Below are 69714 nucleotides of genomic sequence, written 5' to 3'. Positions count from 1 at the left end.
AGCATAAGCATGGCCTTGCTGCAAGCCCCTGCTGCTCCCTGCCCTCCTGTCCCCATCCTTGGACCCACAGCACAGTCCAGAGTCGCTGCCAGCAGCTCCTTGGTGGCCATGAGCTGGGTTTTAGAGGTGACACAAAGTGCAGGCACCTGGATTCCTTGTATGCTGGTTTTCTAGTTCAGTGCCCAGTGCTACCCAGGGCAACAGTCACATTTTTCATGGAGCAGCACCACAAACTCCCCGACCTCCCTGGGCTCCCCAGCACGTGAGCCATGGTGAGAGCCAGGGGTGTTTCCAGCTGAAGGCTGAGTGAGAGCCGCTCATCCCTGCTGGTGCTCCCAGGGGAGCTTCCCCAGCCAGCCTGGCTGCAGGAGAGGATGGGGAGAGCTTTGGGATCTGCTGACGAAAGACAAAATGCAAAGGAGCAATGAGGCTGCCCAGGGTACCAGAGCGTGGTCCCTGCCCCCGCAGCAGCCGGGAGGCCGTAACATCCCAGGAACAGCCAGAAGGTCCCGTTCCAGCTCCCAAACTGAAAACAAAAGTGCGTCTTGTTCCCATCCTGTTTTCAAAGCCAGAAAGGTCGGGGCTGTGAGAGCCCTGCCAGGCTGGGCAGCACTGCCAGCTCCCGTCACCTGCCCCGACCTCGGCTCCGGCAGGGACAGACGTGTCCCACTGCTCCTCCTGGACACAGCCTCTCGTCGGCAGCGCTGGGATGGCGACAATGGGGATGTCCCCAAAAGTCTGTGTTTGGAGAATCTTGCACCCACGGTCATGTTCTTGTTCCTGCTCCCTGCACTGCACCAGGAGAGGGAAGGGAAGAAAGATGTGGAGCTACTGGAGCAGGTCCAGAGAAGGCCACAAAGATGCTCCAAGGGCTGGAGCAGCTCTGCTATGGGGACAGCTCAGGCTGAGAGAGAGCTGGGGGTGTTCAGCCTGGAGAAGAGAAGGTGACAGGGAGATCTTCAAACCCCTTCCAGTGCCTAAAGAGGCTCCAAAAGAGATGGAGAGGGACTTTGGACAAGGGCCTGGAGTGACAGGACAAGGGGAAATGGCTTCCCACTGACAGAGGGCAGGGTTAAATGGGATATTGGGAAGAAATTCTTCCCTGTGAGGGTGCTGAGGCCCTGGCACAGGTTGCCCAGAGAAGCTGTGGCTGCTCCATCCCTGGAAGTGTCCAAGGCAAGGTTGCACAGGGCTTGGACCAACCTGGTCTAGTGGAAGGTGTCCCTGCCCATGGCAGGGGGTTGGAACTGGATGACCTTTAAAGTCCTTTCTAATCCAGGCCATTCCATAGTTCTGTGTGTGGGAACGCTGTGTCCAGGAGGATCACACTATGGAACCCCTGCACTTAGCACAGCTCCAAAGCCTTCAAAGCCCTCCAGCAAAACACTGTCAGCTCCTGGGAGTTTCCCTGCCACTGTGAAGGGAGTTTCTAATTCACCTCCAAATTCCCCAAGCCCTGAGAAGGCTTTGTTCTCGTTAGATGAGGCCATCATTAGAGGGGCTGGTGCTGCTGGTGTTGAGGGTTCTGTGGGCAGCCCTCCTGCTGGGATGGGCTGGGGAGAGGAATGAAAAGGATCCATATGTCAGGAAGAGCAGCATGGACCTGCCATTGCCATGTCAGGCTCTGAATGATCCCACTCATCCCTGTGCCCTGTGCCTGCACCACTGCTGCCTGCTCAGCGGAGATTATTAGCAGAGAAAATCATTAGGCACAGGGCTGGGAGCTCAAGGGACACGCGAGTGCCTCTGTCACTTGGAAATCAATCCCAGCCATCCGCCCAAGCTGAGCTTCCTCCAGCCCAGCTTGAAATGACAGCAGTTTCACTCCATCTGGGAAGAGGAGGAGGGGTGGTTTCTCCCGGTCCAGCGCTCAGTGGGACGTGCTGCCTTCTGGAGCTGCCTTACAGCTGTGTTTTGCCCATGGACTCACCCAGCATCCACAGCTGAGCCCTGGGAAGAAAATTCTGCATCAGAGCCCTGTGGAGGAGGCAGAATTTTGGGCTTTAGAGCCAGAAACTGGAGGAGACTGGGAGGACATTTTGAAGGGGCATTGTGACCTGTTCACCCCCTCACTTTCCAGGAGTGGAAAGGGGGTATGGGGAACTGCAGGCTGAGCAGGCAAAGCTGTTTGCACACCATGGAATTCTTATTTTTAGGGATAGTTGCCCTGCCTGACCCTGCAGCAAGCAGAGGGTTTTCAGGCACCCCATGTCTGTTGTTAGGGAGCAGCACACCTGACAGCCGGGTCCCTCCGAGCACCCTGTGTCCCCAAGGCAGATTTGGCATTCTTGCTCACAGCATATTGACATTCATTTTGACCTTTTGAATCACAAGGATGTTCTGTCCTTCCCAGCCAAGTACAGCCTGGATACCCCGTGGGTGGATTATACTGTATATACAGTGCTGCAAATAGGGAGCTGGCAAAAGAGAAGCGTTTGTGTGCTCACAGGGGTGCAGCGGTGCTCAGATGAGGACAGGGAGCTGCTGCCAGTGCTTGGTTTTCCTCCCAGGATGCCCAAGTGGATGTGGCACCACAGGAGGAGGATGGTGATGGTGGCAGGAGAAATGCCAGCAGCTGGTTTGGTGGGGGAGAAGGGATCCTGCAAAAGCAGGAGCCACCCCCTCGCCACCAGCTCCCGACTGCTGCCGGATCCCCGCACTTCCCGTTCTCCAACTAATTACGCCTTTTGCTTTGAGGGAACATGAAGAACTGTGATTAGGAGACAACATGTAAAATCGGCCACGAGCACCCAGCTGGCTCCCAAGGACACTGCTTTGGGTGCTCTTGGCCACCCAAATCCCCCTCTGGGCAGCAGCAGAAGCTGTTTCAGTACAAAACCTACCCCAGCCCCATAAGCTCGAGCTCGTATATGACAGGCAGCGTGCTCCCAAAGGTGAAAAATTAACATCTAACCCATGCCCTGGCATAGACCACATCCTGTGCCCTGGGATGGCAGCACTGGCATGGAATGGAGCAGAGAGTGGTGTGGAGGTGAATGAATTTGGGGGGCATCATCCCCCTCACCCCTTCCCTGCACAGCCTTTAGGAGCTGGAGCCAGTCCCTGGCTGGGGCTGCCTCTTCCCTGCCCTCTGCAGTTTTGGCATAGGGCTCCCAAGCTTGGCCAACAAGCAGGCCTTGCCACAGGGCTGGCTCCATCCAAGGCTGTCACAGCCCAGATTCAGCCACCCTGCAGCCCCATGGCGCCAGGAAGGCCATTGGCTTCATGCTCCCAGCCCAGATGAGTCACTTACCTCTCCCCTTTCTTGCCCTGACGCATTTCTTCCTCTCTCTCCTTTCCCAGCCAGCTCGTAGAACTCTTATCTCAATCCCCAAACCACCCTTTCCCAAGGTAAACTCAGCACCATCTTTTGCAAACCCATTTCTAGGGGGTTGTGTATTACATGAGGGGCATAAGTGACAACCTGGCAGCCAAATCCTTTTGCCTGACATCTTTATGCCACATGGATGTCCTCAAACCCTTTCCAGCCACCAAGGCAGGTGAGTTAATTGAAGGGGTGCTGCTCTGAGAACAAGGTTTGCACCTGACAGCCGGCTGCAGCCGGTTTGTGGAGAAGAAAGGAAAAGCAAGTGAGGTGCAGAGTCCAGGGTTGAGCTGGGAGTGGTGGGATGGGATGGATGGAATGCACAACCTCTGCTGATGCTGCCTCAAACCCACATGTTTGGGAGCATGAGCAGAGCAGGAATGCTGCAGCTGGCTGCTCAATACATCCTGCAGCACTGAGCAATTACCAGCAGCCGTTCCAGGTGCCGGATGGGGTGCAGGGAGAGAAGCACTGCACTCCTGCCTTGTTCAAATGCTGTCCCTGCTGCAAGGCCGGCCTTGTGCACTCGAGCAGCCCTGACCAGAGGTGGTGGATCCTCAGGTCTTGCAGAGTGCTTGTTGGTGGAGGAGAAATCAATGCCCAGTCAGGAGTTCCTGCCACATGCTTTATCTAACCCATCGTGGGGGGAGAGGGTGACATTTGCTGTGGTCCTGGCTGGCTGCGTGTGCTGGCAGCACGAAGCAGGTCTGCCTGATGGAACGGCGTGGGGAGGCTGTGACAAGCTCTGCTGTCTGCAATGGCATTGCCCAAAACCAGGGGCACTACCAGGACACACAGAGCTCATCACACACTGAGTAGTGACTGCACAGTACCAGTGATTCCTTGGGTTCTGAGGGGAAGAGGTTTCTGTCTGCTCATCTTCCCACTCCACCTTGTGACTGCCTGTTTTACAACCCTGTTACAGAGCTTAAAACATTACAAAACTTAGCAAAAGGAACAAAAGAGGCACCTCAGAGATCCCCCATCCTCTGGGGCACATGGACCGCCTGGGCAAAGGAGTGGTTCAAGCCTCTCTGGATTCCTCTGTCTGGGGAAAGGCTGGAGCAGGAGCCCACCGGGTTGGCAGGGAAACAGGCCCATGGGTTTTCATGGAATAACTCTGTGTACACACAAGTGTTCATGTGGATGTGCATGCCTGCATGTGTGTATGTTTGTGTGCATCCGTGTGCATACACATCCATGCATGTGCACACACCTTTCCAGCCCTCTGCATCCACAGGGACAATGGCATGTCCAGCTGGAAGAAGCCCATTTAGAGACAAAACTCCCTGGGGATTTGCCTGTTTCATCAGCACACTGAATATCCTATGTTTTCATGTCTTTGTATCCAGATTGCCTCTTGGGAACAGTCCCTGTCTCACACCTTGTCCCAAAGCAGGGTGGCAAACCAGCACTGTGGTCAGCAGAGCCTCAGCGTGGGGGCTTTGCTTCAGGTGCCCAGATCCAGCCTGGTTCAGCCTTTCCTGGCTCAGAGGAGCTGCTTTCCGGCCCTGAAATAGCAACTTAGATGGTGCTCTCAGCAGCTGGGGATGATGATGCAAAATACTCGTTATCCAGCAGGAACAATTAGACTTATTGCAATTATCTCTGCAGTTGCTGAGAGATGCTGGAACGGGCCAGCCAGCAGCCAGGTCCCAGTGTAATCCCTGAGTGGGAGAGATGCGGTCCCCAGCCTTGCCAGGAGCTGCCATTGCTGTGGAGGGCAGTGGGAGCATCCCAAGAGCTTCCTGCAGTGCCAGGAGGGCTGGTTTTGCACGGGAGTGAGGGCAAGGATAGGTCAGTGTTTATCTAAGTGCCAAATGTCCCTCTCTAATGACATTTGTTTGCATTTGGATCAATGATGAATGGGCTGAGCCACAGTGGGGTTAGAGGATGGTGTTAGGGATTGAAATGCTTTGAGTGATTCTCTGGCCTCTCTCTCTGCTGGATGCCCTCACAAGAGAAGCCAGGATGGGCTCAGCTAATCCACAAAGTAGAAATGGTCAAAAGCTGGCTCCAGGCTGGATAGAGCCATAGGCACCTGATGGTCACTGAGCTGGGCAGCAGCTGCTGAGCTGGGCTTTAGGGCATATTCCTTTGGGGGAAAAAGTCAGGGTTTTTGCTGAGAAATGCCCATGGGGTAAAGGCAGGAAGGACAAGTTCATTCATTTCTCAAGTCAGAACAAGAAGGAGGATTTTTCTTTTCCCCCTTGACATTGTTTGAAAACCTTATTTGATTCCCCTACAGGTGCTTGAAGCCAAACCCCCAAACCAATCCAACCCTGATAAACAACTCCTCCTTGGACAAATCAGTGTGCAGCCAGAATGGAGAGAAAGCTTTTGGGCAGGATGGGACATGGCTGAGCATTGGATCACCAACTCAAGGAATGCCCAGGAGCAAGGGAGTAGGAGCTGGAGCAATGCTGGAAGCCTGCTCTGGGAAACTTCTAATGAAAACTTTATCTGAAACAAGAATGTCACCACATCCTGGCCTTGTTTGTGGCACAAGAGCCAGCAAACGTCCCAGGAAAGTTTAGCTAGCTGGTCATCAAAACCTCCCCGATATGCCTTGTTTATTAGCAGCTAAACATTAAGCCCTTGGCAAACAGGGATCCTTGAGGCCAGGGACACGTGACTATGACAAGCCACCCATGGGTGCCAGTGTCAGAACTGGGTGGGAGCTGCTGGTGTGGCTGAGGAGGGGCACAGGCTGCTCCAGGTGGGGGATGGCAGCATCCTGGGGATGCCCAGGGCCCAGGGAGCTCAGGGTCAGGAGGAGGAAGGCTCACTAAAACACTGCTCCTGCCACAGCCCTGCAGAGATGCACCATTCCCCAGGTCAGGAGAAGGATTAAATGGTTTCTCACTGGAGCTGGAGGAAAACTTCTCCACTTCCCAAGATGTGTCTCCCACAGTGTCAGTGCTGCCCCAGAAACCCACTGTTCTGCCATGTAAAATTATTCTTTAAGGACACCTGACTGATCTTGCAAAGCTCATATAAATTTTGTCTCATTTCAGTAATTAGGCCAATTACAGCAAAATGGTGTTTGCAATTCAAGTGAAGGATGGCCTAAAATCTTAACCAGATGCTTTTTCTGGGGTGCCAAAACAAAGTCTGAACAAAGCTCCTTTCCTCTCCCTCTGTGTTAAGTAAACCAAGAAAAGCATTTTGAAGGGCTCCAGCATCAGGTAATGGCTTTTTCTGCCACACTTGAAGGGGCCCAGATAAACACACAAACAAAGCCTGACCCACTTTCGGGGAATTAGGACTGGCTCCAAGAAAGGGAGCTGGGATTTCATTTATGTCCTTAATGTGTCCCCATCAGTGAGCGTCTGCTACGTGCATCCAGGTAAATTTATCTGTCCTCTGTGACACCCACGCTGTGTGCATGTGCAGGACAGTGGTGCACTGGGATCCATGGATGCACAAGCACAGGGATACAAGAGCACAAGGATGCACCCAGGGATGTACCCAGGAATGTACAAACACACAGGGATGTGTGTGCACAGGGAGGCACACATATGTGCTGTCCCACTCCAACACCTTCCCAACATGCTGGGTATGCATCCAGGAGGTCAGGACAGAAATCCTCACCTGAGCTGAGCCCTGGCCTCCCGTGCAGGCTCCTGCAGCATTGCTTCAAGGCCATGATTGCATATTGAGAGTGAAACTGCTGCTGCCTCATGTTTTTGGTGGCACGTGTTCGGAGCCTCACTCATTATTTGTAAATAATGGCAGGGACGTTGCTGACTCACCACACTACGGCGGGAGCCAGCAGGGATCCAGGGCTGCTTTTGCCCAGTGGTAACAAGGGCACCTTCCTCTGCAGGCAAAGGTTTCCTCAGGGACACCCCAAATTCACACTCCATATTCCTGTCTTGCTCCTGCTAGGTGACTTTTGCCCCTTTGCCCTGGGTGGAAAACAGCCTGGAGTGTTCAAGCCTGGCTGTGAAATGATCTTGTGGGATTCTGCAGGGACTGGCAGCTCCCAGGACTCATCACCGGAATGCCCCACAGGCACAGAGCTGCCCAACGGAGACAGTGAGCTCCAGAGCCACCTGCACCTGGAGCTGGGCCAGGCTGGGGGCTGCGGCCTCTCCGGCTGTGTGTTTTCCTGGATCCATGCTTCTGCGTAGATGATCTTGTGCAAGAAGCCCTCGGTGCTCCCTTTGCCCACGCAGTGGTCAGGGTGCCTCCCCCGGGGTGGCCTGGGCCAGCCTCCGTGTTTGCTCAGCAGTGGGGTGGCATTGGAGAACACGGTGAGGTCACTGGACACTCCCTGTGCCCTTGAATCATCCCCACTCACCTCCTGAGGCTTGGAGCACCGAAGCACTGCCCTTCATGGCTAGGCCAATGCCCTGCAGTGACACCCAACCTGGTGCTACAGGCAGCCTGGCCAAGCCTGCTGTGCCACCTCTTGTCCCAAGCTCCGTCCTCCATGCTGGGCTCTCCCTGAGGGTGGCATCTCCTGGGCCATGGGATGACAGCCCTCTTCCCACGGCAGCCCAGTTTCCCCAGCAGCCAGCTGCTCCAGGAGGCACTGAGGTGCTGTGGATGTCTTTGGTGGTGCTTGTTTGGATCTTAAATCTCAATGGCACCTGGGGCACCAGCAGCTCTGGGAGCATGTGGGGGTGAAGGGCTGAGTGTTTGGGGCAGACAGATCTGCAGGGCCTAAATCCCTCTAGTAAAACACAGTTTCAAAGAATGAAGCGTGGCTAATGACCCCCCACTCCCATCAGCACCCCCAGGAGTGAAAACAAGGCAGAGTCCGAGACTGAATTCCCATCTGGTCAAAATTAGGGAGATCTTGGCCACGAACCTGAGCAGTTGCATGATCATAGTAATGACCTAACAAAAAGGTGCCCTGACCACCAGCCCTGGCCAAGGCTGGAGCTGTAACTTCTTGTTCCTATCACCCCCTCCCAGGTGGTCACAACCCTGACAACACCTCCCTGACTGAGCAATACACACTTATCCCACCACAGCAGCTTAGCAAGACTGAAATAGAAAATTCAGTTGATGATGCAGTGCAGGAGCAGGAGGAAGAGATAAAGTTCAACCTGGTGATAGCCACATAGTAAAAAACGATAACAGAGCTGGTGGCAACAGCACAACAAGCTCCAGATGGTCCAACAGCAAAAAGCGGAGCCCAGTGAAATGTCAGACCATCAATATAAAAACATCAAGTCATTGTAAGGAAATAGTGAAAGGCACAGAGTCACCTGGTGCTGAATTAAATAACTGGTGGTAAATACCTCAAAAGTTCCCTTTGGAAGAGGACAAGAGGTACAATCTGTACAGAAATGACAGGAGAAGAAAGAATAACATTGGTATCATAAAGAAACAGGCAATAACAAAAGCGAACCTGGATATGGATTATTTGATCAGCTGGGTTTTAGGATAATGCGTTAATGAAATGTCTGGGTGAGCAATGAATGTACACAGAAAATCAGATGGTTTGGAAACATTTACACATTTCAGAAACTGCCTGTCCAGCAAGTGAATTATACAAAAAGCCACAATTAAATTGAGGAACAGGTCGATCATTTGCACTTCAAGTTTATTACCAAATCCAGGGGGAAATTATTCATTTCATTCATCACTAAGTGTCTTTGTTCATGCTTTAGCTGCCTCACATGCAGTTTTCACAGGTTGCTCATTCAAACCCTTCTGCTGAGGAACTGATAGTGGGTGAAAGAATCCAGAATGAAAATTAGGGAGAACTGCAACCCACCACCAGCTCCTCCTGAGAACAGTGGATGGGCTGACACAGCCTTCCCATCCAAGATGGAGACCCCAACACAACTGCAAAGGGATTTGGAAGGAACTGCGCTACAAGGACATAACAAAGGTCACCAAAGTCACCCCCTTGGGACAAAGGTCTCACAGCTCGGAGCTCCATAAGGACTGGTGAAGATTTGGGCACACCACCACTGCCCCTCACCTGAGGTCAACACTCTCTGCACACCCACAACACCAAAAACCTTCTCTTCCCTGCCAGACCTGTCAGCTGCTCTCACCTCTCCCCACAGCCCTCACCAGGGATATGAACACACTGTCATGCCACAGACCACGGTTCTACTGTGACCTAGTCCAGGCTGATACTCACATGGTGATCACACAGTCTCATCCGACCAGCAGCATCTCCAGTGGTGTAGGAGCCTGTTGAACCCCACCCAGATGGCAAAACACCTTTGCTCTCCCCTGGACTTGCCACGAGACACAACAAGCCCCAAAGGACAGAGGTGGGTCACCTAGGGGAGCTGGAGGAGCTGTTACCACAAGGAAGATAAGGCAAGAGGCAGGGACACACCCCAACTAGATAAAGCTGTGTCCCAGTGCTTTGGGAACATGAGACTCCAAATGGGAATGGAAAGGCAAAAAGAAATGCTGATTGACAGCACTTTAGGTACTGAATGATGTCTGCATGTTGTCACCGGCTGGAACGACTGCCTGACTCAACCATCACAGGCAGGCATCCAGCAGCCCAGCAATTATTGCTGCCCTCCTCCAGAAAGCCAAGGGGAGAATAAAACCAGCACAATACTGAGGGAAATGAGCCCCATGGAGCCTGAATCAACTCTTGCTTTAGAAACAGCCCTTAAAAAGAGGCAGAAATTAACCTCTTGGCTCAGCCCCATCTGAAGGACACAGCATCCTGTGCCTCCTGCTTGACTCAGTCAAGGGCCATAAATACCACCAGCCTTCCCACAGGGATCTGTTCAGCGGAACCTGGGCTCCCCCAGGCTCCTTTGTACATTCCAGCATCAGTTCCTGAATCTATTCCTGACAGTAGGAACAAAGTGAGCGATTGCATCTGCTACATTTAGAGCAAACAGCCAATACCCCCCATTTAAATGGTTACCAGCGTTCTCATTAGATGTATAAATAGCCTCTGTTTGTTTTCAGAAAGAAATTGGTTTAAAAAAGGAAATTGCCTTCCCAGTCCTCCTCAGCCTATAACTGTTGAGCAGGGAGGCCTATTTCAAATGAAAAATTAAATTACACATTTTGTCTAAGCCAAATCAGGAATAAAAGCTCTCAACTGTGGCTGGTATTATCCATGCTGCGATGCTTTGTGTGGGTACAGTGGTTTGAGCACAGGGGCAGCACTTCACTGAAGCAAACTGAAGCTGCTTGGTGCTGAGGGGCATCACCGTCCCTCTCCCAGTCTTGACCAGTCACCATCCTGAGTCACCTCTTCCCCCTGCAGGTAAGTCACACCAGAGCTCCATTTCTTCACAGAATCATAGAATGGTTTGGGTTGGAAAGGACTGTAAAGATCACCTGCTTCCAACCCCCCTGCCATGAGCAGGGACACCGTCTGCTAGACTAGGTTGCTTCAAACCTTGTCTAACTTGGCCTTGGACACTTCCAGGGATGGGGCAGCCACAGCTTCTCTGGGCAACCTGTGCCAGGGCCTCACCCTCAGAGGGAAGAATTCTTTCTCAATATCCCATCTAACCCTGCCCTCTGTCAGTGGGAAGCCATTCCCCCTTGTCCTGTCACTCCAGGCCCTTGTCCAAAGTCCATCTCCGGCTCTCTTGGAGCCCCTTTAGGCAGTGGAAGGGGCTCTAAGATCTCCCTGTCACCTTCTCCTCTCCAGGTGAACATCCCCTGCTCTCTCAGCCTTTTCCCCCCTTCTTCTCCCTCTCCCAGCTCCACAGCAGTCCCAGCCCTGACATCACACTTCTGTTCTTCCTACGAATTCCTCCAGTCTCCAGCCCAGACTCCCATCCAACACTCCAGCTTGCTTTCCCTCCAACTGATGCTGGCCATGCTTCCTCCCTTGAGCAGAAAGTCTGGTCCCACGTAAACATCCGTCCCTATGGCATTTCAAGGACCACATCCGCATCATCCAGCCCATATCGTCCCTATTTGCATTAAAGTCAAACTGAAGACACCAAATAACAAAACAACATAGTGGGAAGCTGGGATATGAGACAGCGAAACCCTGCTGTGGTTTTTTACACAGAATAATGCAATTTCCCCCTCAGATTTGGCTTGAAAGAGAAGGATGTATAGAGAGTTGGGACACCAATTCAAGTGTGCTGAGGGGCTGGGAGCCACGGCCAGCCCACAGATGGCTCCTGGGACCCCTGGGTGGTTCCTGGGATCCCTGGATGGCTCCTGTGATCCCTGGATGGTTACTGGGACTTCTGGGTGGTTCGTATGGTCCCTGGATGCTTCCTGGCACCCCTTCTCCTCACCCTGTCCTTGGGGTGCGGGACCCCACGATCTCTCCTTCCTCCAACCCCCACCTCCTGTGTGGGGCTCGGATGGGAGGTGGAATCACAGGGGGGATCACTGGGGGGTGTAAGGGGAGGATCCCTGGGGATCGCAGGCAGATCACTGAGGGGTGCAGGGGGATCACTGAGGCGGTGTAGAGGGAATCAGTAGGGGGGCATGGGGAGGGAACACCGGGGGTGTCAGGGAGGATCACTGGCGGGGTGCAGGGGGATCACTGCGGCCACGGGCGGGATCACTGCGGAGGGCATTTGGGGGGATCACTGGAAGTTTCAGCGGGATCACTGGGGGTGTCAGCGGGATCACAGTGCGGGTGCAGGGCACTGCCCCACTCCCCAGCCCCGACCGCCGCCCAGCCGGCTCCCGGCTCGGTGAGCGCCGCTGCTGCGGGCTCGGGCGGCCGTGAGGCGGAGCCAGGCCGGGCCCGCCCCGCTCCGTCACTGCCGGGCCCGCCATGGCGTCCGGGCCCGCGGGCCGCGCCGCCGAGGAGCCGCCGCCGCCAGAGCCGCCCGCCGAGCAGAAGTCGCCGCCGCTGCCGCCCGCGCAGGAGGAGTTCTCCTTCCTGCCGCTCGTCCACGACATCATCAAATGGTAACGGCGGGCACCGCCACCCCCCGCCCCGACGGGCACCGCGGCCCTGCCGCAGCCGCCCCACTCGGACGGTGCTGCCTCACACCAGAGCCCTCGGGAGGAGCAGGGCTAAGGGGTCCCCTCGCCAGTGATGTTCTCCAAGTCACAGCATCCTCGGGGATGCCCTGCATAGGGAGTGAGGCAATGGGATGCCCTCTCTAGTGATGCTCACCCGGCTGCCAGCATCCCCAGGATGCTCTGAATGGGGAGCAGGACAATGGGGTTCCCCCCCCAGTGATGTTCTGCCAGCCGCAGCATCCGTAGGATGCCCTGGACAGGGAGCAGAGTTATGGGTTTCCCTCTTTAACTTGTTTTCACATCCTTAACATTCTCAGCATCTTCATCATGCCTTGAACAGGGAGCTGGGCTATTGGATCCTCCCTCGAGTGATGCTCTCCCAGCTCCCACTTCCCCAGGATGTCCTGAACAGGAAGCAGGGCAATGGGGTCACCCTTCTGGCAATGCTCTCCAACCTCCCAGAATCTCCTTTGCCCTTTTTATCTCAATTGGAGTTCCTGGGAAGAGTGTTGGAGAGAGCTGGCACAGCCCCAAGTGCATCTGTGCTCTGAGTTGTGCCAGTACCTGGGTGGTGTTGGGGTCACCTGAGCAGTGCCGGTGCTCCCATGGCCCAGGTACACTGCCCTGTACAGTGTGTGTCTGGAGCAGGAGCACTGTTTGTCCGCTGGGTTATTGCTCCAGAGAATTGTACTCTTTGACTGATAACAGCCTCAGAAAGTACAGGCTGTGCGTCAGGAATGCAGCCCATTTCTGGGCAGTTTTAAAAAGGAGGACAGCTTCCCCAGTGGGACGTACACTGTTTTCTTCCCAACTCGAGATAAGCCCTGTACCGGTGAAAGGTGCTGTACAAGTATCCTGAGAACTGATGTGTTTCTGGCCCAGGATAACCCCTCCAGAGATGCTCATCTGAGTTCCCAGAAAGGGAATGGCTCTGCCATGGAAATTCATCCAGGCAGACTCACCTGGGCACTCTGCAGGGTGAGGCAGTGAGCATGGGAAGCATGAATTGCCTTCATCCTACCCTTTTCCCTGGGCACTCATTTAGGAGCCGCTTTGTGTCCTGCTGATGTTTCACTTGGACCAAGCATGTCTGAAAGGTGAGGGAGGTTCATCTTTAATGGCTCTGCAGCCCAGTCCATGGGAATGAACACCCTTGACACACCAGTCCAGAATGGGCATGAGAACACAAACCCTGTGATTTCATTCAGTTTCCCCATTGTGCTAGGTGAGGGCCATCAAGTTGCCCCCTGACCTTGATTCTGCTGATGTGTGCAGACCACAGAGTGAGGCTAAATCCCCTGGCAGGTGCGTGTGTGTAAATCAGCAAAGTGGGCAGTAGCCATGGGCTGAGACCTCGCAGATTCTGGTGTGTCACTGATCAGGTCATAGTGATTCACAAATGACAGTCCCAGGGATATCTTGAGCCCCGTCCCACCAAGCCACCCACTCCTGCTGCCGAGCTACCTCCCTTGGCTTCATGTGTGGCATTTCCCTGGCAGCTCGAGCCAACATAGGTGCTGAACGATGTGGCAGAAGGGTGGCACCACAGCGGCCAGCGGTGGGATGTTGTGCCTCCTGTCCCTGACAGATGGCAAACGGGCTGTCCTCTAACACTGCCTCAAGTGGCAGAGCCCAGCCCTGCCGCTCTGACACTGACTCAGCCATGAAGACACATCTCCAAGGTGACTCTGTGCTCCAGAGCGAGGATGTATCGCGTAAATTTGCTGACATTCAAGGACGGGTGCTGTTTCCTGTTGTTTCGGTCTGGAGAAAGTTTTCCTAAACAGGGTCTGCTGATATTTTCAGCCTTGTACAGTTAATGGCATCACTGTTGAGGTCTCACTGCATGGCTCCACCGATGGTGGTTTGTGCTGGTGTGGTGAAGAGCACTGTGCCTTAAGGCAGGTTTTGTGCCCAGTCTGTGGTTGGATGTTGTGTTGAATCCTGTGTTAGTGCAGGCAGCCGCAGGCTCTTCCCACACCTCATCACTCCCACCTCTCCATGCCACCAAACAGGGAATTGCTTCATTGATTGATCCAGCAGGAAAACCACCCATCAGGAAAAAAACCCCACCAAGCCTAAAATATTTATGCCTTTGGATCAACCAGGCAACAGGCACCTGTCAGTTCTCTTTGCATGGAGAAGGGAATGAGATGTGGGGAGGACATCCCTGTCAAAGCCAGCCTGCAGCTGTGGTGGATTAAAGGCAGTGTCACCCCATCCTTCCCCAGATGTGTCGTGGGGCTGGTTGTGTGTGTGTGCCTGTATTTTTCCACTGCCGACCTGGCCCTGAGTGCCTGCATAATGGGGAGACATTATGGTACCAGCTGCAGTTTTATTTAGAAGGGAGTAATGAATATTTTGTTCCAACAGGCTTTTGAAACAAGCGGCAGCCATCTGCTTAAAAGTTTTGCTCTCAGCCATGTCACGATTCCCCAAAGTTATAATCGAGCACCTCTCTGCCCTGGTCATGCCAAGCAGATTTATTTTTAGGTCTGGCTATTGAACAGGCTCCCAGTTTTTCAAAGACCATTAGAATCCCACTCTCCCTATTAACAGGCGGCCTGGAAGCGGGGACTTGCTTTTGCCTGGAATCAGTAAAAGTTCTTGCTGGTGCTAACAAAGCTGAGTCAGATACTAATGAGGGTTCAAGGGCAGACGCTGCCTCAGACAACACTGAGCCTTGAAAAGCACAGAGCTGGCTGCAGAGCCAATTCTGCTGCTCTTAAAAAAAAAAACCCAGACCAACCGAAAAACCCCCCACCGCTTCTCTTTTATTAAGTATAAATCTCCAAGGACTCGTTTTAAAGTTCCAAAGTACCATTTTCTCTGCCTTTGGACACTCTCTGACACTTTGGGGAACAGTTTCTGTTTTTTGCTGTCAAGCTGTTTGACTGCATTGATTTTTTTGTATTACAGTGTGGAACAGCAACAGGTCACGGGTGAGACTGAGATCTTTTTTTCCAGGTGACTACACACGACACACATGCAATCTTACCTTCCCCAAAGAGAGGTACAGGAGTTCAGAGGAAGAATTTAGCCTGCTCCAGGGTGATGTTTGAAAGCTGCAGAGCAGCTCCTAACCTGTTTAATGCATCCTGAGATGACAGGCTTGTGTGCTGGAAATTTGCAGGAAACCAGTTTGCCCATAAGCTACCCAGTCTGTATATCCATCTGTGTCCTTTTATTGGGATAGGTGAATCAGGTGTGTGCAGCTAGATACCAAGAGCAATTTTCCTAGTGAATTCCAGTTTAAACCCTGGCTGTATTGGAAATTGCAGCATTTTCAGTAGGAGAATTCACAGTGTCTTGATTTTCTCTCCTCTGCAGCATGGACAAGGACAGCCAGGATGTTCACCAGGTACTGAATGAGCTCAAGAACAAGTTCCAGGAGATGAGGAAGCTGATCAGCTCCATGCCTGGCATCGGGGTGAGCCCAGAGCAGCAGCAGCAGCAGCTGCAGAACCTGCGGGAGCAGGTCCGGACCAAAAACGAGCTGCTGCAGAAGTACAAGAGCCTTTGCATGTTTGAAATCCCCAAGGAGTAGGAAAGGCACAGCTCCACTCTCCGGGTCTGAGATACCTCCTCTTCAGGCTGAACAGGGTGGCAGAAGTTGACTTTTCTTAGGTTTTGGTTACGGTGCTGTGGCGTTGTGCCTGCGTGGACCGTGGGTGTGTGACACTGAGCCAGGACCGTGTGCTCTCCTGGGACAATGGCAGTGGCACATTCCCTTGATCTGCTGCAGGACTCTGCACTTATATATCCCATCTCCTGTTTTCTCATGGGGTGGGGTTCTTCTTTTTTATGTTCAAACGAGTAGGAGACATTTTGCTTTCTCCTCACTTAGGGTCAAAGTACCTGCTGGTGAAAAAGGGGGCATTTCTGCAATTTTTTTTTTTGTACTTAAAAATGGCCACACATCAGAAGGGAACATAAGAGGGAAGCATGAACTGTTTGGCGCTGGTCCTGGAAAGAGTCTCTGGTACACTTTCCATTCCCTGTGTGTTGGAAGAGGAATGATTGCTTTCAATTACTTCTGTATTTTTCTTTATAAACAATTGGTGGTTGTGTCTGAGATGAGTCAAATAAAGATTTATAAATTCTGAACTGCCCCTCTTGTGTGTTCGCTGAGTGGTTGTGGGCAGAGCAGGGGCAGGATGTTGGCAGCATGTGGGATCCTGGGCCCAGCTCCAATGTCTTTCCCTCTTAAAACAGAGGAAGGGCAAGAATCAAAACAAAGGGCATAAGTGAGAAAAGCTTTTAGTTTTCCCATGCTAAAGTCAGGCTCAACAGGACAGGTGAGTTCCACATCCTGGGGCTTCCCACAACCACAAACATTTGAGCAGCTTGAACAGGTTAATTCTGCTCAGTGGGAGTTGGGATGGTTGCAACTCACCTGTAGCTCAGAGATTTACTCTGTCCCCACTGGGACACTGTACTAGTACTTTCTTTGGGAAGGTGCCAGTGTGTAAACTCTGAGTAAAGCAGAACACTGAGATAAACAAAGCACAATGTACACATTTTTTATTGCTGAAATTGCCTTTCCACCAGCCATTGCCTGTCCCAGCTCAATAAATTCCTGTGTCTCATGCCTGGACGATGTTTTCCATTCTTTTGCCAGTGGCTGTTCCTGTGAAATCAGACATAGGCAGAGCTGGAAGAAACAACTTGTTGCCAAAGAAATGTCTGGCACTTAGTTCAGGAGCAAGTTAACTCTGTCAGCTTGAATCCAAGTTTCAAGCGAAACTGAGGTGGTTTGCTTTGCAGTCTCACTCCCTCACCATTGTTTCGTGGCTTCAATATGATTTTTTTTGCCATTAATATGTGCTAAACACAGGTTTGTGCTGCTGCATGAGGGGGGAGCGGGGGTTGAAAATGAGCTGGAGGAGAAGCTGGAGCTGGGAAAAGCTTTCTTTGAAGAATGATCCTGTTTCGCTTCTAGCAATGATTACTGCAACTTGCTATTGGGAAGAGATTAAAAACCATCAGATGTAAAGGTGACCTTTTGAGCAAAGTACTTCCTTTACTCATATTGCAAAGTAAAAACAATATCCCAGCTGGGGTGCCAATGAATCAGTCTGTGTTGACATCATTAAAATGTGCTTAGTTAATCGGGAAAGAGCGTGAAACACAATCAGCTCTTTATAACCAAGTGATGTCAGTTTGCTGGGTGACTGCAGGCAGTGACATCCCACTGCCCCGCGTGTCACGGGGCTGGCAGCACCGTCACTCAGTGTAGTGGAGTGAGGAAAGAGTGCTGGCTCAGTGACCCTTTGGAGTGAGTAACTCCCTGCGTGGCCCCTCGTTACCCTGGGTGGCAAAAACCCAGCGGCTTGCAGAGGCGGGAACCTTTGCACTGGGAGACGGAGAAAATGGGGTAATACAGGGCTTGAGTGAGAGGCTGGTGTTGCCACCTCACAGCTCAGGCCTTTTGTTTAGCAGGCTTTGCTATGGAATAGGGCAAGGAAGCAAAGACAAACCCACAAGTGTCATTTTTTAAAATATTTTATTAATTTGTAGAAAAAATAAAACATCAAGTTTCACCCACGGTATAAACACTTGAAGATTCTTTGTTTTGTTCATGTCAATGACAAACAATACCTACATAAAGTGCCTATTATTATTTTTTTTCTTGTAAAACCCTTCCCTCTCCCCCCACCCTCCCCAAATCTTGCAAATCAAACAAGACAAATGTAAACAAGAGTCAGTTTTTTGGTCCATCGGGGCTGCAACTCTGCAATGTCTTTGCAACAGCTTAGGAGTGTCTTCTGCATGTGTTTTGCAGACACAGATGAACACACAACACAGAGTCAGAGTCCGTGCACAGCTTCTCAAGTTGAAAAAAAAAAAAAAACAAGAACCAACCCCAAAGCCCCAGGCAGGTGCTGGCAGGCCCCTGCCCTCCCTCCTGAGGACAGTGCCCGAGGCTGGGTGGTTTGGGAGGGAAAGAAACACCAAGGTCTGTGCCCTCCACACTCATCCTCCCACCTGGCTGCCCAGCAGCTCACCCTTTCCCCGTCTCTTTGCCCAGAGGAGGAGGCTGTTCCCAGTGACATCCCCTCCTGCCCTCCAAAGCCTCCCCCTTCGCATCCCTCGCTCCCAAAATGCACCCCCAGGGAGGGACATGATGAAAGCGGGAGGAGGGAAGCTGGGGGAGAGGCGACACCCTCTCTGCCCGGGTGGGCACCTGCCCAAAGTCAATTCGGAAACGAGCATCTTTCCCCCTCCTTTCCTTCTTTCTTTCCTTCCTTCCTTCCCGTGGCAAGCGGGGGCTCCTAGCTGATCACGCAGCGATCCTTCTCCTTGCCGTGCCCGCCGCCGATGGCTTTCTTCCGGATGTACATGAGGTCGCTGTGCACGCTGGGCCGCCGGGCGAAGGGGGCCACGATGCCGTACGCCTCCTCCGTGCTGCCCCGGCCCCCCTCCTTCAGCAGCTTTTTGCCTTTCAGCGCTTTCTTGTGCAGGATGTCGCAGTACTGCACCGAGACCTTGCGGTGCAGGTCAGGGCTCATCTCGCTCGGCAGCTTGGCCATGGCGAAGAGCGCCTGGAACATCTGGTCCAGGCTGCTGTTCCTCTTGGCCGAGATCTCGAAGTAGGCACATTTTTTGGGGTCCCCTCCCACCAGCTGCTCGATCTCCCGGGGCTGCACCTCCCGGTAAAAGTCCCGGTCGCCCTTGTTGCCGCAGATGACCAGGGGCACCTCTATGTTCTCCTTGGTTTTATTCTTCAGGCACGACTTAGTCTCCAGGATTTGCTGCTTCAGGCGCTGCACCTCCTCAAAGGAGTCACGGTTGTCCAGGCTGAACACGAGGATGAACACATCTCCTGGGGACAAAGAGGGAACATGAGATCGTTCCAGGGATAGGGACACACAGAGACCCACTCCTAAGCCAAACAGACTTGGAGAAGGAAGGACCAGGCAGCACCTGGGTCCTGCATCCTCCAGTCCACCAAGAAGAGCTGCCCATCCACTTGAAAACACAAAATCCTATCTCCCTCCTCCCAGGACTGGAAAAACATCCCCAAACTGAGCAGGAGTCTGGCAGAGGGACCCTCTGACAAGTACCTGTGAGGATGGAGAGGCGGCGCATGGCTGGGAAGGGGTGGTTGCCCGACGTGTCCAGGATGTCGAGCTGGTACACCTCACCGCGGATGCTGTAGAACTTGCGGTGGAAATCCTCGATGGTGGGCGTGTATTGCTCCTCGAAGCGGCCGGTGAGGAAGCGCGAGACGATGGCCGTCTTGCCCACCTTGGAGGAGCCCAGGATGACCATGCGGTAGCAGTTCTTGGCGGGGATGCTCAGCTCGGCCTCGCTGGGACACATCTTCTTGATCATCGCTGCCAGTTTCATTGACGCCGGCAAAAGTGCAGCTTGCGCCGAAAAGGAGAGGTGAAGAAGGAGGAAGGCGCTGCCTGCCCGGCTGCTCAGCCCCTCTTCCCTCTCAGGAAGGGTCGGTGTGAGCTCTGCACGGCGGCCGCCACGTTATATGGAGCCGGCAGCGACCGCCCCTCGGCGCGTCACGGCCCGGGGCGGCGGCGGCTGAGTCAGCGCCCGGCTCCGCGCCCGGCTCGGCCCGCGCCCCCCGCCGGGCTCCGGGCTGCGCGCTCCGCTCCCGTCCGCAGCCTCGTTCGCGCTCCCGGGGCTCGGTTGCCTGGCCCCGTTCACAGCCCGGTTGGGACTCCGGGTGTTTGACACCCCTGTCCCGTTCGCAGTCCCGTTCCCAGTCCGGCTGCTGCGCAGCCCGGTCCCGTTCCCATCCCAGTTCGCACTCCCGGTGCTGCCCAGCCCGGTCCCGTTCCCACCCCGGTTGTCACTCCCGGAGATGCACGGCCAGATCCCGTTTCCATCCCGGTTCGCGCTCCCGGAGTTGCACAGCCCGGTCCAGCTCGCAGCCCGACTGGAACTGCCGGTGCTTCGAAGTCCCGCTCGCAGACCTGCTCACACTCCCGGTCCCTTTCACAGTCCCGTTTGTAAACAGATCTCTTTGCATCTCAGCACGGGGTCCCTGTGCTTTGTATCCGTCCCGTTCTCAGCCCGGTGCGGGCTCCCGGCGCCCCGCAGCCGGCTCGGGGCTCTCGGGGCTCGGGGAGTGGGGTCACCCCGAGATGCAGGAACCGGGGACGGGGGTGCAGAGGGTCCCAAGCCGCTCCCTGAGGTGTTTTTGCTCCGGTTTACACTTGCCAGGTGCAAATGCCCGAAACACAGGAGAAAAGACCCCGTTCCGTGCCAGCTCCAGTGCGCGGGGCCGGGAGCAGAGCGAAGTCTCGGTCCTACCGGGGGCTGCGGCGCGGGCTGGGGGCTGCCCCCTTGGCGGAGGCTCTTAGGAGGGCGGCTTTCCCTTGACCCCGACCTCGGCCCTGATCCCGGACCCTGATCCCGGTCCCTGTCCCGGTGCCGGGGCGCCGAGCGCTGCCGCTGCAGCGCCGGTTCTCCCCGCTAGGGGACAGGCGAGAGTCCGGCCGGCGGCAGCGCGCACAGGGCCGGGAAGGGTAATGGGAACGTGGACGGTGCCGTACTGGGAGAACTGGGAGAACTGGGAATGGTTAGCCTGGGGAAGAGAAGGCTCCAGGAAGACCTTAGAGCCCCTTCCAGTGCCTAAAGGAGCTACAAGAGAGATGGAGAGGGACTTTGGGCGAGGGCTGGAGTGACAGGACAAGAGGGAATGACTTCACACTAACAGATGGCAGAACTAGATGGGTATACTGGGAAAAAATTCTTCCCTCTGAGAGTGGTGAGGTACTGGAACAGTTTGCCCAGAGTGGCTGCACCCATCGCTGGAAGTGTCCAAGGCCAAGTTGGATGGGATGTGGAGCAACCTGGTCGAGTGGAAGGTGTCCCTGCCCATGGCAGGGGGTGGAACAAGATGAGCTTTAAGGTCCTTCCAACCCAGACTGTTCTATGATAAAAATAAATTTTTTAAAAATAGATGTTAAAAAACCCCACCAACCAAAAAAAGACTTAGCAAAAGGTGATGCTTTAATAAGGTTCGGGGCAGCAGAAGCCTCCCTATAACACAGAGAGGGACCTCAGGGACAGCCAGAACACACAGACTGGGGCAGAGTGGTGCCTTTCATCAGCACCACTTAGGAAATGGATGGTGCTGAGCTTCTCCTTTCCCCTGAGTGTGGTCTCATGCTTGGATATTAATTTAAACACTCTTGGAAGGCTTACAGAGGAATTGTGGTTGTCTGTGGGGTGGAAGGGAGCAGCAATTTAAACAGCCCAGTACAGCCCCATCCCTGCCCGCAGGGAAACATCCTGCCCAGAGGCACAAGGACACTTGGAGGAGAGAAAGTGGGACAGTTTCCTGTGTTTATTCATCTGTGTGCGAGACAGCAAAGAAGTTTAATAGCCTAACACAAAACCCAAATGTATCACCCCAAATAACAAAAAGATCATTTAATTGAAGCGGTTGATGGAAAACAACAGGGAGAATAGGAAATGGCAACCTCTGGAGGACAGACAAATCAAATATCTCAATCAGCATTTATTGTTGGCCGTACAACTATTAATAGAGTCAGGAACAGGTAAAAATAGCCCACTCGAAACCTGCTCCTGGCTGACAGGAAAAAAATCCATTTGCGCCTTCTAAACAGTTCTTTGGGCAGAGCATGCCAGGAGACAGATGTGCACTGGGATCCTGTGGGTTTGGTGGAGTGGGACCAGAGCCAGGGACCCCCTGACAGCGAGGGCAGGACATCAGGGACCCAGGGCGGGTGGAGGAGAGCCAGTGGTGGTTGGAACTCCCAGGAAAGAGGATGGGGGCACTTTCTGTGCCATCCCAGAGCGCAGCTCCTCACGGAGTCACGCAGAGCCCAAGCAGGGAGCATTACACAGCATTAGCTGAGTCCTCCCAGGCTCATCTAGAAACTCATCTCCTGTAGGAGCAAAGCACATTTGCTGGGAGCCGCTGCCAGTGATTGATGATAAAGGATCCACCTTGCTGCGAGGCAAAGCCTTCCCACGGTTATGACTCTTTTACAAATCACCACCTATTTCTGACCTGACTGCAAATAGCCCAAGGCTTAAGCAGAGGCAGGTAAAAGGGCATTTCCCCCATGGCTGCCAGAGTTCACCCCTGCTATTTGTGGGATGTTTGGCTCCTTGCCTGGTTTTGGAGGATAGAGGCTCTTTCATGCATCAGCTCAGCACAGCCAGAGCCGCAGGCAGGATGCTCTGCACAAATCCCAGTGACACCTTTAATGGAATCACCTTCAACACAGATCAATCCTTGTTTCCTTGCTATTTCCCTCCCTATTTTCACCCTCCTTGGTTTACCAGCCACCTGCCAACCAGCAAAACCTACCCTGTGTCTGCGAGCAAGTGGCTGAGGAAAGGAAATTCCACAAAAGTCACACAAACATCCCAGCGACAGAACATGTGGCTCCCAAGGGCCTGGCTTGGACGAACTGTGCAGCAGCAAAACAGAGCTCACAGCAGCAGCACCACGGCAAAAATGTAGGAAGCAAAATGTTCCAGAAAGCAGGAGCGGCAGCGGGGTGCTCAGCACAGGGACAGGAGAGCAGGGGATACTCGGAAAAGGACAATTACATCAGAACATGAGTTTGGTTTCTGAGTGTGCTGCAGAGCTGGGAAGGATCATCCCCCCGGGGCAGGGCTGGCCTCGGTTCACGGCCGGATCCTGCGGGTCCAAGCAGTGAAACAGGACTGGAAGAGCCATTTGTGCCGTTCCCAGCTGGCACATGCAGACCCTGCAGCTCTCCCAGGCCATGGAGAGGAGCACATCCCGCATGAGCTCCTTGTCATTGCCCTTAAGATGCTTCACATCCTACCAAGGGCTCATCCCCTCTGCAGCAGCACACAGCATTCCCTGGCTCTGGAGCAACCACACACGGAGCCAAGCCCGCTGCCCAGCCCGGCTCTCCTGGCTCCCCAGTTCTTGCTTTTCTCCCTCAGGACTGTCCTTTTGACAGGGTCCCTCTCCCGGGGGGGGGGGCGGGGCCTACAGCAAGCCAATGTCCAGCTCCTTACCTCGCTCCCAAAGAACCAGTGTGGGCTGTACATTTCCCAGCAGCTGCTGGTGAACAGCAGGGACTTGTGGGACCCCAAATCCTGCCCTGGCTGCTCCCCTGGGGTGGGAGATGAAGTGAATGGCCAGAGGAAGAGGGGAGCAGCTGGGTAGGGAAGGGGAGGGAGGCTTTAGCCATAGTTCTTGCTTGTCCCCCTGAGGAAAAGCATCTGATTAAATCAAGATGCAGCATCCAGGGTTGCTATTCATTCCCTATATTATTAGCTTGTCTCATTTTATTAAATCTCTTTAAGGCTTTTCAGAAGAAGCACGTAATTCCCACCATATAATTTTTCCCAGATGAGATATGATGCAGAAGCTGCTCCTTCTCTGGGGACCGGGGGGTGGCTTTATTTGTTTCCTTCCCCCAACCCCTGCTTCTTTAGCAACACTTCTCATGTCTCTTGATTCCTTTTAACACTTGGGATTTGATTAAGAGAGAATCTGAAAGCCTGAGACATGTTCCAAATCCCCAGATCCCCTGGAGTTATCCAGGCAAGGGGTGGCAAGAGGTCCCTTGGAGACAACATCCCTCCGCCCGGCGTGATGCAGCTCCGAGCCAGGAAATCCCCCACTCCCAGTTTCCATCTCCTTTCATCCCATCCTCTCACCCACAGTTCACTGAAATGCAGCAGCATCCTGCCAGCCTGAACAAAGGTGTCTCCATGTTTTGGATGTGTCCCCAAACTCCAGCCTCTTCTGCTCCCTTCCAAAGAGCAGAGTTTCCTTCAGCTTCTCTGAGATTAGAGAGAAATGTCACCTGTAACTGGAGATAGGCAGCAACTGGGCTTGGAGTACAAGGCACAGGGGAGAGGGAGGCTTGGTGACCCCAGTGGATGCATTGCTGTGGATTTCAGGCAGGTTCCCATGGAAATAGCGATGGTTGGCAGGGTTGGTAGGACAGAAATTAAAGCCCAGGAGGAGGCAGGGAGCCAGGTGGGCAGTGCCAGGCAGGAGCTGGCAGAGGGAAGGGTAGTGATGCTGAGGGCTCAGAGCCTGGAGATGCTTCCTGTCAGGTCCCACATCTGCTCGGGTGGGTCCAGAGGGGCTGAGGCCAGAGCAGGGGTGGAGAGGTTGGGATTTGGGGGAGTTGAGCTGGGCAAAGGCTGAGCCAGTGCCCAAATCCAAGACCCTTGAGGCTCCCATCCCAGCAGGCAGAGCCCAGCCCCGGCATCTTCCCAGGACTCTGGCGGCTCTGAGCCCTCCTGCGACCCAGGCTGGGAAAGGAGCCGCGCTCCGTAAACAGTTCCTCCACGAAGAAAAGGCAACATGGAAAAAGCAGCACATTCCTACCATTTTTTCCCTTTGAAATAGGAGCCAAGGAGGATGTGGCTCACCGGGCTGTCTCGGGGTGGCTTTGGAGTGTGAAAATTAAAGAAAACAGCCTCGTAACTTGTCCTCTGCCTCATGGCGGGAGCTCCGTGCGTAAGGACCCCCGAGTGAGGGTGGAAATGGGCTGGGCTGGGTTAGATGGAGTCTTCTCCACTCTGTCCTCGATGGGGGTGATGCCGTGGGCAGGGGGACAATGGGCATGGGGTGCTGCTGCTGCTGCTCTCTGGGCACTGCAGGAAATTTCAAAGCTTTCCCTGGACACCCATGAGTTGGGAACTGCCTGTATCCCAGATCCCGAGCATGGGCCTGCCAGAGTGCCCATGTGGCTCAGCCCTGGGATTTGTTTGGGCTCCAGCACTGGGAGTTTCCCACATGGGAATAGCTTCCCACCACGGTGTTCTTCCCATTTCTTTGTGACCATTTTTTCCCTACACAACAGGGATAGAACAGACTGGTTTATTCCCCTGTAAAGATAAATTCTGTCATGTCCCCTGTCCACCTTCTCTGGATTAAGGGACTCCCAATAAAGCAGTGCCCAAACTGCCCCCAAAGCTCAAAGCTCATCTTGGCTTTTACATCAAATCCCAACTGCTGGCAAAAAAGCCAAGGTTCTGCCTCAGCTTTGGGATGGGTTTGGGAGCCCCCACCAGAGCCCTGAGCACCCCATTTCCTGCCATCTTCCCAAGCAGCCAAAGGGCAGACTCAGCCAGCAGGAGCCCGGCGGGAATGGCGAATTCCCAATGCCGCCAGTGCCGAACGTGCTGCCCGGATTGTGCCACGTGTTTACTCTCTGTGTTTGTTTGCCACGTAAGGGCTGGTGGCCGTCCCTCCCCTGGAGCAAGGCAGCGCAGCTTCCCTGGACGAAAGCAAACACGGGCACAGGGTTATGGGCAGTCATAACGGAGGGAAGGGCCTTTGGAATGTGTCCCTGCTTCTGCATGTCACCCCATCAGGGAAAGGACCACAGGATGCAGCCTCCATCTCCTGAAGTGCTCCTGGATGAAGCATCCTGTGAGCGTGGAGCTGGCACATCCCCTTTGCTGGGGCGTTTATTGCACAGATGATCCCCTCATCCCAAGGAATTACCATGTGCAGTTCCATGGAAGGGAGATGTGTGGGGGGAGCCATGCAAGCAACCATGCAGAGAAACCCTCTGTGAGGGTGGGCACAGAGGTTGTGTGGTGGGATGGGGGACCTGAGGCAGCACAAAGCAATGGCCTCGGTGACCCAGCTGTCCCTGCCAGGTAGGAGTTGAGATTTAACTAGTTTCTCCTTTCCTGGTGTTTGCTCTGGAGAAATATCTCAAACTTCAAAGGAAGTGTTATCTTTGGTGTCAGCACACAGCATCACGTGAGACAATTCCCAAGGCTGCAAACAACCCCCCTGCCAAGCTCCAGTGGGCCCAGAAAGCTCCACGCTGGATTTTGAAGGCATGAAGTTACGAAAATGGCCCCATGACCCCATTTCCAGGGACCCCATTTGGTCCTTGATGTCTCTGTAAAAGCCAGAGGGATGTGCCTGCCTGTGGCAGCGTGGAGCTGGGGCTGCTGGGGCTGGTCCTGGGGGTCCCACAGTGTCCAAAGGTCCTGCCTTTGGAAGCAGCAGGATTCATGTTCTGACCCAGGGGCCATGAGATCCATCCCTGCATTCATGCAGGATATGTCCCAGCTGCAGCCAGGAAGAGGAGAAACAGCTGCAACACCACTAGCACTTCATGCTCAGCCTGAAGGTTTCACCCTCTCCCTGTGTAATCTCAAATTCTTGGAAATATTAGGCAATTGGAGAGGAATCACATTTTTTTTCCTTATAACCAAGGAGAGTCCCCTAATCCCTTGTTGTTAAACACTGTAAAACAACACCAATAATGGTGTCTCTGTGTTTCCCTCCCTGCAGCCCCGGGGAATAGCACAGCACCACCTGGGACTGGTCCTGGCGAGGGCCACCCCCTGCCCCAGGGAGAAACGTGGGCTCAGACCCCTTGAGATGGGCTGGAACATCACCTTCCAGCTCCTCACATTCCCTCTTCAGGGAGAGAGCAGACGCCTCTAAAATGTCAAACTCCAACTTTATGGCAGCCAGAACCAGTTCTGTGAAGGCAGAGACATTTAATCCATTCTGGCTGCTGTGGGAAGAACTACTAAAACCAGGGATGTGTCTGGCATAACCCCAGAAAAAAACCCTTGTGCAATGCAATGCGAAACTGCCACAGAATGTCTGGGAAGTGGGAAGGGCTGGAAATGGCAGAAGGGCGAAGGAGTCCATGAAGCCAGTCCCAGCACAGCACAAATCCCTGTGCTCATGGGATGCTGTGGGCATGGGATGGCAAACAGCTCCACCACTGGGGTTTACAGTGACAGACACACATTTTAGGAGGCTGATATTGGCTGGGGAGGGGAATGGTACAACTGGGGTCCCCTCTGGCCTTGCAGAAGGGACTGGGAACAGCACACATGGTCCCCAGACCGGGAATAAGACAGCACAAATACAGCCCTTGCTGTGTTCTCATTAGGAGTAATTCTTCCCGTATGAGCACGTGCTTCTTCAGTAAATACTGATTTCACTTATCAACAAATCCAAGTTTATTGACATCAGAGACTTTGAGCCAGGACTGGCAACTCTGACATAAATTGTCTGAATAATGCAATGTATCCTCTCCTCGATGGTTGCTATGGGTACTGGGCCAGTTTAGCCTCCGTCTATAAACATTAACTGTGAAGGGGATGTGGAAACTTATCTAAAAATAAAATACTATGCCCAAATCTTTGAGAGGAAGGTTGTGGAGATGGCAATAAAAAAAGAAATCTATGTGTAATGGTTCTGAAGTGATGAAACACAAACACAGCATTTGTGAGCCCTTCCGGAGGAAATGGAGGCTGGACTGAAAAGAGACCAACACTTTTAATTCTGCTGAGCAATGCCCAGAGGGTGAATTAATTACAATGTGCAAAGCAAAAGGAAATGGAACCGTTTCATGGAGGTGACACTGAGAAGAGGGAGGACCCTCTGTGGAGGGGATGATGTGATGCTGAGATGTGGCCCCGCGCTCCAGTGCCCGTGTGGGAGCCGGCAGCAGCACAGCTCCCTTCTCCAGCACCTGCTCGCTTGGTCATTTACAGTTTATTTCTCAAACTGTTCTGGGAATCTGTAAAAACAGAGCCTGAGGCCGCAGCATCACCTCTGGAGTCTTTCTGTTCAAGGCAGGATCCAGTGGGGGGAAATTCTGGGATGTGCCGAGGCTGGTAGCAGGGGCAGAGGGGCACATCCGTACCCGGCTGCTGCATGGTGTGGAAGGCAGAAACAAACCTTTCCCTTCCTCCCTCCCTCCCACCCACTGCCCCTGCAAGGCAGTGAAAAACAGCTGGAAGGCACTGGGTGGTGGGAAAGGCAGCAGGACCCTCATGTGGACCCAGGGAAAAGGAGGGGCCAGGGCATCAACATGGCCAGGGGTGGGATATCTGTGAGGTGCAGATATGGATTGACTTCCCCTGGGTCTTCTCCGTGCTGGGATTTCCCCATGGGACAGCTGCCATCCCTCCATCACCCTGGGCTGTGGTTTAGGTCATACATTCACATCCCTGTGCTTTTCAATCACTTTTCTCGGAGCCTTTGCAATAGTGCAGAGACGCTGCAGGGCTCTGCACGGGTGGGAAACTGCAGATCTGGACGGGGAGGTTCCTTTCCCAAAAAAGAGGGGCTTGGTTGTTGGGTTTGCAGCAGGTTTTGCTGTTGTTGAGCTCACACCAGATTCCTCTGTTCCCTCCCCAGCTGCATTTGAATCCTCAGGGGCTCCCGAGCCCTCTCCATTGCTGCACCCGAGCTTTGTCTGCTTCTCATAGCTCTTAGGCAGCATCTTCAGATGATCTTCAGGGTCAGCTGGAGCTGGTGCTTCCATATGCTCAGAGCTCACTTATGAAAGGCCCCCAGTGTCTCCATCATTACTCTGCTTTCCCTCCAGTCCAAAGGAAATTCCTTTTTCCCTGCAGATCTCCAATAATCGGTGTGGGAGAAGAGGTGGGGAGGTCTCTCACTGTGTCACTCCCAGGAGAGCATCAGGAGCTTCAGTGACCTGGACAGAGACCTGGGGAGAGGGACCTCCATCTCCCATGGGCTGTGGCAAGGAGTTGCCACCACACTCAGGCTATTCCTCTGGTCACTTCCAGTGCTGCAGGGAGCTCAGTCAGCTCATTAAGGGTTGCTGGGCTAATTACTAGGATACATCTCAGTAGGAAAATGGGCAAATCAGACAGTGTGGGGACCGGAGAGGCACGAGGTACCTGAGAGAGTGCTCTGCAAAAGGCAAAGGGACAAGAGTCCATTGGGGACCTCACTGGTGCCACAGCAGCTCTGTCAGCAGCAGTTATGGTGCTGCCAAAACCTCAGCAGTGCTGTGGGATCATCCCAACTCTCCAACAACCAGCAGGCAAATGCACTGGGAGTTCCAGGATGGCAATGAACCCCCAGGAAAGGAGCCTGGCCAGGAGCTTGTGCTTTTGCAGAAGCCTTTGATCCCCCAAACAAGCCTGGGCTGAGGTTTTAGGGTGAGCCCACCGGCAGAAATGTTCCTGGCTCAGGCAAGGAGCAGCTGGATCAGAGATGCCTGATTTCCCTGAGGGATGAGGAGGCACACATGCCCTCTCACACCATCCTTGCCACTCTCTGGAGCACCTGCCACGGCCAATAGCTGTTTTTTTCTGCCTGATTCAGATTAAGCCTGGAGCCTTGAAGCTTCCCAGCAATTTTCCCTCACACTGATTCTCAAGTGTATAATCAAAACAATTTGGGGGCTGCTGGTCGGGTGCCAAGAGGCGGACACAACTGCTGCTGTGAAAAGCCTCTCTGCCTGGGATTTTGCAGAAGCTTGAAGCTCAAATGCTTTGAGAAGTGTGGAAAGGACTCTGGAGGAGCTGGGGAAGGCAGGACTGGGCAGGGGTGCTCGTTGGTGGGGGAGCCCAGCAAAGCAGCCCCTGAAATGCCCATCAGCAAACGTACCTGGGGCTAGCTGCTCTTCACTCCCTTCTGCTTCCGCCGATAGATTTCCTCTGTGAAAGGCCTGTAGTTGGGAGGATGGGAGAGAGGGGGCAGAGACAAAAGACAGGGGCAAAAGAAGGGAGGAAGAATTAAAATCAAGACTAGTGAGCGCTCTCCTTTGGGCCTACAAAATCTGTCCTTCATGGGTTGGCACAGCCTGGCTATTCCTGTGCCGTGGCAATCCTGGTCTCAGCCTCTCTGGGTTGTGGAGCAGCTACAGGACCATCCCTGGATTGTGGAGCAGCTACAGGACCATCCCCGTGCGGAGCAGAATGAGGCTCAGCACACACCCAGACTCCCCCTCATGCAGACCGTGGCTCTCTGCATCTCCTCCTCCCTTGCAAATACAAAAGACCTTTCACCAGTACAACTGCTACTTCTGGGAATTACTGTGTGCTGCTCCATCCTGTGCTGCTGGCTGGGCTATTGTGGTGCAAAACAGCAGAGAAGCCCATCCAAGGAACTACAAAATGCAAGTGCTTCTTGTAGAGGCTCTTCTGAAGACACAATGAGTCCTCTCACTGCCTTCCTTATTGTTCTTCTATAAACAGAATCTGGCACCCAAAAGGAAAAAAAGGTCTCATTTTGCTAAAAATAAAATATGCACAAACGTTCATAGAACTCAGCAAATAGTTTCAGAGTGGAATCTGCCCATTATCAAAACAATTGAAAAATAATCCTCTGTTTTCCTTCTTCCCTGCTGAATTAATTGGAAAAAAACATCTCTACTTGTGCAGTTCTCTGAAACCTCGGGAGTTAAAGCTGGTAGAAATAATTAGAAGCTCTCCAGTTCTGCACAGCTACTCACCCCTCGTACAGCACAGCGATTGTGTAGGAAATTGCCACTACAGCTGTCAGCAAAAGGCCAGCTGGGCTGGCATGCCTGTTTTGAAAGAGAAGGGAAGGATCAGGTAAGTACATGGGCTTATGCAAGACCTGGTTGAGAAAGTGAAATGAGACACTGGGCTGCACAGAGCTCTCGCTCGCTCATTAAACAGAAGCGAACAAAAGGGTTGGGGTTTTTTCTGTGCGTAATGTTAACTGTCTTAGACAGATGTTCCTTGGCAAAGACTTCCCCAGCCTACTTCAGCGACTTCTTTTAAGTCTGATCCCTGCTATGAGAGCTCCTGCTTTGATGCTAAATCCTGAGATTATAGGGATGTTTAAGGGCTGAGCAGCTGCTGACATACGGCTGCAGCTCCCAGCCCATGCTCTGAGGGAAATGCCTGATGTCCCAAAAAGATGGGCCACCCAGGGCACAGGGGACACCAGGCAGACAGAGCAGCGTATGGCACCGCACACATCCAAGTGGCGCCTCAGGCAGTGCAGGGATGGGAATGGGAATGGAAAGGGATGGGAAGGTCCATTCCTGCCCTGGGAAGGGTGCTGGGCTGGGTGCTGCATCAGGGCTGGGTGCTGCACTGGGGCCTGGTTCACTTTTAAACCCATTTCAAGGTGTTTCAGGAATGTGTCCTCCAGCGAGATGTCACCAGGCACAGCATGGGGGACCAATGCCACCCACCGCTCCTCACTGTCTGGTTATGGGGAGAGATGATCAAGAACTGTGGATACAATGGAGATGGCTGTTCCTTTTAGCAGGGGCCAAAGCTTTGGGACCAAAAATCCTCATCACCTCCTGCTCTAAAGAGAGACGTCATAGAATCACAGAATGGTTTTGATTGGAAAGGATCTCAAAGGTCATCTCATCCCGCCCCCTGCCATAGGCAGGGACACCTTCCACAATCCCAGCCTGCTCCAAACCCTGTCCAGCCTGGCCTCGCACATTTCCTCACCAAGGGCCAGATAAATACTTTATTTGCTGACAGCGTCCCCCTCAGAGCTGAGCTGCCACCAGCAGTTAAAGGCAATCACCAGAGTCCTAATTAAGGGGGATAATTAAGATAAGCTTTAAAGTTTCTTCCAACCCAAACCATTCTGTGATTTTATGAGGACAAACATCCCACAAGCCTGGTACAAGGTGACTTGTGCTGCTGGGAAAACACACCTGCAGAGAGAGACTGAACTACCTAAACCTTGTACTGGAGCCACTTTCAGGTACCACCCAGCCTCCTCAGTTCCTGAAGAGGCACCCACAAATCTCCACCTTTTCACTGTTTTCATTCTATAATAACTTTTTCCCTCATTAGGAAGCTTCGGGCAACTTCTTTCTCTCCCAACCCCCTGCTATTACATGCTTAGTCATGTCTCCTTCTTGATTCCTATCAGAGAGAACAAATTTACATGATTGTTTGTTGACAGCAAGACCTCTAATTGCATCATTTGGCTGCAGCTCCAGCTCTGATTTACACAGTCTGCTGCTGTGAGTTAGAACACTTCCCTACCAGAGGCACACAAAACTGTCCCCACACAGTGAATGCTCCATTTGTCTCGCAGGAGAAACGAGGCTGCTCGACACAGGTGATGACCAGAATTTGGGTGAACTGTTCCTGTCCTCTTATGAGTTTGACCTACATATTAGGCCACATCTGATTGTAGCAGTGATGATGAATCAGTCAGGAAGGTTTTGTTGTCCTAGAAGGACTTTTTCTTTGGGTAGAAAGTCTGTCTGTCCCCAGCCTTGCTGCAGCTCCCCATGGCTGTGGGTTGTCACCCCATTTGATGCTTTTAAGGCTGGACTGGAGTCAGAGGACAGAATGATTTATGTGATGTGTTTTCACCCCTTATGGATGAAAATGGATCAATCCTTTGGGTTCTGATACCAGGATAAGGAGTGATGCATCACCAATGGAGGACAAATGTGCTTTGTGTTCCAGGTCTGGCCAGAACCAGACAGCAAACACATTCCTCCAGCATCCTTCCCGCTGCCACAGAGATGGGACATCAGCTCTGGCCTCTGCGGGCAGACACCTGACATCTTCTGAAAGCCCTGGGACCTCAGGAGACAGCGTGGACCCCCACAAAAATTCAGCCAGTGGAGGGTGTCCAGAGAAGGGAATGGAGCTGGAGATGGGTCTGGAGCATCAGGAGCAGCTGAGGAGGCTGGGGGGGCTCAACCTGGAGAAAAGCAGGCTCGGGGAACTTTCTCACTCTCTCCAACTCCCAGACAGAAGGGTGGAGCCAGGGATACAAGCGACAGGAAAAGAGGGAATGGCCTCAGGAGGCCCCACAGGAGGTTTAGGTTGGATATTGGGAAAATTTCTTCCCCAGAAGGGTTGTCAAGCCCTGGCACAGGCTGCCCAGGGCAGTGGTGGAGTCACCATCCCTGGAGGGATTTAAAGCCAGGTAAATGTGGCATTTGGGGACATGTTTTAGTGGTGATCATGGCAGTGCTGGGTTAATGCTTGGACTCGATGACTTTAGAATCCTTTTCCAACCTAAATGACTGTGTGATTATATGAACCGAGATCCCAGGGAAGACAAACAGCCAAAACCACCGAGAGAAGGGTTGTGCTGAGCTCCCCCCAGGCAGGTGGGCGGTGTCTTGGTGCCACTTTGCACAGCTCCAGCCATTTGTTCACAGCAATTATTTGTCACGCCTCGCTGGCCTTAATGGTGGCAGCCTTTTAACGAGAAAAAGCAGGCAATCCCTGCTATCCTGAGCTGCTTCGAGCTGCTCTTGCTCGGAATTGTGGTGGAAGACCACAATGAGAGGGGTGATGAAGGGATTCTGTGACAGAAACAGCTCAGGAGAGTTCAGTGGATTCTGCAAAGGTTTTAGGAAGTAGTTTGATGCTAATTTTAAAACAAATTAAGATCTCCTTACAATTCCTCCTGGTCAAATTCCTCCTTCTGTGCTGCTGTGGGGGGACTCATCCTGCCCCAGCTCCGCCCCACTTCCCACAGCAATATCCATGTTTCCATGGTGCTGCTGCAGACCCTGTGGCCAACTCTCGTGTCCAGCATTGCCTCCCTCTGGCTCTCCTGCGCCATTTCCCAGGATTTAAACCCCATCCAGTGCCGTGGCTGTGCCAGGAAGGGAAACAGCCTCACGCAGCCAACCCTGACAGCACCGGGGGGGGGATTTCAAGTGCAGAACTAACAGCAACAAGGCTCAGTGGAGACAGGAGAGAAACCATCAGCTTTACTTATTACCAGGGCCTGCACACATGGCTGAAAAAATGACCAGAAAGTGGCAAAGCACTTCATTTTTCCACCCAAGCAGAGGAGAAGTGGTCACAGTCAGGAGCACCAGTGCAAAATACCCAGTGGTAATGGCCTGCAACACTCCACGGGTTCCTGAAGTAACACAGCCAGGGTTTTTTTTTTCTCCTGGGCAAATAAATAAAATGTGATATTAAATGAAAACCACATCAAACTTGTTACACTGAATAGAGTATATTGCTCATTTGCTGCTAAATTACAGCCTATTCATTTCCTCCTAGGCAGGCTATTAAGCTGTGTTGTATCACACAAGGAGTGTTTCGGAAGTGTTATCACTGTGGGCTGGGGGAAAGGGTGGCTTGGCTTGTTTTGTTTTTGTCAGAGTAATTGCAGGGTCACACTGCTCCCCAGTCCCAGTGCCCTGCCCCTGCCGAGTGACACCCTGCATGAATTTGGCCCTGACTGTTGATTTTTCCACGTGCAGAGTCTGCCAAGGACCTCATTCAGCTGCAGAGCATTTGCTGATGCCTCCTCTCCCCCAGCACTTGGCTGCTATTTATTTTTCTACAACAAATGCTGCGAGTGTTTTGAGACAGCACAAGATTTTCCACGCACAAAAATAGCCAGGGAGACAGAAGTCAGGGGATGCTGCACTTTCTCTGCCATCACAGCATGTTTTTTTGGCCCCCAATGCAGCCTGGCACCTCATGCCCTGCCAAGAAACCCCACACTCGCCCTACAACCAGAGGTGTTTGTAGGGGCACGTACTCACATGAGGGACCAGCCCAGGTAGATGGCTGTGCTGCCCCAGTACATGGGATTATCCAGGACGCTGAAGGGGAAGCTGGTCACTTTTTCCTCCATCAGGATGCCAAAGTAATCACCTAAGAGCAAGCAGAGAGCTTCTGGTTAGGCTCCATGAAACTGGGAGTCATGGGGGGCTTTGGCACACTGATACCCTCCCTGTGCCACAGGGCATCCCTGCCAGGGATACACAGCAAAGGATTTTAGCACTGACTTCCAGGCTGAGAAAACAGCAACAAATAAGTTGTTTGTTTACTTTGTGTCTATCAGCTTTTCCAGGAATGGCTCTTTGCCCACGAGGAAGATTCCTGCATTGCAATGAGGTTATGGCAGCCATGTCCCTCATCAGGACGCAGCTCTCGAGGTCCCAACTGGTTAATTCTGGTTTTCTCACTTGTAAAATTGCCTGTCAGATGCCACTCCACAAGGAAGCAAGTGCACAGGAGCAAATCCATTTAATGTGAAAATAAGCCCAGTGCCGTGTAATGGCGTTTGGAGCTGTTATAATCATGACCACCACGACCAAATGCCCTCATCCATAATGTCACCCTTATCTCATAGTTCAGAGAATTTCTCAGAATTTCAGAAAATAGCACCTCTGCCTACAAAACACGCAGTTATTGGCACAATGATGATGATGATAATGGGTGATTGTCATCTGTAATGAGGAAAGCTTTCAGAACTGTCAGTATCCAACCAGCTTCCCATCTACCTCGGAGTAATCCTTCCACCCTCCTGAAAGGAGCTTGGAAAAGAAATGACAAGGAGGTGTGCAGCTCGTGAGCAACATTTCGGGGGGGGGTAAAGGGCCAGGATGCAGATCTCTGATTCTGCTGGTCTTACAAGTGAGACCAAAAAGGGCCACATCTACACAGCTTTTAAATCCCTCCTGGGATGGTGACTCCACCACTGCCCTGGGCAGCCTGTGCCAGGGCTTGACAACCCTTCTGGGGAAGAAATTTTCCCAATATCCAAACTAAACCTCCCATGGTGCAACTTGAGGTCATCTCCTCTTGTCCTGCCCCTTGTTCCCTGGGAGCAGAGCCTGACCCCCCACCCCGGCTGCCCCCTCCTGTCAGGGAGTTGTGGAGACCCAAAAGGTTCCCCCTGAGCCTCCTTTTCTCCAGGCTGAGCCCCCCACAGCTCCTTCAGCTTCTCCAGGTGCTCCAGACCCTTCCCCAGCTCTGTTCCCTTCTGTCCACTGTACCATCCATGCTCCATGTCCACTGCACAAGACAAGCATGGATCCGTGAGGAGCAGCCGGTCCCTCAGCCCAGAGCACTGCCACCACCTCAGGCTGTGTCCCCAGCTTTGCTGCCAGCCCCTTCCCTGACCTTGGGCAAGTCTCCTCCGTCCCTCCCGGTGCTATTGTGCACCGATCATAACATCAGTCTTTCTTAGAGCACAGCGGGTGGTGAGGACTAATGTATGGTGAGAAAGTGCTCACAAATCCAGATGAAAGGCATTACAGGAGTGCAAACTATTCAAGGTTATTATTATTACCTGGATCGTAGTGTAATTTCTTTGACCTCACATGGTGCTAAAACATTTATTTCTAAGGATAAACAGCCCCTGCCCAATTACACAATGCTTTTGGGCTTTAACTACAGGCCACTAAGTGAGATAATTGCCTCGTATTCATACTATATGTTCTCACAGTTACTTGGCAATACATCTCTGAGATTGTTCTGGTAGAAAGAACACATCACCCCCTGCCACAGCCCGTTTCTGTGCTTTCTTATGTGTCAAAATGCTTCATTATCCCCTGCCCGCCCTCGCCTTTGAGCTGAACGCCTCACTCCCCAAATGGCACTGGCGCTGAGGAGGTTGACACAAAGCCCTGGGTTTGTGGGGCTGGCAGGGGCTTATCTGTACCCAGCACTGGTGGGGCTGTGGAACCCTCCAGGCAGGCTCCCCACGAGCAGGAGCACACAGGCAGCTCCCCAGGAGCTTTTCCAACGTAATCTCTGCCTCTAAACCTGCACAGGTCAATGAACATGAGCACCAGAGAGGTGGTTTATATGTGTTTTATGTTCAGAGAGGTGCTTAGGGAAAGGACTGTGTGTTGTGTTGCACAGCATCACCCTGGGCATCTCCTGTGCCTTCACTGAGCCCTCAAATCAGGAATCAGCTCCTTGCCAAGCTGAGGGGCTTTGGCATCTAATTTGAGCTGGTTTTTGCTGGAGGTCTGTGCAGCCATCTCACTGCACACAGTGGGATCACCAAAAAGCCATTCAGTGCACTCTGCAAGGCTCCCCAGAATCCCTGGAGCCTGACCTGGGCTGAAGCACCACCTCTGCTTCACCCTGGAGAGTTGCTGCCTTCTCCAGGCCCAGCAACAGACTTCGGTCAAGTCAGATTGACTTGAAATCTTGGTCAGTGCTGGAAGAAATGTCACTGGGGTATGAGGCAGATGGGCTCAGACAGGCAAAGCAGCCTCTCCATGTCCTCAGCCTCGGGAAGCCAAGCCCTCATCACTGTGTTTTTTGGGAAGCAGGGGAAACAGTGAGGGTGCTGAAGTGATGCCTGAATCCCAGTGAGGGCACAGCATGGAGACAGGGCACTAGGGACGGCTCTGCCAGGGAGAGGGGCCACATCCAGCTGCTGCAAACAGCATCTGGAGCTGGTGCTGCTGTGCTGGAGATGGGGTGGCACAGCCAGGCTTGCTGGAGAAGGGTGACTCACACGGCTCCCACTGCACTGTTTAGCCCACACTAGAGACACAAAGTGTTCTGCAGCTGCTCCAGAGCCTAAATGTGCTGTAAGGAAGGAATTCAACAGGCAGCCCTGTGCCCTGCCTAGTTCAGCCCTCACTGCTGTAGGAAAACCCACAAAGGAAGGGTCACATCCAGCTCCAGTAATTTTTGAAGCGCCTGTGTGTCAGAGGCTCTCTCAAAACTTCTCTTGAGCTCAGATGCCAACAGTGAGAAGAAGCTGGACGCCCAAGCAGTGCACCCTTTGCTACCTGAAGTCCTTGCTCCTCCAGCAGTGCCAGTGCAGCATGAAAATCCTGCACGGATGTTGGAAGTACCCATCCTGAGAGAGTCTTGAGCAAGAGATCCTCAGAGACCTGCAGACTCAGTGTCTTTTCCATGGCTGGGTAACAAACCACACTGAGGGGCATTCTCCATTAAGAGTTTGCTGACTTGGACTCACGGGGCTTATGTGAAGCGGAAAAGCTCTTACCAGTCCAAGGATGGATCCTCCGTGGGGCTCCAGCTGGGCCATGCCTCAGTGCTGCAGAGGTCCTGAGCCAGCCTGGCTGCATTAGCACGGGCTCCTGGCATGTCCCCGGCCTGACTCAGCTCCGCCCTGGTGCCCCTCATGCCCCGCTAGCAGAGAGAGCTGGTCCTGCTGTGTCAGTCCAGGGCAGTGGTGGCAGGGAGAGCCTCCCCAGCAGAGAGGATGGCGCAGAAATGCCTTATATGGACCACTGACACCCACCTCTTCCCAGCCTCGGGGGATACAGATCCGAGGGACAGGGCCCCCTCACCCCTTATGCTGAGCCTGACTCACTTGTTTGCTTTTTCCCAGCGGTTCAAGTCCAGTGGATCCTCCTGGTCGGATGAATCAGGCTTTACGTAAACAACTCCAGATCTGGCTGAACTTCAGGAGCGTTCAAGCAGTTCTTGCTGACGGGTACTCCTGTGCCTGGCCTTTCTGGACATGTCTCCACAGGCACAGCATCACTCCAGGGGGCTACTGGTGATTTTGGAGGATGCTGGTGCCCGGTAGCTGAGGAACAGGGGTGTGACAGGGGGCCAGGAGTGAGGCTGCACATGGAGGGTGCAGGCACATGTTCAGGAGTGCTGAGCTCTATTTCTGGCAGCAGGATTTTGGCCAACTCAACACATTTCTTTGCAACTCCACTTGAAACCAGGAAGGCTTATTACGTCCCTCTCTTCTTCCTAGCGACGCCACAGGAGCTAATTGAATTTGGTTTGTAAAGCACTTGCAAAAGCACAGCCTAAATGAGGTGTCAAAGCTGGGGCTGTGATTATTTCAGCCAGCAGGAGCTGCCCCTTTCCTTGGATATTTATTGTTCCTGTCTCTACTTTATTTTTATGAATTCCACACATACTGGCATGTTTTTAAAGTCAACAATGCCAACAGAATTACGCTCTAAATGTTAAAGCAGGCGCAGTGGAAAATGCCTTCTGCCATAAAGCGGCAGATAAAAGGATCTGTCAACGAACATCAGGTTTATTGCAGAGGGGAGAGCAAACAACATCCTGCCTCAGCACGTGTGACGAGCAGGTGGGTGCTCGGAGCAGGGCTGCTGGACAGCTCACAACCGCTGCGCCGGTGCCACTTGTGGGGTCTTGAACTTGGAGTCCCTTTTCTGGAGGGTGTTTGGGCTGGCAGATGAGCAGCTGTGCTCCAAACCTCCAGGCTTGATGCTGGAGGTGATGGGATTTGCTGTATAAAACCACTGTGCTGTCCTCTCAGTGCGAGGTAACTGAGGTAACAGCAGGGTTGGACCATGCTTTGGTATCATAATGACAAAGCTAACAGCCCTGAAAGCAAGGACGAGGAAATTCCCACAGGACTCTGCCCTAGCAAGAGATCCCTGCAAGGATTAAATGCACTTTCTGGTAAAGCTGTTGGATTTTCAGTGCTTACCTAGGAACGTCCCAGTGAAACCCAGTGCTAAGAAGCTGGAGATGACAAACAAGGTCCCTACAGCCGAGATGGCCAAGCCTGAGTAGTAGGTCCAGTGTAAGTCCCAGCCCTCCAGCTTCGGCTGGCTCTTCATGGCTTCTGTGAAGCTGTCAAGGAGACAACAAGGGCTGTTAAAAACAGCAACTCATTATTAACATCACCCATGTCTCCCTGGGAGATGTGGAGCTTTGGGAGTGGAAGCTGCTGAGGAAGTCCCTTCTCCAGATCCCTTTTCCACCCAGGCCTACTCAACCACCCAATGGGAAAAGCAATCAGCTGAAGGCTGTGAGCAGCCACGGCTTGACTGGGGGCTGGTATTTCTACCCACAACCCTTGCTAGCTCCTGGAAATACCAGCCCCACTGACTTGTGATATCAAAAGCTTTGCCTTATTGACCAAATCCCAGTTTTCACCATTACTGAGAGCTCTGGGACAAACACCCTTGCAAATGCTGGAGGCTGCGATGCCTCGGCACAGGACTCGAAGAGCTGGGAACAACTGGCTGGATTATCTCGTGCTCCCACCCCCGTTTCCCTCCATCAAAATATTTTGCAGCATTCATGCGTTAGCCACGTGCCCAGGAGTGATTCACGGCTGGAGCCTGACAGTCAGGGGGAGGATTGGAACGGCAAAAGGAAAATACGAGAGAAGAGGGAGTGTGAACACAGCTCCTCCATTCCAGGCTGGGTCAGGCATTTCAGGTCTGACCTTCCAAATACTCGTTTGTGATCGGAATAATGCTGACCACTCCCTTCAGCCCCCTGAACTCTGCCCAGAGCCAGGGCTTGGCAGGCTCAGCATCGCACACGGCTCCGACACAAACGCATGGTGACAAAAGAGACAACGCTGTGATTAAAAAAACACCATTAATAACACAAGAGGAGATAACAGACCTACAGAGCTCTACACAGTGTTTCCCCACATGTTGTTGACACATGAGGTAGGAAACTTTGAGCCTTTTTTTAATGAGCACCCTGGAGGCTAAAATTCAAGTAGAATAACAGCTCTCCTGCACCTCCAGCCACCACTGTCTGTCAGGGCCAGGAGAGTTATTCCTGCTCACAGTCCTGGGCTCCTCAGCTGGAAAGTCCTTCCTTAGTGCAGGGCTTGGGATAGTTTCTTCCCCTGGTGTCCATCTTCCCTAAGCCCTGCAAACCCCTGGATTTTCTCTGTTGCCCAAATAAAGGCTGAGACAGAAAGTCCTGCCTGCATGGCTGAAGGCCAGGAAGCTGGAAACACACCTTTCAAAGGCTTGATGGCAAGTTCATGCATCAAGCAAGTCCAGGATAATACTTAAACTCCATGGTTTAGGAATCTGGCTGATATCTTTTGTTCACTTTGGAGCTTGCTCCCACTAGGTTTTCTATTGTTGAGGAGTTTTTAGGACCTCAGAGCAAGACATTTAACCATTAGTTTGGACTGGAGCAAGGAAATAAAACACGGAATAAATGTAACACGCTCAGAAGTGAGCAGGAACACAGCATCTGAGTGATTTACACTCTGGAAATTACAGGGAAATTCCTTTTCCTGGGAGCCAAGCACAGACAGAGGAACAACGGCGTGGCCCCAGGCGATGTAAGCACAGTCCCCAGGGCTGGCCCTCCTCCAGTGCCCAGCACAGCTCCCTGTGCTCACCAGGCACACACTGGCTTAGCTTAAAGTCATTTCCGATGGGAAGACGCAAATCTGGCTGCACTGTGAAGCAGCAGCAGCTGCACAACCCTTTGCATCATCTCCGTGGCGTTTATTTTTAAATGACACAAGTCTCCTCTACGAGGAAGCCAAAAAATCCACGTTCCTGCTACCAGCACTACCTGGGTTTGGGAGGAAAGCAATCTCCCTGCAGGGATGTGCCTTTCTGTCTGAGGAATTCTGGCCTGGCTGTGCACTCAGAACACACCCTGACATCCCTGGGGATGCTCTGGAGCTCTTTACTCACACAGAGCAGGATGTGCCTTTCACAGCATTAGGGTTTGGCTCCACATCTGGCCAGGATCTATCCAGAGGGCACCAGCACCAGGAAGGATTTTACAGGAATTTGCTGATCCCCAGGGAGGCAAATCTGGGACAGCAGCACTGAGCTGGAACCCACTTGGATCTCAGGCCTTGGCAAAGAGATGGCAAAGCAGAAAGAGGCACAGCAAGACCAAAGCCCTCAGAGCCTGCTTCTTGCTCTGGATAAGCTGGATCCACACTCTCCCACATCCTTGGGGCTCCTCTATCTGATGCTGGTGATCCGACCTGGTCTTGGAACATGGAACAAAGGTGCACGAACTGGCTGGCTGAGAATCAGCACAGCAAGTTTTGCTACCAGCACATGGTATGGTTTGTTTTGGCAAAGCTGTCTGTCCTGCTCCAGATGATCCCATCCCTCCTTTCCATGGTCGGATAGGCCTGCATTAGTTATTCTCATCAGCATGTCTTGCTCAGTTCCCTGCTGTTTGGCTTACAGCTAGAGAGGGAGGTGTTTGCACAGAGATAATGGACTGCCTTTCCCTCTAGGAATGGTTTATATCTTCCTAAACACACTCTCTATTTGCATTAAACATGATGCGCTCAGGAGTTTTCAGAATTGGTAAATAAACCTTTTAAGCATTTATGACACTGGGCCATGACAAGCAGCATGGAGCCATCAATTATTTCAGCATCCACGATGGTGAGGGAGCCTCCCTGGCCGTGTTTTGCCCTCCCTGGCAGGGAAGGACAAGGTTTTGGGCATTTCCCTTGCTAGTGAGCCAGTCTCCCGAAATACCACATATTTCAGTCTGTCATGAAACCAGTCCCTTCCTTCACGCGCCTCTGAGTCACGTTGGTGACAGCGTTTATTTCAGGCTCGTGACAAGGCAGTGGCGCAGCTCAGCACCCAAGAGGACATCAATTAGAGCCAGGCTTTGTCCCAGTACCTGGAATTGCCTTCTGTGCTGAGCGGAGCGATTGCCATGGTGAGCAGCATCCATCCCTTTTCCAGCACAGGGGAGGGTGGGGAGGCTGCGACCTACTTTGATCACATCCCTGGCTGCTGTCATGAGGAGGGCTGTCCCCATAGCGGGGCTTGGAAGGTGCCCCCAGCTTTGGCAAAGGGAAAATGGGGCTTCCCCTGAAATCTCCCCATATTTGCCAGTTTGAAGCATGATGCCAGAGGCACACATTCTCCATCAGCTGGGAAAAGCCCAAATCCTTCAACTCTGCTCTGGCCAAACTGGCAGATTTGGCTAATTCCTGTCAGGATGGAGCAGCCAAGGCAGCAGGCACTGTTCTGCCCACCCTTCCCAAAAACAGAGAGGCACTTGCTCAGACACTCAGAAGTCTTATCAGTGCTCCATGGGAATCCCAGAATGGCTTGGGTTGGAAGGGACCTTAAAGCTCATCTAGTTCCAGCCCCTGCCGTGGGCAGGGACACCTTCCACTATCCCAGGTTGCTCCAAGTCCCATCCAACCTGGCCTCGGACACTTCCAGGGATGGGGCAGCCACAGCTTCTCTGGGCAACCTGTGTTTCCACATAAAAAATTTTCTCATAAAAAATTTCTTCCTTGTATCTAGTCTGAATCTCTCCTCTTTCCATCTACCACATAATAAACCACATGAACTGGAAAACCACTCAAAGTGGTTCTGCACTATGGGGATGGACATGTCACACCAGTGGGTTCACAGGAAAAAAGTGGGAGTAAGGGAAATCGGCAGCAGATCCTCTGGTTGGGACATGGACAGGACATGCAGCCAGGTTTACACATCAGGTGCTGATTTATTCAACCAGAAAACTTAACAAGTCACAGCCCGAAATGCATCCCCAAAGGCCACGTGGAGCAGGAAGAAAACCTGGAAATATTGTACTAAAAGAAAAGTTGAGCTTTCTAGGTCTTGCTGGGGGCATCTCTCAGTAGTCCCCACCAAGTGTATTTTGTCATCCCTCTCCTCCAAAGGAGGACAAAGACCTCGTCCAGCAAACTGGGTCGCTGCAGGGAGCAGCCCAGCAGTGCTCCCTTTGAATGATCCCAAAAACCAGCCTGGAAACTGGGGCTGATAAGCACAATTGGAGCAGAATTGGGACAGGGGCCAGCAGGCAGCAAGGAAGCAGCAGCGGTACAGGCAACCAGGGTTTTGGTGACAACAGCCACCACTGCAAGGTGCCACAGTCACTGTGTGGGATGTCAGTCCGTGCCCTATGCCTGAGGTTTTGTTCCTTTTGGCTAAAGGAAGCCATGGGGATAAAAACCATCCGGTGGTGCCCAGCAGCACACGATGCAACAAAAGATCTTGTTAATTTGAAAACAGCAACCTCAACGACACTGAAATCGTCCTGCCGATACCACTGGCAATTGTCAGTCCTGTCATCATCCTCACAGCTTCTTTTGCCAATAATGACTCTGCTTTTCAGACAGCACTGGGGTGTGTGTGTTATTTAGGTCAGCTGGGGGCTGTGGCAGCTTCTCCCCCTGCCCCACATCTGTGCTGTGAGGTTTCCTCATCTGGATGCCGTGGGCAGGAGGTGCTGTTGGCTCCCTGGGGCTTTTCCTGAACAGCCATCAGATATTTCTGGCACTGTGGCTCAGAGGGGGCATCAGCTCCATCAGGCCACGCTCAATTCCCATCATCAAACTCGGTCACTTCTGCACACAGGGCCATGTGGTTCTGGGATCGATGCCATTTACAGCACACTCATTTAGGGTGCCAGCTCACAAAATTAAACAGGACTGAGCATAAGGTGAGAGGCACTACCTGGCAATGACAAACAACCCCTTTTCCGTGCAAAATCCTGTCCCAGGATAGATTTATTTTCCTGGAAAATAAATCAGCTCCAAGTGAGAAATCCACACTGGAGGCAATACCCAGAGTGTGGCATCAATGCAGGACTTGATGCCAGCCTGCAGCACGATGCCACTGAGCCATTGCCAATGGCACTGCCTGGCACAGCCTCTGCAGGACTCACTCACACGGAGACAACACGGGTACCCCAGTGGATGACCTGCAGTGCCCCCAGTCAAGGTGTGCACGTGGGTGTTGCATTTAAGCTGAGTCAAACATCCTGACACCTGTCAGGTAGGAGGCTCAGAAGCTCCCTGTGTACCTGCTCAGGGGTGGGGAGTGTGCCAGGGTGTGCCAAAGGCAGTGCAGGAGGGTTTGGAGGCAGTGCTAGTGGCTAATTGTGAATAAACTCATGAGGGGAAAGATGCCAACAACGTGGTGAGGGAGGAGAGAGCGACACCGGATGTGAGTCTGGAGGACAGTGAAGGTTGTCACGTCCCCTGTCACACAGATAACAGTCACAAACTGCACACAGTGCAGATAGTTCAAAAGTTCAGGAATTGTTTTCACAGATAGGAGCCTCGGTGATGGAAGTTCCTTCCTTCTTGTTTCTCTCAGAAAGAAACTGCTGTAACGAAAATAATCATTGCACCAAAGCAATTAAGGATGCTTGTCTTGTGCACTTGACTAAGCAGGTCCCCCCTGGTCACAGGTCAGTCTGGATTGCGAGCCAAGGCTGATAATGAAGCTGAGAGCTGGGAAGCATCTAATTGCTTAATTGAGCACAAAGACATCCCTCTTCTTACACGCAAGGTATCCTTTTGGAGCCAAACTGGCACAATAGCATCAGGGTGCTGGGCTGAGGAAGGACCACAGCACAGACCCTGCGTGGTGAAGCAGCCACACATCCTGGCTCCCAGCTGCTGTCAGCCAAAATGCCAACCCACTCCCAAAGTTCTGTCTGCTCTGCCCTCCCCTCCTCCGCCCCCAGCTCGGAGCCTTTCAAAAATTCAGCTGGAAAAAGGAAGCAGGCTTTTAAAACCAAAAGAAACATCCCCATGGCTCCTCATCGCTCCCTGGCAGCCCCCACCCACATAACAAGTCCCCAGAGCAGGAAGAGAGGAGTTTTAAAGGCTGGATTACAGCACTGGGGGTGGAGGGACCCCTGAGGCTGCCTTTTTGCTCACTATCAGCAGCTCTCACGCTCTGCACAAGCAACCCTGGCCACTGTGTCAGGCACAGCCCGAGCCAAGCGACTGTCTCTGAGGGGCTGAGGAGCAGAAAACCTGCTCCAGTACAAGTGACTCAGAGAATAAAATAAAGGAAAAAGCAAAATAGCAAGAGCAGGTGAGAAGTGTCTCTCCCAGCATCACTGGCCACTGAGATGACAGGGACTGTGTCATATGAAGCCCCTCTGGTCAGTGGAACCTCAGGCTGGACCTGGCTGGTATCATCATGCAAAGGGTAAGGGGCAGGATGAATCCTTCCCAAGCAGCAAAAGCTCTCCAGGCTGGAGCAATAAGCCTTGGGCAACCCTGGAGGGCTCACTGAGCTGGGAATGGAGGCAGTGAGTCTCCCAGGTGTGTTTTGGGATAACTCCAGCAGTTGCTGCTCTGATGATCACCCTGGAGCCATCCCATCCCTCCCACAGTTAAAGGCTTGCCTTGCCTGAAGAGCCTCCAAAGCCTGCTAGCCATCACTCAGGCCAACTTCAGCACCAAGGAAAGGGGAGGGAATAAACCAAACACCTGGAAACATCTGGGCAAAATAAACTTCCCATTGCAGTAATTTGAAGGCTTTGGCCCATCGGGACGGGCTGGCATCTCGTCTGTGTTCTGGTGGGGCTGAGCTGCCCCGTCTTCTAGAGCCTCTCCTCCAAACCCAAGGTCCTGATGGGGCTTTTCCAGCCCCCTGGATCGACCTTGCTGTTTCCTTCAGGGCCTGACTGCTGGGCTGCACAGGCACAGCCAAACTCAGTGAGTCCCACAGCCCTCATGACACAGAGCAGAGCCAGCCCTGGTAGGGCTCTGAGGGCTCTGCAGGGGCAAAGCGTGAAGCAGTGCCAGGACACACGAGGCCACTTTGGCTCTCCCAGCAGTTCCCCCTCAGCACCTCGCTGTGACCCGCGAGCCTCGCTGACCCAGGAGCCAGCAGGACCGCTGGGAATGGAGATTGTCCCTCCACCAGCCATGTTTTTAATTAAAGGCAAGGACAAGGCTTTGCATTGCTTCCCAGACAACAAGTAACTGTGTAATTTGTGCAAGAGACTGTCGAGACATTCCCCAGCAAAATCCAAGCCCGCTGTGTCACTAAGACATCAGCAGCACACACACATGCCCTCTGCATTCGATTATAGCCTTGTTCACTGCAAGCTTTCTTTCTGTTTTTGCCATCAGCAGTAGCTGGGACAAACACAGAGGGGCAAGGGCAGGTCCTGGTGTCATTTCCAGGAAAGCAGAGCTCTTAAATACATGTGCAAATTCCGACCTGAGAACTCTTCGCCTGGGAAATTACCCAGAGTACTAAACAACCCATTAGCTCTGACCCTGGTATAATTGAATCTGGGAATTTAGTGAGTCTGTCTCTCCTAACTGCAGTGGAGATAAAGCCTACCAGATCGCAGATAAATTGCTGGCATTGAGGAAATCTTCTGCAGTAAAACCTCTCTGCTGCACTGGGAATGTTAAAGGACATATTCCCATGGAGTTTGGTGTATCAGTCATGCAATACTATTAGCTAGCACAGGTAGTGTTTAGAGATAGCAGATAAGAATTTCAAGAGACTGTTTGTGAAGTGCACAGGTAATCCTGCTCTTCTGCACAGGAAACTGTGGCTTCTTAAAAGCAGCTTTAATTTTGTTTATGATTTTTACAAGAAAATTAAAAAATTCTGCTGTTACATATGATCCATCCTGGGTAAACAGCCCTCCTGCCACCTGGGCTGCTCACAGGAGAGGGGAAACATCCCCAGGGAGCAGAGCAAGGTAACCTGTGACACTTAACAACTGGTCAAACTGATGGGTTTGGCCATGATGCTGCATCCCTCATCTTTATTACAAACCTTGGAATAAATCTGCTGCTGGCTGAAGTTATCTAGCCATGGAAAAGCAATACGCTGGGGCTGGATTTAACACTGCTGAGCAAATGTCCCTCTTTCCCCCCACTCTACAGGGGCATTTCTTTCCATGGATATATAGCAGCAGGATGAGCTCCTTACCAGTGGCTCCGCACACAGTTCAGCACCAGGATCACAGCACCCAGGCAGTAACAGGCAGCATGTGGAGAGCCGAAGACTTGGCTGAGCGCTCGTGTTTTGTGCTCCCATCTGGCTACCTGGAGAGACAAGGGAAAACAAAGTGGGTGGTTCGGGTGCTTGGAACAGGCTGCCCCAGGAGCACAAATCCCACAGCCTTGGCCTCACATGTTCAGGACACTTTGTCTATGTGGCTTTGTGCAAGAAACAAGCGGAGGCCACTGATGAGACATGGCTGAACCAAGCCTGGGGATGGAAGCTCCTTCTCCCATCCATGCCAGACCCTGCTTGTATTGCATATGCCCTTGCACACAAGGACAGCCAGCAGCAACAAGGCACAGGCTCATGAAAAAAAAAACCACCAAACCAAAAAATACCCTACACATCAGTTTTGGGGAATATGAGGCTTGGGCATGTGTCCAACAAGGCTGAGAGCATTGCTAAGGCTGTCTCCTGGCCACCAAAAACAAGAGGCCCCTGCCACGGATCCTAATATTGCTCTCCTGAAAGGAAAACAGATCCCTGAGCAGGGGATGCAACACAGGGACGCTCAACTCTCATTTTCTGGTCTGTGGCATCTCCCACATCCAATCACAGGGATCACACCTGCCAGGAACAACCCCTCCCTGCACACATCCAGGAAAGTTTGCAAGCCCTCCCTCAAGCTTCCCCAAGACAAGATCTGCCAGCCTTGCCCAGAGAAGTGCTTCCACTTGTACCAGCTGAACCAGCTTAGCCTTCATCAGCACTCAGCAATTGTAGCCAGTAAGGTTTAGTCTGCCCTCCTCACCCATCCCAGCCCAGGACTCACACATCCACATGCACCATCCCTGGGGAGGCGTTAGCATCCTTCACAGCACACTTTTCACTGGCTCCCATGTTCAGCTCCCTGTTCTGCAGATGCTGATGAGCCCCTGCCCAAACCGCCTCATGGATGAGGAGGTGCCCTCTCACTCTGGGAGGCTGCTGCACGCAGGTGGTTGGAGCTGCTCCCAAAGAGCAGGACCAGATCCACCCCAGTCACCAAATCCAGGCCCGGCACTCCCAGGTGATAAAAATCCTTACAGCTACTTTACTCTCTACCTTTCCTGCATCCCTCGGAAAGCTGTCGCTATATTTATCGCCCCTCTTAGGCTCCATTTTCAAGTGCCAAGCTGGAGGTTTGGATCAGACATCAGACCTGAAATTCCAGCCAAGGAGAGAGAGCACACCTGGGCAATGAAGCAGGAAGTGGGAGTCAGCAGAACATCTCGGCACCAATTTGCTTCTCAGACATGGCTGGCACTTGATTAGCTTCAAATGCACTTCACTCCCTCGCACAGAGCCTGGGCAGCTTTTGGGGGCACCTGCAACTCAGCTCTTCATCTACTCTGAATGTATCTGGTAATTTATTGGCTCAATTTGAGCAGAAAAAGGCAGCTTTGCAGGTCTCGCTTTCTTCCCAGGCTGATGCAGGAGCACAAAGTGCTGCTGGTGGAGGGGGACTGCTGGCTTCAGGAGGGGGGAACGATGAAAACCTCTGATAAGCAGGGGCACTGATTTCACATGCTGAGAGCTGATTCAATTAGTTATGCAATGATTGCTCTGAAATTACAAATCCACTCATGACAGAGAGAGCTGCTTCACTGCCTTTTTCTGGCTGGTATAAATAGTTTGTATTCTAAATTGAATTTAAAACACCGTGCGTCACACTGCTGCTAAAATCGGAGCTGCTGTTTGAGTGCTGAGAGAGTGGAAAAAGAAATATAAGGTGTATTACCACCTTTGGAAAGTAAAAAGAAGTGACCATACAGGTGACTGAGTCACAGATGGAAAAATGCAGCCAAGTGCCAGTTATCTGTACCAGCTTCCTAATTCCCTGGAAATTATTCTGGCAGCGTTTGCATGGATGGCAGCTCCTGGCTCACTCAGGGAGCTTTGAAGAGCATCTCAGTGGCGGCAGAGCTGAAGGAGAAGGCAGAGCCACTGGGATCAGAGGGAAGAGCTGGTGTGCTGCTGGGAGCCATGGAGGCAGTCACTGTAACTACCCTCACCTTTAGAAAGGCACATTTGGGCAGCGAGGCCGGGATGAGGGGCTGCGTTTCTGAGCCCTTCAGGCAGCAGCTGCCACGGCTGCGATGGGATCACTCCCAGCACAGCCCAGTTCGTGCTGCATCACACAGCTGGGACTGAGATGCCAACTCTTATTTAGCTGTCACAGCCTTCAGATAGGACCCCAGGCTCCTTTTCAAGCCCACACAGGAGCCATTCCGAGCAAAGCGGAGCAGGAGCCGGCACGGGGCTGGAAGCAGCGGCACCCACCGGGCCCCGCGGCGATATTTCAGTAACAATTAATTAGTTCCGGTTCTGGTTCTATTCCTTGAACAACTAATTAGTTCTGGCTTGGTTCTAATTTTCTAATTTTAGTCATTTTGAGCTAATATTAGCACTCGATCGACCCACAGCTAAGCAGCTGCCTTAATAGTTTTATAAAATCGTGAGCCGACGCGTTATTGTTTACTGTGTGATGGATGCAAGATGCTTCCAGCATCCTCAATGGCCGTGTGTGGGACACCAGCAGCTTCCCAGGAGGCTGCACCCATTCCTGGTGCACTGTTTGCCCTCCCAGCTGAAGCTGGCAGTGTGCTGACCACGGGCAGCATCAGGGAGAAAAGCTTCATGTCAGGGCTGTGTGTCCTGGAAAGGGAGCAAGAGGATCATTTTTATTTTTCTTCCAGTTCCAAGCTTGGAAATGGAGTTAATACAAAGTTTCCTGACTTACCCAAGGGTCAAAGCAATAGAAAAAATTCCTTTTCCAAAGCTCCCAGCACTCTGCTTTCACTTTAGGATACTTGGTGAGGTAATTACTTGCAAGTATTTTTTTTAATGTTTCTCCCAATGCTCGTTATTGAAATAAATCAACAAGCGGATGTGGCTGCAAAGCCAGGGATGCTCTTGGGTCCCATGTTCTGCCTTTGGCAGGCCGTTCCAGGGGCAGGCTCAGCTGGCTGATGTTCCCAGGGAATTGCTTCCTTCTCGACGTAAATTTGGGGCTGATTTCTACGTAACCGATCCAAGACATTTCCCCAACCACCCGGGCAATTGCGTAAACAAAAATGAAAGCACCGGCACACATCCCCAGTGCCTGCCCTGATGGAAAATGGAAATGCTCTCAGTTTCCTTTTCTTTTTTTGGGCAGGCAAACCATGAGCCACCTCGAGAAAGGCCACAAATAACCATTCAAAAAGCAATTTCATCTCACGAACCTGCCTCTGCAGTCATCAACGGGAAATGCTCTTTCCAGCTCTGTGTGCATGGCAGACCATGGCCTTTCATTAATATTTAGTATTTGTTTGAAGGAAATGGATTCTTTTTGTCTGCCATCCAGGGAAGCTGCCTTCTGAACATGCTACATTTTAATTGCTCAGTCCCAGCTCTGAATTAGAGCCTTTGTGCTGTTTCATGTGACTCCATTGCTGTATCTGGCTCGCCCCAGAGATGGACAATGAAACCAGATAGCCCAAAGGCTCAGGACAAAGGGACACCTTGCATCTCGATGCAAATCAGTAATTTTATGTCCTCACATTGCCCCATCACCATGGTACCCAAAGAAAAACATTCAGGAACTGGTGCATTTAGTCTTGTAGCACTCCTGGAAGGCTGGGATGGATTAGCAGCTCCCCTCAAACCAAGGGAAACTGAGGCACTGGAGGGTTGAAGTGAGTGGCTGTTTCCCAGCTCTCCAGGGAGCAGGGCAGAGGGGCTGGATCCACATCCTGCAAAATCCTGGACCCATCATCGACCTGGGGAGATGCTCTGCACATTTCTGGGGATGCCCTTGCCCTTGACAAACTGTTGGCATGAAAATATCCAGTGTCCAAGTCTGGGCTGGAGAAAAGATGACAAAGAACAGGATGTCCTCCCTTCATATACCCACCTCACAGTATTTGACAGCATGAAGAATTTTTCCCCATCCCATGGGGTCTAGGAAGCCTGCTGAGGGGTCCCAAAGTCAGAAATTCCATGAAAAGTCCAGAGGAAGAACAATCAGCTCTCCAGGGTACATTTGAGCCCCAGTCCCAGGAGGATGCAAGTGCATAGGGAGAGCCCTGGATATATGGATGATCCAGTCCCAACTCAATAAAAACCTTCAGACAAAACCAAACTGAGCAAATTTCTTTTCATAGAGTCAGGGAGTGGTTTGCGTTGGAAGGGACCTTAAACTTGGCTCATTCCATCCCCTGCCATGTGCACAGACATCTTCCACTTAACCAGGTTGCTCCAAGCCCCATCCAATCTGGCCCTGGACACTCCCAGGGATGGGGCAGCCACATCTTCTCTGGTCAACCTGTGCCATGGCCTCACCATCCTTATAGTAAGGAGTTTCTTCCAACAGAATAAATTTCTCCTTCAGTCTGACCTCTCCTAGGCCAGCCATGGGGTAAGTTCTCCCATGGGATGCTACAGAAAGAGAATCCCTGACTCTGGGCTTAGGTGGCTCCACGTGAACATCTCCCACTGGGAAAGACGTGCCCCAGCTGGTTCATGACCTGCTGAAAGAGCAGGAAACCTGATATTACCCTTATTTCACCCACAGAGACCAGAGGTATCGACCTGTTCCTGTTATGAAAAATCCATTTTTCCTTTCTGATTCCCTGTAATCCCTCATTAAAGCATAAGGACATTCCCTGCTCTCTGTCACTGAATGCTGGAAAACGACCCTGCTCACAGCCATTACAGTTACCTAAAGACAGGGAGGAAGAAGATAGACCTGAGCACCCAGACCTTGGTTGTGGTACTCCCAGGAGCAGGCAGGGAAGCAGAGCTGGCTGGAATGGAAATGCGAGCACTGGGGCTGGCTGACCTTTGCCAAATGCCAGAGGAGCCAGTCTTTCTGGCTGTCCCAAGTGGCTGTGGAGGAAATGAGTATGGCCTGACCTTATCCATCCTAACAATGCTCGAGCCCTGCTGCAGCCAGCAGCACTCAGTGCAGACAGTCCAGTGCCAAAGGGAAGCACCAAAGGCACCAGGTGAACATTGTGGCCAGGCTGAAAGCCTGCATCACTTTGTCTGAGTGTGTCCCTCCCAGGTGAGAAAAATTCTGTGTTTCCAGGAGGCTGCAAACCTTAGGAAAGACAGGAGGGGAAACTGCAGGGCTGGTCCTGGGGAGGATCATGCATGGTAGCCCCAAGGGATGTGTGGTGGCTGTTCCTGCAGCTCACCAGGACAGCATTGAGCCCCTGGCACGGGAATGACACCACCTGAGGCTGGCATGTGCCCATGTGCAGCCACATCAGCCCACCCCAGCACCAGGCACAGGCTTTCCAAAGGCATGTGCAGAAAATGCCCCGGGGACCTGCGTGCCACTGGCAGCGGGAACATGATTAGCAGGAGCTCTGGGCAGTGAAGGCAGGAGAAAAAGAACAGAACAAACCACAGTTTTAATTTGTACAAGCTGGTAATTATAGTTGCTATCTGTCTGAAATCTCTATTGAGTTTATTTAAATATGTTCTCCGTGAAGGCCATTCAGACAGGAATTATCAAGGTGTTGCAGCAGAGGAGATAATGCCATGCAGTTTTCAACAGATCAAGGGCTGATTAGGAGGAATTAATTAGCTGCTTAAACAGTCCTTGACTCGCTGCAGCAATTAGCCGTCACCTCCCTGCAGTCACGTTCCCAGCACAGCGGTGCTGCCAATATGAAGCACAGAACTCCTTCCCCATGTGCTGGTGTGAGCACCAGGCCAGCCCCGGGTGGGCACATGGCCCTGGGAAGGGGTCCTAAACCCACGAGGGCTCCAAAGCCACCCCGTGGGCAGGGCCTGGCAAACAGGCAGGGGTGAGCTGGGCTGTGGGGACTCCCGTGTGCCCACTCCAGTGCCTATCGCTGGTGGGTGATTCCCAACACAGGGCAGACAACGGGTGTCTTCCCTCTTCCAGCCTTTAGCAGGCCAGTCCCTCAGGCACTCCCCATCCACCACCTTTTCTGTGCTATGAACCATCAGTTCTCAGCTGTGCTCCGTCACTGGGGCCAGCAGATCATCCAGCAGCCTTTATCCCACATGCCATCACTTGCTGTCCCTTTGGTAGGGTGGGAGCATCATCCCACACCTCTGCAAGCTCTAAACCATGGAAAGCTGACATTGCACAGCTGGAGGCTGAGCCATCCCCACTGGACACTCTCCAGAAGGAGAAGCCAGCACTTGGGGTGACCAGGAGACCACCATGAGGCTCTGAGCCCCTCCTGCCAGCACAGTGCCTTGTGGGAGCTGGTCACAGGTGCCAAGCTCCTGCCAGCATCCCAGTGGGCTCCGCTTTGCTTAGCTGCTTCCTGCCTGCACTGGGAAAAACCATGATGCAGCGACTGAGTTACTTCTCTGAAGGTTTCTCAACTCACAGTCTCTCCATTACAGAGAGCCATGAGATGGTAGTGCAGCCTGAAAGCTTTTTAGCAAACGATTAAAGCCTTGTGAAGTTCCCCCACCAAGTACTGGAGCAGCAGCTTCCAGTTCCTGCAATTAAAACACTGAAGTGGTATGAGAAGAGATAAGCACCATCTTAATGGTTTCATGTGAGCTGTGAGGCAAAGCAGGCCAGGGACTGTGTCCATGGAGCTTGTAAAGGCTTTTTCATGGTAATGCCCCAAGAAAAGATGCACCCAGAGATGGTTTGATGGTGAGCAGCAGGTGCTGGGGACAACAGGTGACAGTCCGTGCCCACGCACATGGAGCCAGAGCATGGCAGCAACTCCTGGCAGAGCCTGGAGGCTCCAAGCACCCTGGTTTGAGGGCTGGCAAGTATCCCAAGAGATGGGGATGCACTGGCTCATCCAGGTCTCCCCAGCAAGCTATACCAGTTAAGTTTTCCTCCTTTCCCATTCCCTCACTGGTGTGATGGCAGTAACAGCTGTCAGCAAGCCACAGCGGAGCAGCACAACTCAGCTCCTCCATGGCTGCCAAGGGCTTTCAGTTTGGAAAGGAAGGCGTCAATTTGACGCAAGGAAGATTTTTCCATTGCCTTTAATGGGCTCTGGACGGGGGGGGGGGGTGTTTTTTATTCCAGCCAAAAGAAACGGGAGCGGGATTTTGGAGAGACAAGGTGATGTGTGGACTGGCTTTACAAGGACACTGAGGTGTGGAACAGCCAGCTGGAACACTGGGGCTGCACACCCAGCTGACAAAGAGCTGCACAGAGGGAAAAACCACGTTTGCAGGCTCTCAGAGTGGAACAGGAGGTTTGGAACACACAAAGGGCTTCAAAAAAAAGGAGAACATCCAAGGGGCTGAAGAAGAGAACTACCTACAGGCAAAGAGGAGGGTGGGCTGCTCTCCAAAACCAAAAAGCTGCAGTGAGACGAGACAGTGTGACAAACCTCGCTGCCTACAGGGCCCATCACCCAAACCAGCAAGAGGATGAAACACAAGCTGGAGTGCCTCTTCTAGTGAATCTTTCCTCATGAATGCTGCCAGTGAGGAGGTCAACAGGGTCCAGTCTGAGCACTTTGACATAGGGAGAAGAGTAAAGTGACTCCACTTCTTTAGAAATGGAAGGATATTAAAGAAACCCAGCCTGCCTCCACCACGTTTAGCCTAAAAAATAACCTTCCCTGCACCCATGTCTAGTGAAAGTAACTGGACTGAAACAGCACAGGTCACCTCAGCTAACAGCCTTGAGCTGGGGAAACAAAATAAGCCTGCAGCTAAACAGATAAGGGTTTCATAAAGACTGGGTATGCTTTACCTCAAAGTTATCCCTCGAGATTACCTCCATATGAGCTGTTACCTTGAATCCACTCATGATAAACAGTGAGATAAAAAATTTCATTTCTCTAATAGTGTTTATGTGATTTGTCAAAGTGGGATCTCATTAGCTGGCTGCAATGAAAACAAGCCCTTGCTTAGTGTACACCAAGGCAGCCTGGGTTCATCGATGTTCCATGAGCCACATCCTCTCCTCTTCAATAAAAACAAAAATGACACAGAACATAGGCTGTATTTGCTAGCAATTTCCAACACAAAATCCGAACAGTTTCTCCTCAAAGCAAAGAGCTCATGATTTATGTCCAAAGAGCTGGAAGCTGAAGGCAGGTGATTTCAATAACTCAGAACGAGCTGCGTTAATTAATTTTGAGAGTGGGCATGGGGAGCCCTTATGAGCAGCTCCCCGAGAGTGAAAGGGAAGGGCTATGTGCTCCTGCCACAGGGAATCAGGCTGCACAGCCCAACCCGACTTTCCCAGCCAGCAAATCCCATGGAAAAAGTATCTGTGAAATAATGATTTCTCCAGAATGCAGCACAGGATGGGGAAGGACCTTTCCAGTCCCAGCCTGGGACGTGGAAGGGATGGCCAAACAGTGGGAGGGACATGGGCTGCTTGAGGGAATGGGGAGCAGCTGGGACACACCCAGCTCCTCTAAACCATGAATACAACCAAATAAAATAATCTTCTGAGATTAGGGAAAGGCAAAAGCTGCCTCCACGCAAATACGTGGGGCTCTGCTGGAGCTCAGAGGGAAGGTAAGTACTACCAGATGAGTATCTCGTGAGCAGGACGGTGAAGCATTTTGCTGGATTTCTTTTCATCTTCCATGCCCAGATGACTTGGCCCACACTCAGCTTCCCACTGCACAGAGCTCCCATCCAGAAAACCACAAGCCTCGTATTTTCACACATTTCTCTGAATATGAGTGTTTTCCTTGGGGCAAACAGATTGGATTTTGCTCAGGCAGCCCATAGCAGGCACTTTCACAAACAAACCAGAAGCAAAGGTGTGTGCCAGTCTCTTGAGTGACTGAGAACATTCTGCCCACCTCACGTCCTGTGTTTGCTTGGGTTTTTTTCCTGCTGCTCGTACTCATACAGCCCTAAATAAAGCAAAGCTGAGGAAGTGCCTGAAGTGTTCTACACAGCTGCTTTCATCGAACAAGCCGTCTACCCAACAGACCCATTTTCAAACAAAGCGATCCAACAATAGCACTGACGATGTTTGAACTGGCACAGATTTAGGAAGACAAGCTCTTTGCTGCACCACACTGTCAGCAAGCACTCAGTACAAATGCCACGTTACATGATAAACATCTCTCCTTTTTTTTTTTAAGACTCCCCTTTTATTTTCGCGCCTCTGTTCGGTTGCGTTATTTCCAAATGAGGCCCTGGATCCCAACGAATCACAGTGCTGAGGTCAAGTCCCTCTGAATTCGCTTCAGCGCCTTGGGTTTGGTTTTAAATGTGGGGATAAAGCTTTATCTGCGTCACGAAGCGTCTATTCTGCTCTTCAAAGCTTTCCAACGCTGCTGCAAACCTCTAGTTCCAATTGCTATTGCTGTTGCAAATAAGGTCAGCCTGATTAAAAAACAGTTATTCTAGGTGGAATGAAAATGGTCAGTCTTCAGCCAGTGCATGCTATATAAGAAATATCCTGTTCCTGAACTGAAACAAGCCTTCACAAGCTCCAAGTAAAAGGGGATTGAGGTCACCTAACACCTGACATTACTTGCAGCCTCTGATTCATTGCAGAGACCATGTAAAGCTATACCAGAGATGTCAGTTGCATCAGGTGCTTTTTTCTCTCCTGTATGACCTGTATTCAATTGCAGATACAGGTTCAGGTACCACTGTGAGCAGCCAGTGTCCCCAGCCAGCCCAACTTGCAGATGTGACACTGCCTGCAACCGAAAACTGGGGCTGGATGCTGCAATATTTCAATTCAAGCAATTACTCCAGGAGCTGTGGCCCATGGGAGTGAAAAATACTCTGGCTCTGCTGTCTTAAAGACTAAGTCAGAAGCTCCAATTCACCCAATGTATGAGTAAGAAGGAGCTGGCAAGAGAGAAACGGATGGAGAAATGCTGTGGGTGACATCAAGCAGCAACCTCTCGAGACACAAGCACATCAGTACACAAGCACCCGGCCCCATGCAGAGGAAGATAAAGGAGCCGAGACATCCCAGCACTGCCTGGATTCTGTGTTTGATGTGCAGGTTTTCAGGCCTGGGCATCATCTTTGCAGTTTGCTCTCGTTAATAGGTTTGCTTGGATTCCAGCTCAGCCCAGCTCATTAGCCACACCGCCGAATCCCACACTAATTCTGCATCCCTTCTACTGCTACAGATAAATAATAAAATTGCCTCCACGCAGGGGTTGTTTTCTTCCTCTCTCCCCCTAATGCAGGTCTGGTAGCATCTCATGTATCTGTTAACGAAGTCCATAATATCGAGAGTTTCTCAGCAAGTAAAAATTACAATCATTAGGCAGTGAGTGATGAAAGACAGAAACACCATTTCTGCCCGGGCTGGCAGAAACAGTACAGCAAGTACACATCCCGGAGAGTCAAGTCTTGCTCTCCTGTAATGTGGTACCCAATGTTCTTCATTAGTACCTGTCTTTAATAAGAGCAAGGCAGCATCCTGCAGCAGGTCACAATTACACACAACAATTAATTCAGGGAGAAACAATGACAGGCATCGCAGAGGAACACTGGCAGCGGGGTGGTAAAATGATGAAGTGGAAGAGGAATAGGAACATTTTAAAGCCCTGCCTGAAACCAAAAACAAGTGGAGGCAGAAGTGACAGCATGGTAGAGGAGCCAAGGCTGGTTTCCTTGTACACAACTTTGTAATTTTTGTTTTAAATAGAAAAGAAACACAACAATTACTCTTTTGGTCACAATACCCCAGTGACCAGGACCAGCAGGCTCAGACCAGGACTTCTTGTGCCATTTACAAACAACACACAAAGCCAACTCAGCTTCTCCCAGAGCTGCAGCCACTTTCTTGCTGCCCTTTTGTGAAATTAGGGTTTAATTCTCTGGAATAAGTCTGCTAATAAGGACTCCCAACACACCCATCCTCTGGACAGTATGTACCCGCTCATCGTTCCCCCAGGAGCTGTGATGGGAGGGGGACAGGGAAGGGGGGAGAAAAAAATAAATCCACCTCAGAGAGCACAAAATGCAGGAGAAATTCAATACTCCTTCACAGAGGAGTGAGAGGTCGTTGGAATAGAGGTACTGGTTGCACTGGCCATGCTCAGCAAAGCACCAATTTCGTCTGGGAGGGCCTCCTGTCCTCTCCCTGCTGGACAGATCATGTTCCAGGCTCTGTGTTAAGCCTCTCCTGGGAACATTTCCCATGGCACTGAGGACACGCATGTTTGTGATGCTGCCGTCGTGGCAGCAGCAATAGAGAGGGACAGTGTGATCTTTATGTAACACGGGCTCTGTTCCCCTCTGCCTGGGGATGAGATGTTCAACACATGGGCACAACAGGTAATAACAACCCGAAGGGTTAAACACAACCACCAGACCCCTCGGCCCTGCTGGTGTCAGCACTGGGGTTCCTCTGGGTGTGGACAGGTGTAACCACGTGCCCCACAGTATTTCTTCATCTGTTCAATGCAAGAAATGTAACCCAAAAGCCAAGTGAACACTCAGTTATCCTCAGATCCTGGGATCTACATCCCAGGGGAGGTCCTTCCCCATCCTGCAGCCTCAAAGCCCAGTGCTGGGATACAGATACCAGCCCTGCATCCAGTGCTCAAAGATTCTCACAGCCTTTTGCTCCACAAATTTCTACTACAGGCCTGCACAGAGGTAGAGGAGGGAGGCTGAGAAAGTCCTTCCAGACATGGATCTACTCACATTCACACTGGTGACCAAAGCTTAATGGATACAGGAAGAAAAGTAATGTTCCTCTGTTGGGCAATGCACTCGCTTTGGCTTCCAAGTACATCAGTCTCTGGAAAATGACTGTACAACAAAATCTCAAAATGAAACTAATTCATTGCTGCTCTCCAGCCTTGGGAATGAAATGAGTAAGTCTGCAGTCATTACAACAATGTCCTGGTAAAAATAAACAGGAAAGGGCACTTAGTAGGATTGCTTCATAGTTAAAAATACAGTATCTCGTCTGAGGTCATTCCGTTTTTTATAGGAACAGGCATGCATGCCTCAAAGTGATCAGATTTGTTATTACTTCCTGTTATGGATGTACACCTCAGTCACAGACAGATAGACAAGGTTCTTTTCCCCAGTCCAAAATCCTTCCCGGGATGATGCAGATTGAGCATCTGCTATTGGGCCAACAGCTCTGAGGGAAGAGGCAGGAATCTGAACACCTGACTACACGGGGGGATTTGGGGTCTGTCTTCTTTTCTCTCAACAAGACTGACAAGGAGGATGCCCACTTCTTCTATCTAAAAGGTGCAAAGGTGGTCATGCTGCAGACTATGCAGGCACAGAGATGATGCTGGATAAAGGGCAGGAGGCGAGAAAAGTGGGCAGAAGAAGTACTGTAAAGGATCATAAAAGCTGCATGTACACTTTCCTTCACAGAAAATGTCTTTGTGCTTTTATGGCAAGGAGCTGCTACAATTACAGCTTCTTTTATAAGCGAAGCAGAAACCAGATAATGAGCAAACCTCCCACCGCACAAAGGAGGTGACGAAGGCGTTCTGGGAGCCCTGACGGACAGGCTTCCCCGCAACAGCCAAAAGCACAGAAAATTGCTAAAACCCATCTCCATTTCACCCTCCTCAAGGCTGTGAGCTGTTCATAGCCTTTTTCTTCCCCAAAGTACAAAAAGGATCACACCAAAAATGATTGTGCCTACACAGATAGCAAGCGAAAACCTTTCAGCCGGACAAAGCAGAGCTTGCACATGCTGACCTGCAGAACGAGCCCATGGCTGCATCATCCCTGGTCTGGGGAAGTAAAGAGAGGGAACAAAAAAAGATTTCACAAAGAAAAAAACCAAGTAAGATATTGTCCAATCCAGGTGAGTTTGTACTTCACCACAGAGGTTCATGATTTCAGTGACACACAGGAAAATCAAGAGCTCCCACCAGTCTTCCTCTCCTTGACCTCAAGATCCACTGGGAGAGCAAGACAGCTTGATGAAGCCATGTGCAGGTGTAAAAGCCTGGGGCATCCAGCTTTTCTGGAAACCAAGTTTTTAATTTCCTAAGAAGGTTGCCCCTCATTCCTGCATGGGAGCAAGCACAGAAGTTCAGGTGGCTTGGTAGGGAAAAGGAAAATTTAGGCAGCAGCTCCACAGCCCTTCCCCTGGCTTGGGGTCACCCTCCAAAATGAAAACCCCTTGTTCTGTACAGTCAGTGCACTGCTGCTCCCATCCCTCTGCCACATATCAACCAACAGCACGGTGCAGGCCCACTCTTGTGTCCACAGCTCATGTCCTCCATCAACAAAACACATCAGCACCAGCTTCCAAAAGTCAACTGCTTCTCCCTGGCTTTGAGTTACAGGGGAGTTAAAGCTTTGTCAGGATTCCTTAGGAAGGGGAATGACAGGGACCTGATGCAGGCAGGCAGCCTGGCAGGCTGCACACAGTTGCTTGCTCTAACTAAGATGAGGATCCTAGTATTTACAAGGAACCAATGTCCGACAAGCACTGCTGTGATTGGGCTGCTGAACTATCTGGTGCCACCCTCAGGAGAGCAGGGATGTGGGATGCTCCTGCCAAGAACCATTTCTTGCACATGTCACTGGGGTCATTATACAGGTGGAAAACACATGGCGGGTTTTGCTTTCTTGATTTACTAATCTACTTTCCCATCCATGTGCTGCTGCCACGTGAGCAACTGGAGATAAATGTCCCCTTGGAGTTCATCCAGGGGGAAAAAAATAGGGAAAATAAGGTGGCACTTTCTTTGGGGTGCTACCAGCCTGCCACAAGCCAGATTCAGCACCCCCACCATGAAACCCCAAGGCCTCCCTCCCCACCACGAGTCTCCAGACACACAGAAGATGCAACTGCATCGTGATGGAAGTGTGGCAGCAGGGCTTACGGAAATAACCTCCCAAGAGTACCCAGCACACTGTGTGTCTGCATTTCTCCATCAAAACAGCCTATTTTGGGAAATCCCATCCTTCTGAGGACTGGGCAGGCTTCTCCTAAACAGTCTGTGCCACAGCACAGCTGGAATACACCTGGCTCATGTCTGTGACTGTGGCAGGCACACAGCACGAGAAGGTCCCGTCCAGCCCCTGGATCACTGATATTCCGGGGGTGGCAGTGGGTTTCTCCCCTCAGGGGTCCAGCAGCTCCCAGTCCCCAGGCTATGCACAAACACTGCCAAAGCCCAGGGCCATGAAGGAGGAGCCACCTCTTCCACACCTTCCAGTCTGGGTAGATAAAACCACTTTCTTTTTTGTTTCCAGCTGCACTTTTTCCCTTGTCCTGTGAGACACAGGTGGTCACAGACTTGCCATTTCATGAGCAGCACCTCATCAGCACGTGAGAGGGTTTAGCAGCAGGATGGCAGGAGAGGGATGGAGTGGGATGGAGAAGAAAGAGCCTCTTCCAGCTTCCAGGGTCTACAGATAATCCTCTGATCCATATGGAAACAAGACTCTTGGCTTAAATATAATTTTTTTCATCTTTTGTGTGTGTGCTGACTTACTCCATCAGGGCTGCCAGCAGCCTGCAGTTTATTTCTAAAACACTAAACAAGAGAAGTCCAGTATATACAACAAAGACCCTGGGTTTTCAGAGAAGCACTCTGCAGATGCTAAAAAAAGGAGGTTGCTTTTCGGGTCAGCTGTGAGGGGAGAGGCAGATTCTGACCTTGGTTTTGAGAAACGCTGAGCAGGCACGTCACACACCAGCTGGATCCCAAATTCACTCTCAGAAAAGGCACAGAAATGGCTCAGCTTCCCAAGCACAGCCTGCCTTGGCAGGTACCCATGCACGGTGGGTGAGCAGCTGCTGGAATGACTGTCACCACCTCGCCCGGAGCCCTGAGCACTGAGACCGTGCCCAGCTCGACACACAGACAAAGCATCTCAGCTCACAGCTGAGGCTCCACAATCCCCCCACCACAGGCAGCTCAGCCTGCAAACACACCATAAAAATATATTGCACAGCTTCTTCAAGAGGATTTAGATGAAAACACCACCACCTCCAGCTGTGAGGCTGTGGGAAGCAGTGCTGGGACAAAGGATGTGGCTCTCCCTCAAGGTGACAGTGCTCCTAATTGTGCCACTCCAGCCGGCACGCCAGAGGGTACGACCCAGTTTTGGTGCTTGTTATGTGGCTCGCAGTGGTGCCGACACGCTGGAAAAGCTAAATTTAGGAGACAAACAAGCCTGGTGTTACACACCTGGGCAGGACTGGCTCTGTTATGAGAGCTGGAGAATCGATGCCCTCCGCTTCCACACGCTACAGTGGCGCTGCAAAGCCCCCGCTGCCGGAGTGAAAGCGTTACCAAGTCACTTGGAATAAAATTGCCACTAAATGCTATTTGGGAGATGGGGGAAAAAAAAAAAGGCAAATCCTCACTCTTTCTCAGCTATTGTAGGAAATGAAAACGGCTATTGCTGCCTGGTAGAGAGTCCAATTATGAATAATGTGCGTTCTCTCCCTGCACAAAGGATGAAAGGCATCAGAGCTGGTGGTGACATTTTAAGACCGGAGATGTAAGAGCGGATCTGAGCCTCATTGCAAGCCCAGCTTTACCCCAATAAAGAAACACTTTCTGCAGTCAATTGCCTTGCAGCGTAGCTTGAAGCCCCGCTATTGATCTAGCATCTGTTATAAGCAGATAATCATCGCCACTGTGCCATGGCTTCTATGATGGGGTCTAAAAGCACTTTCCAGAAGCTGGTTGAGGGCTGTTTTCTTCTCTCCCCCGTGGCTGCAGGCAGGCAGAGGTTTGTGGGGGAGCCTACAAAAGTCTTGCAGCTTGACAGAATCTGAAGGCCAGAAAAAAATATTGAATCACCCTGACTCATTCATCTCCCAGTCCTGTAAACTTCAGGTAACTGAGGTGCACTCCCTGCAAGGCTCTGCTGCCATCCCAGCCCTCACACAGCTATTTTATACCCTACAATTTCCTTTCCCCAGCGAGGTGCTGACACAACACCATCAAGCCATGGCTCAGTCCTTTCCTTCTCTAAGACAGGCAGTGAGAGCTGTTGAAATATCCCAGCATCAGGCTTTTTTCTCCTGTCCCCAAAAGGTTTCTTGGACTTTGGCTCACTGAGGTCTGAATCCTGACAACTCCCAAGCTTCCATCTGCTTCCCAGCAGCGTGGGGGTGTTTTAGGCCAGGCACCTTCCTCCGAGTTTAGCAAGAAGTGGTCAGATGTAGGTGAAATCGGGCTGCCAGTGCCTGCAATCTTCCCCCTCCCTTCCAGTGCAAGCACTTCTTACCCACTTGGCAGATTCCTCCAGTCTCCAAAGAAGGAGAAAAGGATGGGAAATTAAAAATAAATGAACCAAGAGATACACATCCATCAGGAGCCAGGCATTGTCAGCCCAGGTCCCTGTGCAACTACTTCTTTAATCAAAACCTCATGCAGCTTAAACACTTGACAGAAGTCTAGAACAGAGACGTTACCCTGAACAGGAAAAGCTGCAACCTTGAAGAATAAAATCACTGTCTGATGGGGTCTATTTCCTTTAAAATCACGCTAAATTACGCCAAGCCTGTTCCCAGCTCTGACATTTGAGGTTTCACCCTGCAGATTCCTGTGAGACACACGGGTGTCTCGAGGGGGTGACCGAGGTGATGGGAGGAGTGAGCTCTGGGGCGCCAGCTGAAGATGAGCCATTTCTAAATCAGTCCATGACGCCAGACCTAAATTTTTAAGAGGCTCAAATCAAGAAAAGATTGCTGATGGATGCACTCCCCACTTAAAACTCACTTGCGTGGTGATGGACGTCAGACTACTGGCCTCACGGCTATGCCTGGTTGCAACTCAGAGTGACAGAAACCTTCCAGCTTTCTAGAAAGTCCTCATGTGCCAAGGCTCAGCCAGCTCTTTAGAGCCTCCTGCATGCAGGTTATCTACCTCTCTTGGCTTGAAAATGTTTGTCCCTGAGGAGTTTTTATTTAATGCCTTCCTTAGTTACCAAGGGATGAGAAGTTTCTCCCATCGTTCTGCGGCTTTCCAAACACAGATGGGATTTATTGAAGCTCCTGCTGCTCTGGCCTCATTAACATTTTATGGCACAGCTCCAGAGATGTGCCTGCTCCTTGCCAGGTGCCCCTCTACAGCCCCATGGTGGCTCAGGTCTCCTGGCTGCATTGAACATCCTTGGGGAGTTTAAAGTGATTTCATTCCCAAAACAGCTCCGCAGCTTCCTTTTGGGACCTCACCTGCACCCTGCCTCCTGTGGGACCACAGCTCCCAGCAGCTCCTCTCATAACAGACACAGTGGGTGGGAAAGCAAAGACAGCATGATCAGGAGAGAGGAAAAAATATGGGAAAAACTAGAGAATAATGCAGGAACACATTCAAGCTGTGCCATGGACAACATGACCTGAGGGCTGTCCAGGGACAGGAGGGATTCTAACTGGCACGAAGGGGGTGGAAGCAGAAGAGGAGGTGCAAGCCCACGGTTTGGTGAGGAAATGCAGCAGGTGGCCCTGGGGAGACATTCCTGGTACCCCCCTGCACATGCCTGCAGGGAGGAAGATGGGAATTGAAAGTCGTGAGGCCTTTCTGGAAGAGCTTTTCTCCCCTGTGGAGAACAGGAGGGAACATCAGCACAGCCCAGCTGGAGTCTGCAAATTGCCCCACTTAGGCTCTGGTCCTCAAAATTGCTCTTACCCAAAGTACATCCATCAACCTGACAAGCATCACGTTTTTCTCTGGAGGACACACTCCTCTGCAGCCTCCAGAGTCTGTGCTTCGTCCCCAAACTCCACAGGTTTTGTCCCAGAGAAACATGCCCAGTGCTCACCAGGGCACCTTGCTATGATCAAGGCCTTGGGATATACCTCTCCATGATCCAAGCACTGCATGGAGCCGGGGTTTCCCCACCACATATTTATTCAGAGGCACTGCACAGCAAGGACAACCCAATGCCAAACTTTGGAAGAGGCAGAACTGGCTGGAGTTCAGCAGAAACAGGGAATTAAGACACTGAACTAAATCAATGCATCCCCACCCAATCTCTATCCAAATCAGGAATTTCATGCACAGGAGGGATTTTGACCAGCGTCCCACATTACTTATTGAGCAGAGAGAGCAAAGAGTGCTTTGGCACTGTGCAGAATTCCAGTCTTTGCACTGAAGCTCTTGGAAACCCAGAGCAATTCAGATGCAGAAGCAATCTCAGCTGCTGGGAAGGAACTCAAATAGCCAAGGACAGAGAGAGTCTGTGCAGGGATATAGGGAAAGAAAGAAGAGCTGCTGGCTGGATGCAGGGAGGCGACAATGATCCCACGGATAAAAGGATGGGGAGGAGGTAAAGGAACCAGGTCAGGAAAAATCCAAGGATAGCCAGGGCCACTCTTGCTGAAATGTATCCAACAGTGGGGGCTTGCATAGGGCTGCAGGGCCCACAGGCCCCCTGCAAGAGCCTTCCAGCATTGCCTGGTGTGAGCCACACACCAGGACTGAAAACACCAGGGAGATGCTTGGGGGCCTGGGCAGAGCGAGGACGGAGGCATACGGACTGCAAGATCCACCCGGCCCATTCCAGCCGGGAAAACACGGAATACCACGCTCAGAGCTTTCCCCAATACCCAGCTCAGGCTGCTTACTCAAACCTCCTGCTCCCAGGCGCAGCCCTGCACGTCTGGCTTGGAGTGCCACCTGCTGCCAACGGCGCCGCTCCCCAGTCCCTGCCAGGGGACAACAGCAGCACACAGCAACAAACTTCCTGCTCTTACATCAGCTTTCCCCGTCCTTTAACAGCAGCCAAACTCCTGATCCAAAAAGCAACGCTATTTCCCAAGCTGCAGGCGTCCCACGAGTCCCAGGCATAGCAGCAGATGCTAATAAAGTACTTTTTTCTTTGCCTTTCATGCAGTTTCTCGCTGGAGCCAGCCTCTCCCCCAAGAGACCACATCCTGAATCTTCTTGTTCATTGATTCTTTATGCTAAATGATGACTCCGCAGTCGAAATAATGTGGCATATTCCAGCTCGCATTTCAGACACCGTGAGACTTTTTAATAACGAGTTGCATGAAAAATTAGGGAGGCTGCAACAAAGAGCTCCGACAGAGGTTTCCAAAGTGACTCACAGCCAGCAGAGCCTCGCTTTTCCAAAGCCCAGCGTGAGACAATCTCAAGAGCCCCCGCACTCAGAGAGAGAGGAGTTCTCCCCCTCTGAAAAAATAAGGCCTCTTTGAAGAGTATTCTCCAGGGAGAGAATCCCTGCAGGGAGGTTTGGCGGGCAGATTTGGGAATCATGGCTGAGATGGCATCCCATTCCCAGGAGTGCCCGCAGGGACATTTCACCCACACCTCAGCTGTGCTGCTGAGGGTGCTGCAGGGTGGGAGTCACCTCGTCCTGCAGCCAACTTGGGCTTCCTGCTTGTCACATGGGCTCTGGAATGCTCCAAAACTGGGCCAGCAATGATTTCTGCTGGTTTCTTAAGGAGGCAGCAAACCACAGCAGTAACAGGCAGTGGAGGTTGCTCCAGCCTTGGCTCCCAAAGCACTGTGGCACCCACAGCCATAGCAAACATCACCCATGCACAGGTATCCTGGCTCCTAGGGCTGGCTTGCTGCCAACCCTGCAGCTCTCTGTCAGGCTTTGCAGCATGATGGAGGACCAGTTTTTTCAGGCCAACTTTTGGCTGACTGTTTTTGCTTCCTGCCATCCACACAAACAGCTGCCAACATATTTCAAGGAGAAGCAGCAGGCAACATATCCAGTGCAGCCACCCTGATGGGGATTAATGCCATTCATGCTCAGTCCCAGTAGTGAGCAGTGCCTGGCTGCTGGGTGGGACACGTGGCTGAAGGATGGGTTTGATTGCTCTGCTCCCTCTCCCAAGCTCAGCACCCAATTCTTTCTGTATCCTGTGCTGGTTCCCACCTTCACGTCCTATGTGACAGCCCTCAGGGTAATTCCCAGCCCCAGGAGCTGCAGCACAGCTCCCTGCTCACCCACTCCTAAAGGCTAACTGAGCACAGTTCCCCCCACTCAGCCCAGCAGACTTCCCAAAAGAGGTTTTTCCTCCCAAAGGAAGCTGGGAAAGGAAGGCTGAAAGTAAAGGAGCAGCTGGCACACAGGCAGCTCTTACCACATTCCAGAAGAGAGGGTTGAAGGCGATTGAGAGGACGGCCACTATGAAGTCAGTGTCAGTCACATCCACGTAGCCAAAGAGCCGCACCATGGCTGCCACATCCACCTGTGGAGGAAGGGATGGAGTGCAGGATCCCACAGGGACACTTCACCTCAAACCAAACCCATCAGCTGCCCCAAGGGGAGATGAACCTTTTAATAGCCCCAAGGAATGTGTTGTCACAGCTTGCAAAGTGCTATGTCAGGGTGCAAAGCCCAGAAGAAGGATGGCAGCTTCTCCAAGCTGTCTCCCCAAACCTCAGGAGCACTGGGCTCTCTGGGAGCCCCACGCTCACAGCAGTGCCCAGAAGGACACAGGCACTGAGGTGACACTGCTGCTCTGAGGACGAGCAGCAGTCCTCAGTTTCCAACTCATGAGTGTTTTAGGACAGGCAGCACCATTCCACAGCATCTCAGCGTCCCTGGAGACAGAGGACAGTCCCAGGGACGCTGGTCTGCACGGAACTCCCTAGCAATGAACTGTGTCAGCTTCAAACTTGTCTCCCATAAAGTAAGAGAGATGCAAACTCCCTCCATTGCAAGGGGTTTTGTTGGTTTTTTTTTTTTTTTTTTTGCACTGTAAGGAGCTGCAAAAGAATTTCCTGTCTTAATGACAACAATAAAAACTTCTTAAAACTTGATGTTCTCCTTTTAAGAGAGAGATATTTTTCCCAAGACGGCTCCCTGACATTGTCAGCATTTTTACGTGCAGTAAGCCATGCTACTTCTCCCTCCTCACTCCCTCTCCCTGGTATTTGGATGAAAAACAGCCAGTGTCTTTTTTTTTCTTTTGGTCAAAACCTTTGAAAGCAAACAACAAAATAGCCCAGCCCAAGCCCTTCCCTCACTTGAAGCAAAACCAAGACAACATTGAGACATGGAAGGTTTTTGCTTCCCCAACACAGCTGTGTTTGCAAGTCCTTTAGATGCCAGGGGACAAGAATGGCTCAAAAAGGTATCAGTTCCGGCTCACTCGTACGGGAGATAAATTCCCACTGGCTCCTCACATGCTCTTGGAAAAAACCAGAGCCACAGTGTCACCATGGAAAGGGGCTGTAAACCCAGCACCTCTCCTAGCCCAGAGAAAAGGCCATGGGAATAGCTCCCGTGCTAGCCCAGGGCACATCCAGTCGCTCCAAGCACCTCCTGCCCAGCCATGACTGCCCACAGTGCAAAGTGCAGGAGTAAAGACCGTACAGCCCTGGGGAAAGGGGGGATCCTCACGGGGGTCCACAGCTGCCTTTAAACCACCACTGCCCCAGATCCCCCATGCTCCTACATCTGAGCCCTGGGGACACAGGTGCTGGCACAGAACAATGGGAGCAGCCCCACGGCCTGATCCAGACTGGTCTCCCCCTACTCCCATCGTCCACAGCCTCTCCTCCCCTCCCTTCACTCCCAAGCAGCTCTTCCCCATCAGACCTCGTCCCTTCACACTGTCAAGGCATAACACAAGCAGCTGCTGGCACTGGGGCCGAACTGTCTAATCCGGCTTCAATTGCAATCCCGTGGGACCAGGACAGCTTCTTTCCTCTCGTTTTGTACGGTGCTGAGCACAGTATGCTAGCACGGGCTGAACAAAAGCTTCTTGACCTACTAACTCCTGGCAGGCAACATCGTTAACATTGCACTCACCTTCTTTTCTCCTGCTCAACAACCAAATTCACAGCTGCCAGGGGAGGCAGATTGGCCTGTGCCCGGCGTGTGCTTTTCGGGATAAAAGGGGAGCCCTAATGGGATGAGCTGTCTCTTCGAGCTGCTGGGACAGCCACGTAACAGGCATAGAACATTCAACTTTGCCCTCTCCTCCACGGTGGGGGATCAATGACCGTGGCAAGCGCTGCCCGCGTGATCACAGCCCCAAAGTCAGGGAGGGTGGGAACAGCATGGGCAGCTGGGTGGGAGCTGTACGGGCACCCAGGTGACAGCTGCATGGGCACCTTGGTGAGACATAAACGGGCACACGGGTGAGAGCCATACAGGCACTTGGGGGACAGCAATACAGGCACCTAGATGAGAGCTGCATGAGCAGCTCTCTCTTGGGTGACAGCTGTATCGGCACCTGAGTGAGAGATAAATGGATACCTGGGTGAGAGCTGCACGGGCACCTCCACAAGAGCTGCAGGGGCACCTGGGTGAGCCGGTGGCAGCACCCCCGGGCCTCCCGCGCAGTGCCAGAGCAGCCCCTGCTTCCCGGTCAGACCGTGCCGTCCCGGCTGGGGTGGAACCGGGCTGGGAGGGAGGGCGCTGGGTGCACCTGGGGAACCGGGGACCGAGCATCCCGAGGCCTGCTGCACCTGCGGGCACAACCCGGGGGCGATTCCCAGCGGATCTGCCGAGCCCTGCGGCGGCACCGGGGGGGCGGGGGATCCATCCCCGGGCTCCCCTCGCTGCCCCAGGCCGGGCCCTCCCCGGGGCCGCCCTCCCGCCCGCGCCCGGCCCGCCGGTACCTGGCCGTAGTCCAGGCCGCCCAGCCCCTCGCAGCACTCCCGCGGGAAGCGCCGGGCCCCGCCCGCCGCCGCCGCCTCCCGCCGCCCCGCGCCCGGCCCGGGCCGCCCC

The 69714-nt window shown here is 52.2% G+C and overlaps 3 protein-coding genes across 4 annotated transcripts; 1 reads left to right on the top strand and 2 right to left on the bottom strand.

Moving 5' to 3' along the window:
• The first annotated feature begins 12014 nt into the window (after window positions 1-12014).
• On the top strand, window positions 12015-16327 carry LOC121672980 (mediator of RNA polymerase II transcription subunit 9-like). Its single transcript, XM_042045964.1, has 2 exons — window positions 12015-12163; window positions 15551-16327. The coding sequence occupies exons 1-2, from the start codon at window positions 12027-12029 to the stop codon at window positions 15765-15767; spliced, it is 354 nt and encodes a 117-aa protein (XP_041901898.1). The 5' UTR covers window positions 12015-12026; the 3' UTR covers window positions 15768-16327.
• Window positions 16328-17709: 1382 nt separating this feature from the next.
• LOC121672981 (dexamethasone-induced Ras-related protein 1-like) lies at window positions 17710-19696 on the bottom strand. Its single transcript, XM_042045965.1, has 2 exons — window positions 19288-19696; window positions 17710-19046 (listed from the first exon to the last, which is right to left on the bottom strand). Exons 1-2 carry the CDS (start codon window positions 19571-19573, stop codon window positions 18496-18498), a joined length of 837 nt encoding a protein of 278 aa, XP_041901899.1. The 5' UTR covers window positions 19574-19696; the 3' UTR covers window positions 17710-18495.
• A 7767-nt stretch (window positions 19697-27463) lies between these two features.
• LOC121672975 (phosphatidylethanolamine N-methyltransferase-like) lies at window positions 27464-69700 on the bottom strand. Of its 2 annotated transcripts, none has more exons than XM_042045947.1 (8): window positions 69606-69700; window positions 67115-67222; window positions 47101-47216; window positions 39102-39247; window positions 34447-34558; window positions 30421-30495; window positions 29574-29634; window positions 27464-28871 (listed from the first exon to the last, which is right to left on the bottom strand). In XM_042045947.1, exons 2-7 carry the CDS (start codon window positions 67205-67207, stop codon window positions 29580-29582), a joined length of 597 nt encoding a protein of 198 aa, XP_041901881.1. In that variant the 5' UTR covers window positions 67208-67222; window positions 69606-69700; the 3' UTR covers window positions 27464-28871; window positions 29574-29579. The 2 variants fall into 2 exon arrangements, with proteins under 2 accessions (XP_041901881.1, XP_041901880.1); XM_042045946.1 differs by lacking the exon at window positions 69606-69700 and adding an exon at window positions 68791-69404.
• Window positions 69701-69714: the final 14 nt, after the last annotated feature.

This window comes from Corvus kubaryi, unplaced genomic scaffold (assembly GCF_017639235.1).
Source record: "Corvus kubaryi isolate FWS band 111438036 unplaced genomic scaffold, C.kubaryi_AGA036_p1.0 65067, whole genome shotgun sequence".
Taxonomy (NCBI): domain Eukaryota; kingdom Metazoa; phylum Chordata; class Aves; order Passeriformes; family Corvidae; genus Corvus; species Corvus kubaryi.
The sequence above is the reverse complement of the archived record's forward strand: the minus strand, read 5'-3'. Positions and strand labels throughout refer to the sequence as shown.

Coding starts and splice junctions, on each gene's coding strand:
- LOC121672975 (XM_042045947.1), bottom strand. CDS start 67,207: ATGGTGCGGCTCTTTGGCTACGTGGATGTGACTGACACTGACTTCATA. Junction 39,248..47,100: donor AACTGTGTGCGGAGCCACTG/GTAAGGAGCTCA, acceptor TCTCCTTGACAG/CTTCACAGAAGCCATGAAGA. Junction 30,496..34,446: donor TACCTGGGCTGGTCCCTCAT/GTGAGTACGTGC, acceptor CTTTCAAAACAG/GCATGCCAGCCCAGCTGGCC.
- LOC121672981 (XM_042045965.1), bottom strand. CDS start 19,573: ATGAAACTGGCAGCGATGATCAAGAAGATGTGTCCCAGCGAGGCCGAG. Junction 19,047..19,287: donor CCGCCTCTCCATCCTCACAG/GTACTTGTCAGA, acceptor CTTTGTCCCCAG/GAGATGTGTTCATCCTCGTG.
- LOC121672980 (XM_042045964.1), top strand. CDS start 12,027: ATGGCGTCCGGGCCCGCGGGCCGCGCCGCCGAGGAGCCGCCGCCGCCA. Junction 12,164..15,550: donor GTCCACGACATCATCAAATG/GTAACGGCGGGC, acceptor TCTCCTCTGCAG/CATGGACAAGGACAGCCAGG.